Below are 63,825 nucleotides of genomic sequence, written 5' to 3'. Positions count from 1 at the left end.
GAAAAAAAGGTCGTCGCATTTTATTTCAATACCCTGCTTTGTAAACATTGATGCTCCTGGCATTTCTGCTGTTTACACAGACAGGTCTCACACCTGGATGAGCTGTTATGGGAGAGGCTAAGCCTGAGCTTTTTTTTTTTTTTTTTTTTTTTAAATGAGTGTTTCCAAAGCATGGATATGTTTAAGTGCACAGCTTTAAATGTCAGGGAGGTGGGACGTAATGTTGCGCAGAGCGGGCAGAGCTCTTTCAAATACTGGATCCGGCTCCCTTTCACCGGCAGAAATGAGTCAGAGTGCTCACATTAAAACATATTTGCTGTGTGAGTGGTGATTAAAATCGCCACCAACGGGCCTTGAACCTGGTAGGGCCATGTAAAAACAAAGCGCTGCAGTCATGGCTACCAGGTTACCAAGGGAACGAGCCCCACACCGCTGAATGGTGTTGTCCCAGCATTCACACTAAAATACTTCATTATACTTGAAGAGCTTAAGCTGAATTTGAATTTAATTTGCTTTGCAGGGTGAAAAAAGAAGATGCTGCATATATACTCCCTGGTGCCCACTTGTTGAAAATAGCTTCTCATCAGGCAGCATAAATACTTAGCAATGTCATTATAGGTGATATTAAAAAAATAAGCCCCGGATATGAATGTATGAGTGCAAATCACTGGAGTGGTAATTTCAACATCTGCTGAGTATAATTACATTTAAAGATGACATGTGAGTTCAGTGGGCAGGCGAGTCATGCTCAGCAAATAATGGTGAGTCATCCCATTTAGGAAAAGCAAAATATGTTTGCTATTTGTGTAAACTTCCAGGAAAATATGGGGCAGCAAGACATTATATGGTTTCTTTGGTGGTGTTTCTATTGAACCTTTGTTTGATGTGTTTTCTTGCATAAAAACCTGACCGGCAGGACTATTTAAATCGACCAGGTATGAATGTAGGAGTAGGTGGTGTCGCTGCCAATACGTCACACCTAGTCCAGGGCGTTTCCCTCATGTTCACCCAATGTTGGCAGTTATAGCTAGATAAAACTAAAGTAAAACTCACGTAACCAGTCAAAGACACACCTAAAGCTGAAAAAATATACACGTACAAAGCTTGTAAAGTGTAAATTTAAGGGTCTGTCTGTAAGATCCTGTTTTTTAAAATCCCTCTTTCAGGCTATTTGATGTGACTCAACCAGACGCTGCAGGAAACCATGAGGAAGAGCTTCCTTTCCAACGAAATGAGCCAATAGTCTCAGCCCTTCCCCATCATCCCCCCATGGAATCAAATTCAAAAATACATCATATGGAGTGAATAAGTCTTACACTAACAGGACTATTTACCTAATGAAACAGTACTTTCCCATACAAGTCGTGTTCGCTATTTTCTAAATAGAGTGCATTGGATTAGTCAGATTTCAACAAAAATTATGTTGTGAAATCCCGAACGCTTGCCAGAGCCTAAAAGAGAAAACAGAGAAAAGCACTGAGATCAGAGTTTACCAAAATGAGTTGAGAGCAGCAGGTAAAATGTGCAAAGAGTCAAAATAAGGTTCATTAACCAGAAAGCTTCAGATTTGGGAGAATAAACATAATTGCTTTCTTTTTTGATGGTGAGATGTGAAGACTCCCGTGTGTGAATTTGATATGAAGCTACATCCAGCAGCTCTTTGACAGCCTAGCTCTGCCGAAAAGTAACACAATCCACAAAAGAGCCTCTCTCAACTTTTTTTACTCAGCATATTTAATTGCATAGATTCAGCCAAGATACAGCCAGTTCCTCAACTAAGCATCCCACCAACACTCATCTTTACTTCTCAGTTTTGTACAGGTTAGCAAATACAATAAATTATTGTATTGTATTGTGCTGACCTAACCTAACGACTGCAACTTAATATTTAGCATGGAAATGTCAGAGTGTTCTTGATCATTTAATCTCAGTATGACAGTATCCAAAAATGTTATTCCTTTAATGACTCTGTATATTTATTTTTTCATTAAATGTTAAATCCAGATTCATGCATACAGTCCCTGCACGTCATCTATTTGCTGGCTGTTCTAAATACAAACACTTGTGTATTTATTGAACAGGTGCAGGCCTTATATTTAGAAGCAGACAGAGGTGACAGTTGTGAGTTTAAGATGGAAACTAGCCTTCCTGCCACTCACCCCAAAGGGTGTCTGAGTTCAGAATGAAGATTACTGGGAAGGGGTGTGATGAGTCATTAGATGAATAAGCTGTATATTTACTATGGTAACGCAATAACTGCTGCAGACCTAACGGAAGTTATGAGATTAAGCGCTGTGAAATAAATCCTTTCAGTGCGTTTTTTTCAGTGGAGCACAAAGAGGACGCAGCAGGCAGTGTGATGAATGTTGACCATGGCCACATGTCTAAGTGGGAAATAATAGGAAGTGTGTGTGGCAGAAAGTGTCTGGCTTCCACAACGACGAGGTAATTGGTTTGTGGGAAGGTCAGCTTTGTACTCGGCCCACAGACAAACACAACAAGCGCTGTTTATTGACCTGTGAAGAGTGATGAATGCTTTAAAGCAGCTAATCTCGTGTCAGTCTGTGATTGGTTGCGTGCCAGTTTGTCAACATCGACACAGCAGCTGATTCGTATTTGCCATCATGTCAACTAATACAAACAGAAATTTGCTCAGAGTGCAGTGCAAAGTGAAAAATAAGGTGACATACTTATTACTTTTAGTTTGGTTCTCTTTCATTTGAGTAGATTTAGAAAGGTTTCTATAAAATTTGGTGCAGGCAATCTGCTCAGGATCAACTTTATTGATCTCCTGATTTTCACTCCAACACTACAAGGCTTATGTTTGTGGTTGAGAATAAATATATACCAAAAACAGTGTGAATTATCTATCTATCCAGGAATGAAAAAAAAAAAAAGGAATGAAAATGTCATTTGTTTAACTTCAAATAATAAGTATTAAGTTAATGAGCGTTAAGTGTTACAATATAACTGACCAGCCATTGTGTGTCTACGATGCCTACTGTGCAAGGTAATGCTACGCACAGTTTAGGTTCCTCACCGTGGCAGCTCAGCAGCAGAGAGAGAAAAAATACACTTAAATCCAAATAGAATCTAATTGTCCTATTTCCCCAAGAACTACACAGCACGTTGTGAGTTACAGATGCTAAAAGGTAAAACGGCCGCTATTGTGGAAGACCATTGGAGCAAAACGAGCTGGCACGTGCGTAAAAAGGCATTCACGCTACAGGAACTGGACGCAATGAGCACGACAGCAACTAGTTGCGAAAAGACAATTTACTGAAGAAGAACTTTCCCTTCGTGCACCTGGCATATTATTTCTTCTTTTAAGTATACTCTCAGAACACACTTTGTCCCCAAAAGCAGTGGCTAGAATAAATATAAAATGTAGATGTGATTTGCTCAAGTGACAGGGCACTTAATGGACTTTCTTTATGCCTTACACTGAGCCTGAGAGCACAACAATTATGCTAAGTGGTTCTTGGCAATATAGAGAAAATGCACAAAAATAATAAATATATAAAGAGGGGCATTCAGAATAAGCACCCTTCACATTTATAGTAGACTTCAGTATGTTCTTTGGCTGTAAGAAGCTTTACATCCTGTAAAATAAAAGAGCTCTGTTGCCACCTACTGGACCAAAATCATAACTTGCATTGGTACAAACATCAAGATTGTTTGTTATAACTCGACAAACAAGTGAGGCCAGACAAAGGGTGTAGGTTTTTTGTCTTTTGTTTTTACTCTCATTCTTCACTGTTAAGATGAATCAGAGAAGCATATGAAAGGTGTCACTCATACTAATGATACAGAGAACCACACTGTAGGCACTCAGCGGGTCCACACTTCTCGCTGGACCGTTTTGGTGTTGTTGTGGTTTTATGGGCCACGTCTTAACTGCTTTGGTGGCAACATGAAACCATTTTGTAGCATAAACTCACTGTGCAGCTCAGAATCCAGGCGCAGCGTTACCAACCATATACTGCAGCATTTAGCAGCTGTAGAACCACTTCTTTATTTTTATCTGTTCAGGTTGGCCATCAGTCTGTAATTACATAAGTGCATTCGCATCATTCTTGTGATTTCACAAACCCAGATATTCAAATCAGACTGATTAGGTTGTGGTGGTCAAATTTTAAAGGTCAAGGTTGGCATGACCACACAAAACACTCTTTAGCCAGCAATCAACACTAAATGAGCATCATGTATAGAAAACTGGTTTAGTCAACTTAAACCTTAAACCATCGTCTTTAAACACGTTATAAGGAACTTATTGGAAAGAAGTTCAGTGAGTTTTTAAGCTTATTTACTGAATATATATTACCGTGACAGTGAGACAGTGAAGTAAAACCAGAAGCTGACAGTTACTGTTAGTTCATTACTTGAAGCAATACTGTCACATTGTTTTAACATAGTATTTGATACATATCAACTGTAAAAGATCATAATAGGCTAGAGTTGCGTTTGAAGTGTTGTTACTATATATGATTATAAAACGGCACAGAAAGAAGAAATGAACAAGAAGTTTAACATTTTTTCCCCTTCATCTATGTTTGCGCCCATTGGGTTGTTTATATTCTGTCTTTAGCTCTACTCTTCATACACCTTTGGACTGTTGTCATAACGTTACAGCTGAAATATGTTGCTGTGTCGCTCCATTTCTAGGCCTTTATGCCATTTACAATATCCCTTTGATCCTCCATAAGCTGCAGCCCAGAATGGGGGCAGAATGTTTTCAGGTTTTCTGAATGGATTCTCATATATGTGATATCCTACTTTTAAGAGAATTTCAAATTTGGCACAAACATTCATTTTGGCTCACGGATAGTCGAGGTCATGATTCACAAAATACAGCTTACTCCTTGTGAATGTGGCATCTCTGAACACTTTGATATATCACCTTCAGGGATTTATAAATTTTGGTATAAAATATTCATTTGGACTCGAGGATCAGCTGACTAGAATTCAATTATCACAGGCCAAGGTTAACTGATGCCTTTTATTTCAAAGTATTTGAAGGCGACTGTTCAACTGTGTCACTTTGGAAGGGGACATTGTGACCATAACTCGTGTAACTATGCTGCTGGTCTGAGGCAACCTCCAGACCATAATCCCATTTTTCATAACAACAACAATTTGAATAATACATTTAAGGGCACGTTTCACAGTGCTCAAAGATGATTTACAGGAAGAAAGCCAACCAAAAACATACAACACAAGCTTCAGGGAGAAAAATGGCCACAGCACTGATGCTCAGTGTGTGTCTGGGTATGGTGGAGCTTCCCCCAGGTTGGATGGTAACATCAGACATGCTTCCTTCGCTCAGTGCAAGGAGACCATCGTCTTCGCCGTCTGCCTGTGCTGTGCTGGAGCTGCTCTTAAATTGTCGGCAACACTTTTGCACCCCAGGGAGCTCGTTTGGAGTCCATTGGGAGACAGTGATTTGGGGATATCTTTAATTTTCCCCGCTGATGCCACTAGATGTCATACAACCGAGCGGCAGCCGCGGGTGCTGACCGTTTATTACCGGCAGAGCCCGCCTTCATCCGTTGGATCATCTGGCTGAAGGTCTCTCGGTATTGATCGCTCGCTCTGAGAAAGTCTCTCACATTGACGCCTCGGAGCTATAAAGGTACAAACAACCGCGTTTAGATCCGTGCGTCATCGGGACTCCGGTGCGCGTCGTCTTTCCTTCGCGCCTCCGACCGGAGCACCGGGCTCGCCGTAGCCGATCGGCCGCTCGTCCTCCAGTTAATCCGGAGCGACACAACTCCGGATGGCCCCCTTCCGGAGAGACTCGGCTCTCCGGTGAGGGTGCGGAGGAGATGCGCCAATCTGCGGGTCTCTAGCGCTGTCGTAAAAACCGAGAGTGCGGGAGCAGCCAGTCCGCCGTCAGCGCAGCGATGCCTGGAGTGACCAAGTACAATCTAGTGGATGACGTGCACGATCTGAGGGTCCCCATGCACAACGAGGAGGTGTTCAGCCATGGGGTCTGCTTCGAGGCAAAGGTAAGGAGCCCCTGCAACAGATGGCCGAGCATCAGGATGTGTCAGCCAGCTGCTGTACTGTGGCTGCATGGCTGTGACGCTGGTGGCGTTCACTGACCTTGTATCACTGGGGATTTTGTCTACTTTACTTTACTTTAAAATGGGCCTGATTGTAACTCTGTCAACAGTGAAGAACTGGCTGATGAGTCGATTCATGGTGAATGAACTGTTTCAGTCATTTTTCAGAGTAAGATTGTACACATTCACTGGTTCAGCCTTTTAAATGGGATGATGGACTGCATGCGTATTTTTACACCTTCTTTAAGTTGGATGTGTCATCATGTCTGACACCGACCCCCAACATCCTAAGCACTCTCTCGGGGTTATGCTTGCTATGCTACTGTTTAATGAATGAGCTGAGAAATTGGTCATAACATCAGATGAACTTACAGCCTTTTACTTTGATGTCATTAGCAGAGACAATTGTTTATTGCATGCGTTTCTAAGAATTTATTGTCGATTTGATAGTTCAACAAATGCTGACATGATTATTTTCCCTATTATACATTTTGACAGTGACAGTGATAAAAGTAGAGACGCCCTTTGTCAATGAAAGTGAAAATATTTAGAGTGCATATAAAAAAAATATGCTCAGAGGGGAATATTGCCATACATGTAGAAAAAATGTGTAAAAATTAGAATAAGAAAAACAAATGAATGCGCCAGCTTACCACTGACCAAGTAAGCACATTAATTCCCCCAAACTTTTATCACTTGAATCTTTCTTAAACATTTTACAGTACATTGGCAGTTTGGAGGTTGGTCGCCCTGGCAGTCGAATGGAGATCGTTGCTGCAATGAGGAGAATCAGAGTAAGACACTTCTATATGTATGTCCTTGCCTTGCGCAGACCACTGAACATGGACATTACAACCATGGCAGCCCAGACATATCAAACATGATCCAGTGATTGGGACTGGTGCATGCGCATGAAACCGCTCTCTTTATGTTTAGCCTCCTAGCTTGTGGACTGAGGGTCCTTGCTCCCTTCCAACGTCCTCTCTGCGCATAAATCACAGGTCTCTGAAAAACTACAGACTCGGCAGATTCAGTGGGCTGTCAGGAGCGCTTTAAATCATGGCAAGATTCAAAGGGCAACTCAGATTTAGGGCTGAGGAGAGACACAGCATGCAGGCTTCTTTTTTGATGTGATTAGAAAAACCAACGTCTCTCAAGTCTCCTTTTATTATTTAGGCCAGACAGGGCCACTGGAAACCCTGCCATGTCATGTCATTACACTCAACTGCAGTGTTACAGAGGCACTGGAAGGAGAGGATTTAGCTGTCTGTCAGCTTTTATATCTAATCTAACATCCAAGTTATTGGGCCACATCCCTAGTGACACCCAGGAAGAACTTAATCCTTAACTTAATCCTTTAAGTGCAGTGCAGAATAAGAATTACTGAGTTTATTTCTTTACAGATTTGACCATTTTTTAAATATTAGAAAAATATGCAGGTGTGAATAAATGATGAACACATTCAAATGCATTCAACCGCTTGAAAAAAATCTTTAGCTGAACAATGGACAAGGCTGTGTGAAGACCTTGTCAGTCTCCAAGTCTGTGTATTCACATATGAAACAAATATATTATAACAAATACACAAGGAAGTAATTTTCATCAAACGTTGGGGGGGGAAAAAAAAAACATAAATTGAGGGATGAAATTTTATGGGAAAAAAATGAAGTAAAAACTAACAATTAACGACACAAACCACACAGCACCAAATGTGGCAACAGATTACACACAAGTCCGCAAGAGAGTCAGGTACTGAGCTGTGATACCAAACTAATGAAGAGGGAAGACAGACAGAATATTAAAAAGGCAGCTTGCCCTGAAAGTATTCACTGTGGCTTAAGAGATAAGACCAAAAGCAACTTAGCACAACCTGTAGCCTTGGTTCTGTTTTGGGGCCATGTCAGTCTGAGTTTCTGAGGCTGATGTGTATGAAGAAGCAGCCTGAACGCTTCCTGTGTTCTATTTGAGCCCCATCTGACAGCAGCATGTGTGGAGATGGATGGTCCTCCTGTCCCAGTTTATGTGTGGCTGCATTACCCTGGATGACAAACATAGGGACAGCGAGTTGTCTCCTTCACCTGACTGTCCACAGTCTCCAGTGCTCATCAATAAAAACCTCCACGCAACAATAAGATAAACTGGATAAGAGCATGTGACAAGATGGAGGGCCTGAATCTACCAGTGAAATGTATTACGGCTGAAACGTGACACAGGTCACCGACTTACAGAAAGACTTTCTTCACATTCATTAGTCCTAAAAAAATCACAGAATGTGACTTGTCATGTTGGTAGTAACAATATTCAATCTGTATTTTATTCTTAACTGTCAGTAAAAGACTGAAAAAATAGCTTAAATCATGCAGAAAATAAAAGACCAACGCCTCCGTTGTTATTTTTGCACAAACCAAAGAAAAGATGACAGAAAATATCAAATTCTTTCGTGCAGAGCGGGAAACAGCTCATTCACTGAGCAACACTGGTGAGTTCACAGAACTTCAACTAATCAATTAATCATCTGATGTGTTCAAAGGCAGCAGTGTTATTTCACATAAGCTCTGGTTGTTCTTAGATCTTAGATTTTAGTTTATGCCTGCAGTGGAGCCAGAGAGCACAGGCTCCAGTTTTAATCACGGAGAGGGATGAAAGTGTCCCACTCATGTCTACCTCCCTCTGGAAGTCTGCCTTTGAAAGCTTAAGCAGTTCCCAGAAACAGAAACTCACTCAGTGTCTCAGTGTTTACTCAATCTCACATTTCCCCTGAGAAGTAGACAGTCAAAAATATCTTCCTGTCTACATCATTCCTTCTTCATTTTCCAAGATATCAGTTTTCTTGTGTAAAGACAACCTTCATAATGGCACAGTGTGATATTTAAACCTACTCACAACATATGAAGTAATAGTCTGGTCTGCTTTTATCCTTTGGACTTCTCAATAGCGCTCGTTGAATGTTAACCTAAATATCATTCTTCCACAGTATGAATTTAAACTGAAGAACATAAAGAAAAAGAAGGTCAATATTGTCGTATCCACTGATTGTGTCAAAGTGATTCTACGCAAAAAGAAGAAGGTGAATACAAAATATACTTAATGATTAATTATCTTGTCTTATCAAACCCCTCTGTGTCACTGTCAACTCATGTTTTTGTGTTTGTGTTGTAACAGAGAAAAGGGTGGTCATGGGATGAGAATACCATCCTGGTGACACAGGATCCCATCCACAGGTTGGTCCTCCTGATGATATTTAAATCAGAAACAGCCAAATAACCAGGTGACAAGCCTGATCTAAAGCCCATTAACCGGATTTCATGTAGTGTTTTGTCTTAACAGGATCTTTTATGTCTTAACAGGATCTTTTATGTCTCACATGACGCTCAAGACCTGAAAATCTTCAGCTATATAGCGAGAGATGGACAGAGCAACATTTTTCGCTGCAATGTGTTCAAGTCAAAGAGGAAGGTAAGTTTGAGTCCCTGAGAAAAGGAGCTATTCAACTAGTAAGTGTAGACACAAACTAATAGAGCCTCGCGTGGTCTTCCACCACTGTGCTCAAGCTGATGACACCAGACCCAGAACATGGAGGATAATCAGTGTGGCATTTTGGAAAAAACTCTCTCCATCCATCCCAATTGCAAAGCACACACTTTAAAGGGGGCCTGGTGGCTCAGTACACTTCAGAGGTTGCTTATTATTTCTCAGGCAAGCAGAGTAACTTCCTTAAATCTTGTTGTGACTGTTGTGTAGATAAACATGATGCTGAATAGGGTGTGATTTTTATATAACACAAATTTAAATTTTATTAAATTTATTGAAAGTTTTTAGTGACGTGGCTGAACATACTCAACATACAAAAAAGCCTCCCATCAGAACCGATGCCTAACATCACGGAACCTACATCCATTATTTATATTTTAGTCTGGTCTACGGCAAAGTCCTGTCGTCAAACTCAGCTGAAATTGAAAACATGGTTTCAAACTATTATTTAAAAAATGTCTGCTTTGGACTGAGAACATCAAAACAGGATAGAGGATATGCAAAGTAATAAGAGACAGACTGCCGGTCTCCTTGCGGCTTTTGCTGATTTTAACCAACATGGAGAAATCTCCAGCTCAATCCTTTAAGTTGACTGAAACAAACACATACCGACCAACGTGACTCACTCACGGCTTTTGTATTTCAGCTCCATATTTTGTACATAGCCTCTAATGATGATTTTTGCTCAATGCCTTAGTGATGCATAATTCTGTTGGACCTTCACATTCAATGAAAGGCATGTGCTCCTCCACATGTCTATGTGTCAGGCAGAGACAATTTTTTCCCTCTATGACAAAGACAAAGCGTCAGTGAGGCTGACTCCCATCCCTTCACTATGGATACCAGACAGGCAGTGATTTAGTGAAGCTGCATACTAATCATTCAGGTGGGGAGTAAAAGTGTGCTATTCTTTTCACTAAAAACAAATTTTTACCACTGCTCAACAAAACACCTGCAACATAGTCATAGACCAAGTCAGCGAGGCTTCGGTACATCCCTAAGGATATAGACTCTTATCTGGGTGTTGCAGACCAAGCATACATGCTGAGTAGGAGGAGATGGACTAGTTGATAAGAGATTTGATTTCTCATCGCTGCATGTTGCAGCCCAGCAAGGCTTTGATGTCAGATTTGTACTTACTGAGTCTGCCCGGAAAAACCAAATATAACTTAGTATTTATAGAGCAGAATAATAATTTTCTAACTTTATTTTTTTATTATCATCATTTTTAGTTGGTTCACCTGATTGAAGCTTGAATTGATTTGATATATTAATGAAATGCCGGCAGGCAGAATGATCCCTCACAAGCAGATAGCACCAAATATTTTTCATATAGCCTACTGCCCAAAAGATTCAAGAGAACGCTTAAATCAGACATCAGAGCTTGGTGAACATATTTTCAGAGGCAAAATCAAAGTAAAACATTGAAATGGTGAGTTGATCCAGCTTGCGTGAATTTCATGATGGCAGCTCATAATGTCAATCAGTAGTGATACAGAGATGGCAACACTGCACATGGCCCCTGTGCAGTGTTGTCTGACAGCTTCCCGCCAAATCACAACCTAATTCAATAAAACAAACAGCCCAAATCTTAACCTGGGCAGAAACCGGGTACAACCATAACATACATACCACGAAACACGTCAATAGCCTACAAAGCTTTTTAACTCCATTAATAACAAAGTGTACAGTCAGACAAACAAATCTGCAGGGCGACGTCAAGAAATGAAATAAGCCACAGAAAACACGCCAACCAAGCCCATTCATAAACAATAGGCTTATTTACCATCCAAAGGGCCACAGTTAAAAATGGATCAAGAATGAAATTACTCAATAAATAAATTCAAATTCCAATAAATGCATCAAAAATATTAAAAATTAATAAAGATATAGTTGATAAAATGTGAAAACAGACTACATAGTTATTGTTGGTGCATTCAATGGTATATTCATTTATTTATTAATCATTTCAGCCTTTAATCTTTTATTCTTCCTCATTTTTAAAGGTTGTCCAGCTTGCTGTGCAGAAAGTGCTTTACCTTTACGCAGAATCAGCGTCTTCTCTTTAAATTGACCTTTGCACCGTCACACACCGTCACTTGTGTTTGTTTGTCTGTCTGTCTGTCTGTTTGCGGCTCCATGCTCTTTCAGATCGTTGCATTCTGTTACAGTCTTCACAGACTGAGGCTCGGGGTCTGTCTTCCCCACTTCGGCATGATGTTAGCCGACTCCTAGCTTGGCAGCTAAGACCAGACTTCAGTTGTTGGCAGTTGTGGCTAAACCACATGTGTCAAACTCAAGGCCCGCGGGCCACATCCGGTCGGGATACAATTATATCCGGCCCGCGAGATCATTACGTTCGTCGGGTTTTTAACGGCCCGGCGTTATGAGGCGTCCGTAACACTCAGACTACAAATCCCATGATGCAGCGCAACACCTCCCTGACGTCACACCAATAAGCCATCTGTGGACGTTCACTGTAAATAATTTTTATTATCCCTGAAAATGGCGAAAGGAAAAGTGGAACAGGTGGGAGGCAGAGGATATATTTAGTGATATTGGCAGTAAGCCTGTGTGTCTGTCTTTCTGGTGTTAATGTGGCTGTATTTTAAGAATTTAACGATTACAATGTTTTTTTTTGTTTGTTTTTTTCTTCTAGTTTGCACTAGATATTTTTATGGAGAACCAACCACTTGTACTTCCAAAAGATGTGCATCCCTGAAAAAGATCAAATGTTCCCTTAATTTTTTGAGCAGTCTATAAAACAACCAAGTCACTTTTAGTGAAAGGATAAAAGAACATGTTGGAAAAAGGTTAATTTCAATGGATTTAGGCCAGGACTGAACTCCAGCACTGCTTCAATAAAAACAGCCCTGAAATCGATCAGGCGAGTGCTGGTGTCCCAAAGGCCAAAGAATATTTTCCCACCTTCACCATTTTTTTCTTCCATCAATAAATTATGAACACAGTTATTGACAACCAAACCAAAATGCCCAAAGACTTGGCATTTACGTTTACGATTACGATTATCAGAATGATAACCACTTATTTTTCTGAACATCTCAGTTCAGCAGCAAAGGCATTCTATAGTTTAACCTTATATCAACCTATTTTTATGGCCTAATAACGTACCTACCACCTATCAGGACAAGGTCTGTTTTAGCGAATTCTCACAGGCCACAAGAGTGTTTTTAGCTAAAATCCAGAAAATCGATATTAGAGAACACATTTGTGAGGGCAGATGTAAAAAGTAGAATCAGCTCTTTTAGATAGTGAACATAGTGATGTTGTCTATTGGAGCTCTATGTGACTCATGGGACTATGTCTTACGTGAAATTGCTGGGATAAACAGGATTCGAGTTTCGAGCTATCACAAAATAAGTTGTCCCTGATTGATGACTTGGTGTTGCAGAGCTTCCTGCAACAGCAACAGTCCTAATCTTCACTCCCTTTGCCATGAAAGTTGCCTTTTTCTGAAATGGACCAACCTGTCTGTCTCCTCACACAACCACACACAGGAGAGAGAGGAGGACAAAAGAGCTCTCTGTATGTCATATCTTCTGACTGAAATCATCCCTCTTGCTTTCTCCTCATTTTTCCTCTCATTCCTTCCTCTCATTCTGCCCAATTTCATTCCTTCCACTGTTATGTGTTCCCACCTGTGCACCATCGCACACACATACATATATATACACCACTGGCAATCCACTTTCCCTCCTGTGCAACTTTTCTGTCACCTCGTTTTCTCCCCAACTGTGTCCTCTCATTTTTGCAACCTTCCTTGCTGTGCTCACATGCGCGCACAAACACACATACACACACATTCTCCTTTTCTTCGCATCCTCCCTCACAGTCTCAGGCCATGAGGATTGTGCGGACAGTGGGCCAGGCGTTTGATGTGTGTCACCAGCTCACCCTGCAGCAGAAAAGCGATGACCAGGAGGATGAGGAGGGGGGCGGCGACGAGTCTGAGGCAGTGCCAGGTGACTCACACCAACCTGCATATGCACACATACAGTCTCACACACACACAAAATTGCTTCCACATTTTCAGCCCCCAGCCCTCCTGTCTCTTTCCTTTCAGTTTTCCTTCTGTCACACACAAGCTCACTTTCCCTTTGCTCTCCTCACACAACCACACACAATCTCCCGAGGTTTTCGCCTCCTCTCTCTTTTTTGCTTAATCACTCACACAATTAAAAACCCTGTGTGCTTGCATAAAACTAATGGTAGATACTGTGCACACTGCTTCTAAGAGAATACGTTGTTATCCACCGCAGATTGTTTTCCACCTGCCCAAGCTGCAGCTGGGGATTGGTTCTGGTGAATCGTGCAAGCCGTTGATCAAAGACCTTTCATTTCAGCCAGCTCTTGGCCCTCTGCCGCTGTCACTGCCTCTAGATGTGTTGTAAACTATATAGCACACAATGAACCTCGCCCCACCCCCATATGTGTATCTGGTCTCTCTGCAGCAAAGAAGAGGTTTGCGTTGTCAGAAGAGACAGACCTTGAAGCCACGACAGAGGAGAGCATTGAGTGTGCCTCTTCATCAGACCTGGAGAAAAGCAAAAAGGATGAGGCCCTTGGTGATGATGGGAAGGTAAAAAAATAGTTGTCCTTGATCATCAGTCAGTCATTCACTGTATTTTCATTCCCATAGAGACAAGAGCTTTTATAAAGCCAGCAGAGAAGAGGTGACCACTGCAAAGTGTGATTTATGTATCCTTCTTGCACTTTACTGTGTAACACAGCAGCTGCTGCAATGGAGCGCAGGAGCTGATTAATTTTCAGGAGCAATTAATCTGACATTTAGATTCAAGATTCAAGATGTTTATTGACAGGTGCACAGTAAAACTCAGTTCTTCCTACTGTACAGGAATTTAGAGATAAGTGGGAAGAAGCGGCGGGGGGGGTAAATATACATAATATACAATATAATAAAATAAAGTATTAAAATATAGCAGCAAGTAATTGTGCAGCTGGAAATGAGGTAGTGAAATAAAAGCAGCAAAGGAAAATAGTACTGTTTATCGTCCAAACTAATCAATTCCTCATTTAATCTATGAAGTCTTAGGACACGGTAAAAATCAAACATTGTAAAGATATAAACTGCATTTTACATTAGTTTTGTGCAATGAACTGTAAAAATAATCATCCAAAAGATACAGCGGATAGATGGATAAAATGGCACAGAAAAAAAACACAAGATATATATTAAAAAAAAAAACAACACAACAATACTGCCCACTAGACCTGAGCAGTCAACAACAGTTCAATATTTGGAAAGTGCAAAATGTATTCTTCAATTTTCATTTACATGTTGGAATAAGCACCACAGTTGTGTATAAGAGGTCTCCCCCAATCAGTACACAATTAGTGGTGTAGATGGTGACACCAGTCATCCCAGGCTGATTGGTACAGACTTGTCAGTTAGACTGCAAATGTTTTCTTTTTCTCCCTCCTGCCAGCGAGCATTAGACTCTGCCATGTTAACGTAATCTTTTACTTCCAATTCCGTTTCCAAAGCAAGGGCGGGTGGTGGAACAGAGCTGATCAATGTAAGATTTCCACCGGGGGTCGTCTTTTATCACTGGGAGGTTTGATTATGTCTGCTGAGTGGTGTTCTGTGGAGGAGAAGCACCGCCAGGCTGGAATGGATTAGTCACAGAGGGGTTGGACATAAAACTGTAGACTTTATCAGTTACATTGATTATCAATTTCACACTACAGGTGCAATCAAGGCCAAGAACCATGACATAAGCTAATGCTTCTGGCCCAAGTACGGCAACAGGCAGCGTGCACACTCTTCCCCAAAGATCAACACAAAGATTCCTACATCCAATCAGAATGGAGGCTTCACCATTAGCGAGATACAATGGACTTTCTGTCCACGGTTGGAAGTCAGTCTTTGACCCCGTTTTTTCCACCCAGAGATACTCATGCATGAGAGTGTAGCAAGCTCCTGTGTGGACTATGACTTTTCCATGGCATGCATTTATTGAAACTGGGACAACAAGCTGTTGGGGACAAGAGGATGTCCTAAGTGGATATCATGGGGTCCAGCAGAGTTCCTTCCTTCTGGCAGAAACATAGCACTTACCTTTGTTGAAATGATGGGGGAAAGACTTTCTAGATTTTGGGATGTTTGGGTGACCCCTGCTGCCGGTAAGAAGTAGCAGAGTTGCCACTGTAATGTGCTGAAACTTAGCCTCAGGTTTCTCTTTCATTTTTGTGTGCATCCAGTCCTGCATCCCTGTTTGTTTTCTTTACATTCTCACTTCTCTTGTCTGTTGTCCTGCTTCCAGTCCCTTTTTTGGGGTTTCCCTCCTCTCAATTCTCAGGTGTACTACATTTGTAATTTCCTTTCTTCCTCCTTATCAATGAGGTTATTTCCTTTTTCCTGCTACAAGCTTCAAATTAATCGCTATGGCATCCAATGATTCCAATGATATGCTTAAATAAGAACAACATGAGGTTGATCTAGTTTTACCAGATGTGACTTCAAATTTCTTTGTCTGCAAGTGAAAAGGCCTTTCGTCCTTCAAAGTAATAATGCAGATCATATTGGTCTTCCATCTCAGACATGACACATAAGCCTGGTCCTTCGTGGCTTCTTTTTCAACTGCAGCAGTCAAACATACTTATGTGAGCCATAATTCACTGTCAAAGGAACTTACAGCAGTCCATACAGAAGATTCATAGACCTGCTTATAGATTCCACTGATTGAAACCCCATTAAAACACCACCCTCACACTTAGATTCATGAGTCTGCTCTGTGTGATTGGCATGACTTCTGAGTGTTTGGACTAACTACTGAACTTGGGTATCATGAGCGAGTCTAAAGGCTGACAGAAAAATGCTTTTAGTAGCAGATAAAATAAAAATAACTTTTTATTTTTTTTTTATTATGTTGGCAGTGGATCAAATTTACATGCACATGTGGAGAAAGTTGTCTATAGAGACAAATATACAACACAGTGACCAGATATCTGACATTCAATTTCCAGCTCAGCATTCAATATATCACCATTAAACTGTCCAATGTTTGTCAATGCTGTAAAAATGGGGACGGTCCAGATGTTATGTAAATCAACAGCAGTAATTAACCCTCCTGTTCTCCTGCAGTCTGGCTGTCATGCAATGTCACACTTCACAGATGGAGAATGAGCTTCTTATTGCAGTCCTGTCACCTCATATCTTGCCCAATAAATTTCTTGCTTTCACTGTTTTTCTACATAACATTTACGCAGAGGAAGCAGAAAAAATCCCTGAGTGGGCTTGGCCTCTTAAAACCACGTAGCCAGTGATCATAGAGTAGTAGTACCTGTTAAAACGTATATATAAGTCTAACATACCAAATCCTGCGTCAACAGCAGCTGCAGTAGAGCAGCCACGGCTTCAGTATTGATTTTAATTTGATATGAAGTATAACTGTCTATACAACTCCACAAGGTGGATGCATCATTAATATCACTCTCTTCTCACTTCAGGCAAAGCAGGTACACAATGTATTTACACTTCGATGTCTCATCACAAAGTTTGTATCCAATAGGTTAAGCACCCATCTCTGTTTTTTGTTGTTGTTGTTGTTGTTGTTGTTATTGTTGTTTGTCAGGATAAAAGCAGACAGGCTCTTTCTCAGTCTCTTTGCAGTTTTCCTCTTGAGTATATCGGGCTGGTAGAAAGAGACTATTGAAGCAGTTCCTTAAATATTTTTCTACAAATACACAATGTTTCTTTTTCTTTTCACCCCCACTGTTACTCCATTCATTTAGCATGGTTTGCTATCATTACCTGTATTTCACTGAGTTGTCATGCTATAATATGCTGTCCTTTGCTTCAATTACTCAACGCGGAAATATGCTAGATTTTGTTTGGAAGCATTGACCACTGCTGTGGAGGTTTTCCCGCTGCACTCTCTAAAAATGACTGTGATGGCTTCATGATTATTCCAGCTGTCAAGGCTTCCCCTGCTGACATTTAAAGTTAAAAAAAAAAAAGGAAAAGAAAGAACATCGCAGGCTTTCACACATCACAGGGTTTTCAATAAATTTCTCTACCGTAGGTGTCTGATGACCCCCCTCTGCTGCTGAGCTCTCCCATCCTTGGAGCTTCTGTGTCAGGTCATTTGTTAGCAGAGGCTCCCTGCTCGGCGGAGCATCAGGTCCAGCTCCTTCAGAAACAGCTTCAGCAACAGGAGCAGCAGGCACTGGCAGCCTCTGCACAGGTGCTGATGACGGCAAACAGTTTTCAATTAACCAGAAACACTCACAGTATACAGTACACTTAAGTGTATTTTTTTCTTCTTCATTCATTGATCAAATACTGCACTTCGATGATGGGACAATCCCGTGTTTATCGTTTATTTCTGGAGTTGAAAAGCTTTTATGAAGGCAAGTTATAAATATGCTACAAGAGCAGGCGACTTACACACAACATACACTGAATAGCATTTACAAAAATGTTTGACAGCAAACACACCCTCAGTCCTTTAACCCAAAGGTTGTTAAAGTGCAAAGAAAATACTTAAATCTATTTCAAGACTTTGTGTTGCTCAATACAACTTACTAAGCAAATAATGAAACAAAAAATCTGGCTGTAACAAAACAAAGGGAAACTACAGTTTCATCTAATCTGGAGCATGATAATTGGAATGGTTGGAATTTCCAAACTCAGCAGTGTGTTAAATAGGATGTGACGAGGTATTTCAGGTTAGTTCTTATCTCTTTCATCCCTCTAATCTTTTATCTGAACTTTTGAACTGATTTATTATTGAGTTAAATGGGCCTGAGCCGCAGCTTCAGGGATTGTGAAGATTTGAATTAAAACATTTTTTCCTGAGTTTCATTAAGAGAACTTGAATCAAAATGCTGATGAGTTGTTTTCAGCTTCCCTTTCTCCCCTAATATGGGCTCCATATAAACCAGAGCCTTTCCTTAAGTCACGGTGAAACTTTTCTTATCAGTTTTTAAAAATTGTGGAATTCAAATCGTGATTTTCTTCTGAAGAACAGATTGAGAAAAAAATTAAAAGGAAGGAATTGTTTAAATGTGTCTTGGCATTTGCGGCCACCAGTTGCTACTTGTATTTGTCATGCGAGCTGATGTGTTTTGGCCTGCTCAGGTTCATGTGCTCCAGGAGCAGCTGTCAGTGGAGATGTGTGCACGGAGCGAAGCCCAAGCCAGAGTGCAGAGGCTGCTGCAGCAGAACACTGACCTGCTGCAACACATTTCCCTGCTGGTCAAACAGATCCAGGAACTGGAGCTCAAAGCTGCTGGCCAGTTAACATCCAGTAAGTCATATTTATCTTGATTGCCTGGAATGCTCTTTGTACTTTTCTCTGTTCTCCTCTGCATAAATTTCTGTCATAAAATCTGACTTTTTCCCCCTTCATCTTCATCTTTTATTCAGTTTCCCTGCTCCTTTCCCCTGCTTGCCGTTATGCCTCTTTTTCCCATTCACTTCTGGAACACAATTAATTATTATTGGCAGACCCTTCAGAGGATTCAGCGCGGCTCTTTGGTCTGCCCTTCTAGCATTTCACCAAAGGCAATATGCTGCTATACAGTCATGCGTTATCAAACGCTGTCAGCTCAAACATCATCCCTTTCCACATAATCACATCTGCTTAGGTCAGGCCTCTCTTCTTGCATGTCTGTTTGTATGCAATAGCTAAAAATATCTCTGTGATTTGTTTCATCTTGTGTGTCTTTATCACTTTCTGTGTTTTGATTTATCCTCAGTGGGATCCCAGGACAGTCTTCTGGAGATCACTTTCCGCTCCAAGCCCCCCAGCATGCCTGGTGAACCGCACACCCCTTCTTCATCTGCAGGCCCTTTGGCATCTCAGTCCCAGCTGCAGATCACTGGCAGTGCCTGGGTTTCCACACTCCCCGGGTGTCCAGGCACTGACACCAGCTACCTGGGGCTCAGCAGCAGTGGAGTTCGACTTGAGTGCTTTCGCTTCTCCTCCCAAGGGCCAGACAGCCAAGAGCATGGTCAAGACACAGGAGAGACTCCCAGCGACGGAGCCCCAGATGAGAGCTCCCTGCTGGGGGAGCAGGTCCTCGGAGCCCTGGAGCTGCTCCGGTTTAGGGAGTCAGGGATTGGATCAGAATATGAATCCAACACAGATGAGAGTGACGATCGGGACAGCTGGGGACAGGGCGAGGGTATGGGGGCCGACAGTGCAGCTCGACTCATAAATGTGCTGAATGCAGAGAGTCTGTCAGACTCCTTAGGGGATGACATGGTTGTGTAGTGGTGCTCTGAAAGCTGTGCGCTGCAACTTTGACTATAAGCATCCTACTGACATTGAAACAGGTAAAATTGGGAATCTGAAGATCTTCATTAAACAGAAAACACGTATCGTGAGCTCAGTAAATAGCATTATTTACAGGTATAAAATATTTGTGGCTGGTAGCTGGACAAAGCCCTCACCACTGGTCTGTTTCAAATTTTACCTTTAAGTTTTTCACTCAGCAACAAAGAGCTCATCAAATGAATCTTATGTGAGAGGTGGAAATCTCAAAGGGAAATAATGAAAACAAACTTCTGAAAATCATGCATTTAAGCTTTGCAGGGTCTGTTGGTAGGGTTTGCTATTACTGCAAAGTCAGTGTTAGATTTTACTGCTGTTCACTCGCCAGTTTAGAAGAAACATAGTTCAGCATCAAACATAATTTATTTACTCATCAAGACAACAGCAACACTCCTGTTTCTTCTACTGGCCCAACTTGTCACTTTTCAATAATGGCTCGCTTTTGCCCTGAAGACAGAACTCCACTTAGAAGACCTATTTCAACCTCCTGTGGTCTAATTTACGGGAGCACAACACAAGTTGTCAATTTCTCATCCAACACCAACAGTGCTAGAATAGTAAGTGCACTTGAGTCTTTTAAAGGAAATGGGAACTGTAAATCTGATGGATTTATTTCATGCACAACAATACAACATTTTGAACCGTGTGCCTGACACGGCAAAAATATCAAAGGCCTGACCAAAATGTTTTTGCACCACACACTGCAGACAGTGTGCTTGGGGTTGTAAAAATGGATCCCATTGAAAACAAATTAGTCTTGTGAACACAAAGATGACCAAAGCTCTTATCAAGCCAGATTCCCTACAACATGCATCCATGAGAGAAATTGATTTAATTGGCAGAGAGAATTTACTAATAGCCTCTTTAAAAACAAAGAAAAGTAATAATAGCATGAAATCAAATTTGATTTGATCAGATTTGAGAAGCTGGTATGAGAAATCACTAATGATGACAAGTTACAAAGGACCACTCTCCCAACAAATTAAAATGCCATTAAAGTTATTTTTGTCAAATTAATATCTTTATTAAATAAATACAAACAAGACTTAGAGATAACGATGCAAAGCAGCATGCTATCTTGCATGTTTACCATTTTCATCACTGCAGTGTTACCTGTTATATACCTACTGTGTAGGTATGATTTTTAGGAGTTTTACAGGTACAAGGTCATAAACTAAAATATCAGACCGAAAGAAAACTTTGGTCTGAGAGCAAATTAGTAAAACCAGTCAGTAACTAAATCTTTATCAGCTGCACAGCGCATACACTGGAAAAAAAAAAAGATGTGCTTGAAGATAGGAATTTGGCATAATGCAGCTTAATTCAACTTTTAATACTGTGTTGGCTCAGACTCTCTGTCAGCCCTGCTAATATATATGTTGTATACTGTATGTCTGTGTGTGTGTCTGTACCTGGGGCCCACTGACTCATTGCCATCACCATGTGCAGGGCTTGTTATGTGGTAGTTGTTTCTGTGTTTTTGGAATTTGTGACAAATGTGGACGTGATCATTTTATGTGTTATCTAATGAAGTTCTATGGAGAATACGACAAATCTGTCAGCTCACACTCATGGTTTGTTGTTTTTTTTCCTTGGGGGGTGGAATAGTATGGAAAACATCGCTGTGCTTACTGTGACACTTAATCTGTAAATGACACAAGTTTAAAAATGAGCATGCATCTGTCATGATTTCTTCTCTGTTCAGTATATTGTATATAGTTTGATTAACGTTGATGCTTTGCCGACAACACGTGGCATGATTTTGTTCGTGACTTTTCTTCATCCATTTATTGAAGAACATCTCTGATTAATTGGTACATCTCAGAGGGAAACGTCTGACAGGGTGCAGGTTCTGCTACAACTGTGTCTGCTGCTTAAAAATGCAGCCAACTCATACTGGAAGTATTATATATTTATTCCATAATGCTGCAGCGACAAACTGCTGCATCACTCTTGCTCTGTATAGCAAACTTTTGGACCACTTCAATGTGTTCACAGTGTTCATAGTCTTGTGGCCAGCTGTCGCTGCAGCTCTGCCATACTGAGCGTGAGCCAAGTCTTTGTATCACTAAATTGGGGACGTGTCTTTGAGCTCTCTCCAAAATCGATAAATCTCTCCCTGGCCGTCCTCTCTCCCTACTCCTTTCCCTCACTAACCTTCTTTTCTTATTTTTCCCTGAAACTTCTCACCTCTTTCCCACTCCCTTGTGAATACACAATCGGTCTGCTGTATCCACAACCATTATCAGATTTTCTCAATGTCGGTGTTTTCCTTTCCAAGGTTATGTCCGTTCCTGTGAAGTGTGCCGAAAATGAAAGTGCACTTACATCAGTGTTTCTCCTTGTGGAATATAATGTCCTTTCTGAAATGCCGTGTGGTGCCATTGTACGATCAGTGCATTTGGTGTGACTTACCAGTTGCGGAAATGTGCCCAGGGTCGATTTAAACCCAAATGTAGCCCTAAGATAGTGATTAGCAGCACCACTTCCTGGATTGACCTTTTCAAAATTTTCTCCTAACTATTCATAGCTGCTTGAGAAAATGGGATGTGGGCACGCAGAGGGTCTTTTTATGAGTGTGATGACTGTGTTGTCACCAGAGATGCACCAGCTGTGGCCATTGAACAGGGTCAGCTCACATGAGGCTCACTGTGTGTGCTTACAGCATCAGCTCCATGTAATACTGCAGATAAGCCTGAAATATGAAGAATGTCAGCCATTAGCCACCCACAGACATGACATCCTGCAGCTCCACCAGTACAGCTGCTGCTGACAGATAGTGGGCGGCCTTCAGGAGATGCCCTCTATTTTCATTTTCCTGAACAGAATGAAAGATGGTCTGCATGTTGTTTTATAGCAATACATTGTGTTCCACAGGTCGAATGAACTTGACAAATATTGTTTCATGTCGAGTTTTTTTTTTTTTTTTCCTCTCATGGATCACAGACAATAAATCACGCTGAATGTGCTATTCATCTGGATTTTCCTTCTACTGACACGAGGAGGATCGAATTTGTGGTTATAAGTAAAATCATCTTAGCAGCTATGGCATGGACACCGCCCTGAAATTCAAAATTGTCATGTTCCCAACAGGATATTCATTTCCTTCATTCATCTCCTACTGCTTATCCATTTTCTAGTTGCGGGGGGTGCTGGAGCCAATCACAGGTCACTGGGCGAGGGCGGTGGACCTGTGATGGACTGGCGACCATCACAGGGCTCTGTGGTTTGGTGGGTTTTTCACACTCACACTCAGACTCTTTACTTTCACATGGATGTCTTTGGACATTGGGAGGAAACCCACACAAGCATGGGGAGAACATGCAAACTCTGCACCACAACTTCTTGTTGTGGGGCAACAATGTTAGCCACTATGCCACCATGGTGCCCCCCAACTGTATAAATGCTGCTAATTCTGTTGGTATTATTTCTCCAGTAAAAACAACCATCATCATCAATATTACATTGGTCATTAATCCACTGGTACAGGTTAGTAAAGTTAAATGCTAAGCTAAGAGTGACTTTGGTAAACATTAAAGATTTGCATATAAAATTGACATGCTGAGTGTATGCCATTTATAATGTAAATACAAACGACTTATCCATTGTTTTAAATCTAGTGTTATACAGATGTTTGGGAACCCATGAGCCACGTTTAATTTGGAAGTGTAAAAACGCGTAAGTAAATACAACCTGTGTTAAAATTGCAGTTTTTCTTCAAATATGAATGCACTGTTTGAACTTAAAAAAATATTTAGAAATAAAAGTTCATTGTAGCGTGTGCAAAAGCTCAAGGACCCCTCTACCTGTCACTGGACTGAGCAGGATGGAAACATAAATTGAGTTTAGTCAGCTGATAATAAAAACTCTGCACACCTCTGACCACCAAACTATTCACTGAGGAGCTGAAATGAAGCTAACTGATGCTACCAATCAGGCACCAACTATAAAAAGACTGTTAAGTGCTTCCAGCTTGCAGTTCCCACTGTTTCACAGTTAAAGGAAACTGCGGGAGGAAATCAAGTGAAAAAGCTCAGATAACACGGCACATTTGCTTTGGTGAAAGGCAACACAGAAATTATATATGACAGCCAAGGGGCTGCTTTGGACAAGGGAGTGGTGCTGCACTGTTCACCGTGCAGATGAAGTTTAAACATAGCTTTTTGGCCACAATCACAAAGGAACATGATTTGGTGGAAATACCCTGCTTTTGGGTGGCAGACAGTGACACAGGAAACACTGAACAGACTGCAGATGCGATATCACGCAGTCAGTCAGGATGATGACTCTAAAGAGGCTGCTTTCACTGCAGCACACTGGCCCAAAGCAAATGGCAAAATCCACTTGAAAAACTTTAGGAAAGCACCTTGGGGGCGCCTTGACCTGGACAGCAGAAATCTGTGTAGGTTTCCAAAACCTTTGTGGTGTATTCACATTTGGAAACATCTGATGTCTTCTGGCTGAAAACTTTATTTCATTTCCTCATGGGTGTCTGACTTTGCATACCACTGCATGTTGTATAAACAAAATGGACTCAGATGCTAAAGGTCAAAAGGTGACCTGACTTGACATGGAGCCTTCCATTAGCAATTAACTTTGAGCATACTTGTGCATTAACTTCAAAAGCTGCTTACATAGATTTTTGACATTTGGCTTCTTAAAAACCTTTTAAATATATTGTTTGTTCACCTGCTTTCCATTGAGCCACATTACGGCATTGGTCATTATTCTAGTTGGCTCACCATTTCTGCGGAGCCACATAATCAAAGCGTCCCTGGTTCGAATCTGGCCAGGGATCTATATCCTGCAGGGCATTCCCCTGTCTCTCCCTGATTTCTGTCGGCCTATCTGCTGGTTACTGACCAAAATGAAGGCATAAAAGCCAGGAAATTAAATAAAAAGACTTACCACCTGCAGGTGCGAGCCACGGGTAGTCTCTGGTCGTTATAATTCTATGACTACCCGAGGCAGGCTGCAGCCTTTATGATGCCTCATGAATTTTTTAATCTCGCTCCCTCTTTTCCTGAGGAATAATTCTCTGTCAAGGTCTGCTTTAATAATGAGAGACAGACCTATTTCAGATGGCAGAACAATTTCTCAGGATATGAAGATAGGAATATTTTGGCAATGCACTTCTTTGCTCAATAATTAATACCACTCTCATATGTGTGTACCAACTCCATACAATAAAAATGGTTGTTTACTCTGCGTCTGAAACCAACACTGAAGAGCAGTCTGTCTAATGACATTATTTTCATTCATTCATCTTCGCTTATCTGTTCCCAGTGGAGCCAATCCCAGCTCACACTGGGTGAGGGCGGAGTCACCCTGGACAGGTCACCAGTCCATCACAGGGCCAACACACAGAGACCGACAGCCACACACACTCACACTCAGACCTACGGACAATGATGTCATGGGAGGAAACCCACACAGAAAGACCCCAGGCCGGGAACCGAACCCATAAACTTCATACGGTGGGGCAACAGCACTTACCTCTACGCCGCTGTGCTGTGAAATGAAATATTAGCTCAACAGCCAAATTACAAACTCTTGGGTCTACAAAAGAATATTTCACACATCAATGGAGGAAATAATGGAAGGTGGCAACTTGCAGCATATATTTAATTGAATTCAACATCCAGTTAAATTAACTTAGCACAAACGGGAAATGAGATGTGGCTAATCTGACTCTGCCCAAAGGTACAAAGAAATCCTACCTCCCACCTACCATATGTACAGCAAAAATGTAACTACAACACGTACAGTATACCAGCTAGCTCATTGGCCAAACAAAGTTTGCCAGCTTTGCTTTGCTACTGGAAGCTAACTATGTTCACAATACGTTTTTTCCAGTAGGTTAGAATGAAGACATTTGATATTGTTGTTAAAGTCTTGGCAGGAAAGAGCATTACTTTATTTCCCAAACAGTCGAATCTGTGAATAAGCATGAACCTTCCCAAAACCTAAAGCTATATAGCTTTAGGTTTAGCTTTAGGCTATAGATATGTCATGATAAAAGCCACTGTTTCTGTCATGGTTATTGAGAGTCTACCACATCATTTTTTACATGCAGATTAAGGAAGCAGGTAAGGAAATGTTGCTGTAGGAGCAGCAGTTTCAATGAAAAATCTGAAAATTGCATTTTCAATGTTAGATTCAATCCAAACTTCGGGTTCTTCATAGTTATAGTTATAGTTATAGTTATAGTTATAGCAATAGTAATTGATTCTCTTTTTTTTCTGATCATAAAAGCAATTAAGCCTCTGCCATTTGCAATAACCACTCACTGTGTCAACTATATCCTGGCCTTTTATTTATTTATTTATTTTTTTTGTACAACATTATGTCTCCTTCAGTCATTAGCAGGTTCTCCTCTGCAGGAAAGTCAGCTCCAGTCAGTAGCAAAAGCTACTGACAAAACTGCTTTTACTGTGCATGCTGCCAGATAACTGCTGCTCTCAGCTGCCTTTGTGGGCCATAATTGAAACCATTTGTGGATCAGGTGGAATTCTGGGATTCTGGCTGCATCTCAGTATCCCAATGTGTTATTTTCTCTCCTTCTTTCCAGCAGCCAGCAAGACTGTTACATCAGCCTTCATTTCCCCCTTCTCTCTCTCTCTCCAACCCTTTCTCTTGCTCTCTTTTTTTCCTTTCCATTCCCAAAAGGTCCTACAGTGAAAGAGGTCAGCAACTTGCGGCACTAAATGCATCAACTTACAGTCAGAGTGGAATATTCCCTGAGACAGATGGTTTCATAATAACAAAAGAGGAACTTAGTAAGTAAGTACGTCATCTCCATGTTTTTCTCATATGTGAATATTTATGCCAGTGTCCACGTTGACTCTGAGGGAAGTTTGTGTTGGTTCAGCTCATATCACTAAATATCATATCAATAAAGAACAGATCTAAATACTTCAAATTTAAGTGGGGTAAGACGATGAAGCTTTATTTGCATTCTGTTCTTTGAATTTTAATCAGTTTTGCACATATTTACACTACAGTTGTTACAGCATAGTTAGTTAAGTTAAGTAAAGTTAGATCATGATCATGTCAGCTACAGATGAACTTTGGGCTCACACTTTCACTAAACTGGTATGACCAGTAAACTGGATTTAATAGATAATGCTCCTTCCACTTTTGCATGAAAAAAAAAACAATGCAATGCAGTCTTTACATCACGTGTGCCATGCAGTGACACCACATTTTTGGTGAGCATGCCACATAGTTGGGATAACGTCTTCCTGATTAATATTCCAAGTTAGCAGAGTGTGTTTATGGCATTGAGATCTTTTCAGTAAATACATTAAGGTAAATAGAATAGATAAAAAAGTAAGACTGCAGGTAGTATATTTTATGGCCGAAATGTATCATTATTTCTTTCTAAAGCACACCCTTCTCCATAATTTAAGTACACATTGTTTGTGCATGTTGTGAAACCTTTGACTGATCCTGTATATAAATATAACTCACAGGAATTGGTGGTATGAGAAAATGTAGATGAATTTGGATTTGTTTGATGTTTATGACGAGCTTTACCATTCAGCTCAGTAACTGATCAACAACCGTCCTCAAATTTGGTGTGCAGCCCCTTGAGAAGTGATGAAGATGAAGGCTGTGAAACTGATCACGCATCATGTCTTCTTCAGCCTGCTAGCTGCCACTGCAACAGCTCAAGTCAACCCAGGTAGATGTGTGTCTTTTGCATTCATGTCCCTGTTTCTCAGAACAGAGTTGGACGGCTGATAGACTTTGGATGGCGCTGAAAGGAACAGTTGATGATAGAGCCAGTGGAGTTTACTTCATAGTGTGTGATCAGACTCTGAGATACAAGCCAGTCCATGTAGATATGTCATACTTGAGCTTTAAATAATTTCTTTATATTCCTGGGGGATCGGCATGTTGACAAGATGGAGAAGGAAAGCAGTTTCAGGTGGGTGGGCTTAAAATGCAAGAATGTAATGTGTGTGCGTTCGTGAAAGTGTGCATATGTGGTTTACCTAATGGTCAGACAGCAAATATCCTCCAAACAGACAGACCTTTCACGAGCAGGGGACATTCAAAGCAAAAAATAAATAAATAAAAAAAAGGCTAGTTGTAGGTGACACACACACACTCTCTCTCTCTCTCCACACATGCACTTATTTGACTTTTCCACTCAGAATATTTTGACAGTAAAATGGCTTATTTGTTCCAGCGCTCTCTCTCTCTCTCTCTAAGCACACGTCAAGGAGTTCAGTGGGAAGGTGAATAAAACAGAGACGTCCCTTAATTACCAGGTAGTGTTGGCGAGAATAAACAGGAATATTCTGAAAGATGAAGTGAGACACTTTTTCTGCTCAGTCACCGAATCACGTAACACTCAAATGTAGCTCATGGTGTTGCATTAATCTTGCTTTGGAACACAACGATAAGGTGAGAAATTACACTTTAACAATTTAAGCTATTTAAGGTTTATCACGTTTCACGTGTGCAAATGAAAAGGGATGAAAAAAAAAACAAAAAACGAGCGGTAGGCAGCTCGGAGACCACTCCCTTCTCATTTTGCTTTGACTGGCACCTGAACAGCGATGCCTCTGTTTGACTTTAGAGGCCAGCAGGAAGGAGACCAGGGAAGGGAAGGGGCCAGCACCACTTCACCACACTACACTCACCTCTTCATATGCCGAAAACACACAATTAAGATAAACACTCACGTGGCCTGTAAAAGTGTCTGACAGTCACACATACAAACACAGAGACATAATTCAGAATGTGAGCAGCATGTTGAGTGGAAGTGATGCTTCGTGTGTTTGTAGAAATATGTCGCTATCCTCTTGGTATGACCGGTGGGCAGATCCAGGATGAGGATATCTCCGCCTCCAGTCAGTGGTCCGAGTCAACGGCAGCAAGATTTGGCAGGCATGCTTGGTCATTTATTATTTCTCTTTTTTATCTCAACTCTATGCCATTAAGATCTTGCAACACACTTAAAGCATTAGCAGACAGACTGCATGGAAAGTGACAATCTGTCATCATCTGTGGAGTTCTGCTCTGTTTTGCCCTGGTGGCCTTATTGTTCCTCTGTTTTGTTTTGTTTTTTTCCAAACTAAGCTATGCTTCGGCCTCATTATATCTTGCACGCATGAAAGATTTTTCTTCTCCAAAAAAGTCCTTCAGACTTGTGGTTTCAAACAGCATATGAGAACGCTTTTGCTCAAATCATATGACTTTGATGAGGAGATGACAACGGAGAAACCTCCTTAAATGAACCAAATGGACCTTTAGGTGGTAGTTTGGTCAGCTGCTCTTTTTAAAGTCAGGAATGAACTAAGTACAAATGCAATGTTATACTTAAAACAAGAGTCATTTTGGAAATACAGTCATTCTCCTTCTTGCCGTGGGTGATATCAAAACACACCTCACATCTGCTGGAGCCAGCAGTGCTGTGAAAACTTCAGTATAGATGAGAGTTTTATGAATTGGCTAAAGTTAATCAAATTACTATACATTATTATCTAATAATAGCACAGTTATAGTGCTGTTTCACAATGTCATCGCACATGCTTGGCACAGACTCGACTTTGACAACGGAGACGGTGATGGGGCCTGGTGCCCTGACATCATGTCGGAGCTGGACGGCGTCAAAGAGTATCTCCAGGTGGACCTGCGCACACTGCACTTCATAACGCTGGTGGGAACCCAAGGTCGCCATGCCGATGGAATGGGTAATGAGTTTGCCCAGCGCTACATGATCAAGTACAGCCGTGATGGCAGCAACTGGGTAGGCTGGCATGATAGGAAGGGGAGGCAGGTGAGCAGGACTACACATGACAGTGTACAATTACCTTTCCTGTTTTTGTGCCCTGCTCTCTTCTGTCACATCTGACTCTGTTTAGAAAAAAAATGCTTTGAGACCTGGTCAACTTTGTTTATTAGTTATGTATATTAATTTATTGAATTAAACATGCAATACATACATATATTAACAGGCCACTATTTTGAAGCTGTGCATTGAAAAAAAAAAAAGAGATTCAGCTTGTATCCTAAAAAATCCAGACAAAATGATTTTTTCAGTCCCTGCTTTATGGCAGCTTAACTTTTATTAGTGTGACATGAATTCACAGACTTTAGTTTATTGTGTCAGATTCATTGTAGCAAAGTTGAACACAATGGTGGAATGTAACTAAGTACATGGACTCAAGTCCTGAGTATTTCCATACTGGGCAGCTACAGAACATGGGATGAAAGAGAGCAGACCATCTGGAATAGGTGTGACATGCCGGTTTTATTACTGGCGGTGATAATGAGGACAAAGTGTGGGGGTCCAGAGGAGCATGTGTTTCTGCTGGAGACAATGGCATCAGAAAACAGGGGTCATTGCAAGAGACACAGCGAAGGAGGGAGTTGGTGGATGGAAAACAGGTGGCCATAATAAACAAAAGCATTGAGGCAAGAATTGAGACCTGGTATAATAAAAATATAATGCATTGGTGCAGATTTCATTTGCTGGTACTACAATAAAATATTAGCTATCTATTAATGGACTGGCAATTATCCACCTTTATATTGTTTGACCCTCTAAGGGACCATGTGTTGAGGTGATATTTTCTGTGAAGCACTTTTAATGTACTTATAATGGAGTGTTTCTTTTTTTCTTCTACTATGATGAAAAATCTGTATACCTGCACTAGCTCTAGTGATGAATGCTATAGAAAGGGGCTTGAAAAAAGGAGCCTAATCTTTTTAGCAATTGTACCAAAATTAATGGGAAATGTTAAATTAAATCCATGAGATAGAGAGCACCTTGGTGGTTTAATAATTTATTTGGCCATTATATATTTATGCTGATAAAATGCTCTGCATGACAATTTTTGTCATTAAGTAAGCTCCATCCATGACCTTCCTCTCCTCTGCCAGGTCATTGAGGGGAACAGGAATGCATATGATGTGGTGCTGAAGGATCTGGAGCCTCCCATCATAGCTCGTTTTGTCCGCTTCATGCCTGTGACAGACCACTCCATGATCGTGTGTATGAGAGTTGAGCTCTACGGCTGCGAATGGCTGGGTTAGTTGTTTGTTTTATTTACCCAGCAAATTGTTTTTGCCCAGCAACATTTTACCATGTGTGTTCTATATGTGCTGCAACAAGTTCACCAAGAACATACATCCTAACTGTCAACCTTCGGCCTGTCTCTTTTAGATGGTCTGGTGTCTTACAGTATTCCTGATGGACACCAAATGATCTATAGAGGCCTGGATGTCTACTTTAATGATTCTGTGTATGACGGTGCATCAGCTGAAAGGTTTGGATTTTACTGCTGCTTCCAAAAAGACAAATGTTTACTGGGGTCATTTGTTTCATCCATATGCTCCTGCAAGATTATATGTTTTTTTTTTTATTTGATAATCCTTTCACCTATCTTTTTAGACTGACCAAGGGTCTGGGCCAGCTAACAGATGGCACTTGGGGTCTGGACGATTTCCTCCACAGCCCCATCTACAGCATGTCACCGGGTTACGACTATGTGGGCTGGAGCAACAAGAGCTTCCCCAAAGGCTACGTGGAAATGATCTTTGAGTTCGACCATGTCCGAAACTTCACCTCCATGAAGGTAAAAAGCAGGGGGGAAAAACTTTTTGTGAAGTTCAGCTCAATACTGAATGAAGGGGGAAAAAAATTTGCTGAGCCAACACTATGCTGATTGGAGCTGTGCTGGGCCATACTGGCCAAGTACCCATATCCTCACACTGCTTCAAATTTTATTGGTACATAAAGTTTGTATAATGATGCAAAATTGCACAGCTGCATGAAAATGACATTGTCAGTATAATTAGCCTATTTCTCATGAGTAAGTGCCATGGCCAGCCTTCGGGGAGGGAAGATTTGTATTTTTCTGCGCCAGCACAGTGAGACTGATTAGTTGTCCTGCTCTTACATCATCATCCTCTTCAGAATGTTCACTTTGATCACCTCGCAGGTACAGAACAAACATGTTCCCTGCACATTTCATCAAGATAGTAGCGTGATTTGTGACATGCATGTTTTATGCTTTTCATCTCACCTCCACAGGTGCACTGTAATAACATGTTCAGCCGAGGGGTGAGGATGTTCAGACAGGCCACATGTTACTTCCGGTCAGGACCAGACTGGGAGGCTGATCCGGTGACTCTTAGGCCAACTGTTGACCGTGTGAGCCAAATCGCCCGTTTTGTCACTGTGCCCCTTGGGGACCGCACAGCTAGTCTCATCAAATGCCGATTCCACTTTAGCGACCTCTGGATGCTGTTCAGTGAGGTGGCCTTCCAGTCAGGTAAAAACGGGGTAAGGTGTGGGTGTGTGGGAGAAACTTTTAGTGAAGCCAGCAGTTCATCGTACTGTAGGTTCTTCCTGCCTGCACCAGCTTATTATTCCTAAGGTTTGTTTCCCTTCACTTCATTCTTTCATTTACAGGTTCAGCAGTGTACAACACATCTCTGACTCCTCGCAAACACGGACACCCTACAAACACACTGCCAGGTCAGCAGCTCAGATGAGTGTTTTTGTCCTGGAGCAGTGGTGAAGTGACAGCCAGGCAAAGGAAAAGAATGTTGATGAGAGCACAGGTTTGACAATTAGCTGCTGTGTGGTAAACAAAACATGGGCCAATTATCCGATCTTCAGGCAGCTACAAACATAATTAGTATATAATAGGCTTTCCTATGATCTTTGAAGGAGCTCACTCATTAATAATTTTTATTAAGTTAGCTCAGTGTCATTCATCTCACAGGGGTGTGTTAGGAGTTATTTCGGTGTTCAGATACAGGTCATTGCTCATTGTAAATTGTGTTTTTTGGCTAAACATTGCCCCCTGGTGACAGCATCAAACATTACATAATGCCGTGAGGCTCAATGTCCGTCTTAATGTGGCTGTGATGAAGCATGAAGGGGATTAGTCAATGAGAATGTAATTATTCCAGATATGCTATAACAGATGAACTGCGATAGATTGAATCAAATCACTTCCAACTCCTTTGTCATCTTTTATAGGGGATGATCCCACCCATAAAGTGGATGACAGCAACACCAGGATCCTGATTGGCTGCTTGGTGGCCATCATAGCCATTCTACTAACCATCATAGTCATCATCCTGTGGCGACAGGTGTGGCAAAAGATGCTGGAGAAGGTGAGAAGACAGTGTGGGAGGATTTCTTTGTTTTTGTTTTTTTGTTTAGTGCTGTTTAGTATTTTTGAAAGGAGAGAGGAGTATGAATAATTTGGCAATTATACTGGAGATGACATAAGAAGATAAGACTGAATGGAAGCGTGTGATCATGGTGGGCGTAAGAGAAATTAGATTTAGTATTTCTTAATTTTAAAGGTGGCGTTTCACTGAAACGTGTGGCAGTCAATACAAGGCCTGCAAAAATTGCTAGCAGCACCCTAATATATACTGCTACTAATCCAGAAGTTTCCCAGATCTGATGATTCATTTACATATTTGGCATTAATATACTATATTATTTGGTTTAAATTGGGGATTTGATACCTTTAAACTTTGCATGGCTATAGTTGGGTATAGTTGTTTTGTTTTGTTGTTTTCTTTCAGGCATCTCGCCGCATGCTGGACGATGAACTCACAGCCCATCTTGCCATCCAGACCCAGGCCTTCTCCCTGAACCACTCTTCTCTGTCCTCTGAGGGGGGCTCCACCTCCAACTCCACCTATGAGCGGATCTTCCCCCTCTGTGCTGACTACCAGGAGCCCTCGCGCCTCATCCGGAAGCTGCCTGAGTTTGCTCAGTCCACTGAGCACCTTGGTAAGATGGCAATAGAACCAAGAAATAGATCCTGTGGAGGTTTTCAAGTAAGAGCGGCTAAAGTGTGTGAATTGGTGTCTTCAGGATCATGTACCTCATCCAGAGCCCTTGCTGTTGGTGCTTCAGACAGTGCGCCCCATTATGCAGAGGCAGACATCATCAGCTTGCAGGAGTCTTCCGACAGCAGCACTTACTCCATCACAGCCGTCAACATGAATCTCTTTGCTGGCACTGATTCATCCATGAAAGAGTTCCCCAGACACAAGCTCACCTTCAAAGAGAAACTGGGAGAGGGACAGTTTGGAGAAGTACATTCAGTTTTTTTGTTCTAACGTTTGTTTTAGAAATTTCAATGGAAATGTTTATTAGATTTATTGGTTCTCTGCTCTCATTGCAGCAGTGTTATTGTTCTTTGCAGCTCTTAATGTTTTTTTTACATCTTTAAAGCTGATTGATAGAGGTTGCGCTGCGGTAAAGGCACTGATGTGTACAAAGCTGTCACTACAGTTCATGCTGACAAGTAGTCAGCACTTAGCGTTATTAAGCCAAGTTGAATAGATGGTTTCCAAGTGTACTGACAAAGTGTGATTTTGTACAGGTGCACTTATGTGAGGCTGAGGGCATGCAGGACTTTTTAGATGAGGTTTTGTCTATAGAGGGGAACAATGAGTCACCTCTGCTTGTTGCTGTTAAAACACTGCGGGAAGACGCCAACAAGAACGCAAGGTAAAAAGAACAGTAAGACAAGGTTGTTGTGTTTATTACCAAAACTGCGAATTTGCTTCCATTCGTTGTGTCCACTGTGCTACAGGAATGACTTCTTGAAGGAGATCCGAATCATGTCTCGTCTGAGGGACCCCAACATTGTGCGTCTGCTGGCGGTGTGTGTGGACACTGACCCACTGTGTATGATCACTGAGTACATGGAAAACGGAGACCTGAACCAGTTCCTGTGCATCCTCAGACTCAAGGAGACTGCTGAAGTAGACAAGACAGAACAAGAGGAGAAGGAGGGGAAGGGTATAGTCAGGTAGGCTCATATCTTACCAACTCAACTTCTCAACTTCTAATGAATATCAGGGATATAATATCCAGAGCCAACAAGATAACTCTATTTTTTTTTTCTGTCTACTCTACTCTCAGTTACAGTAAACTGATTGAGATGGCTGTGCAGATTGCATCTGGCATGAAGTACTTGTCTTCCCTCAACTTTGTTCACCGCGACCTAGCCACCCGCAACTGCCTGGTGGGGAAGAACTACACAATAAAGATAGCTGACTTTGGCATGAGTCGAAATCTGTACAGAGGGGACTACTACAGGATTCAAGGCCGGGCCATACTACCAATTCGCTGGATGTCCTGGGAGAGCATTCTCCTGGTGAGGGCCGTGCTGGACCTGTGATATCTGCTATAAGTAGCCTGATTATTAATGCCGATGCTGTATCTATTATACTGATTAAAAGTGTACCACCCTAATGCCACCAAACAGTCCAGCATGAAGTTATCTGTCTCCTCAGGGTAAGTTCACCATGGCCAGTGATGTGTGGGCGTTCGGTGTAACGCTGTGGGAGATTCTGACTCTCTGTAAAGAGCAACCCTATTCCCATCTCTCTGACGAGCAGGTCATCGAAAACACAGGCGAGTTCTTTAGGGACCAGGGAAAGCAGGTGAGCATCACAAAGGCTTAGATTACCCCGATTCCAACGTACATTTTTTGGGGAGGTCTTGCTTTGCTGTCTTGTTTTTAAACAAGACTACTCCTCTCAGCCTCTTTAATCTAAATCCATCATTAATGCTTTGCCTCCTGCTCCAAGGTGTACCTGCCAAAGCCACCATGTTGTCCTGAGAGAGTCTACACAGATTTGATGCTGAGCTGCTGGAGGAGGAATGCTAAGCAGAGGCCAAGCTTTCAGGAGATGCACACTCAGCTGATGGAGAGTCTTGTGTAGCAGATGGGACATGTAATTCCTGTCTGCCATGCACTCTATGGTTTCATCTTTTCAGTGTTGATTTGTTTGAGGTTCATTTGGAGTCCAAAACCACCCGTTAAATGTTTCCATTTGTGTGTTTACCCCAACAATGTTGTAAATAATAGGATGTGACAGGTTATACACTTGAACAGAGCCTTTTGTTGTAGATATAATGAACTATTAGCACTATTCATTCTGTGTATTTACACCTTTGTGTATTTATTAAATTCTTTTCGTTTCCTATGCTATGTGTATTTATAGAGCGCTCTAAGGTAATCATAGGCTTGGAGACTTAAATTTAATTGTATTTTACATTTATAAAATAATGTCAGTACAATTATTTGACACATTTTTTTCAGATTCCACTTTTTTCTTTGAAATATCATCATAAACAAATGGCACAATGGTTTTAACTGACTGAGACTGTTTAACTATACAGAAGCGCCTTTGCGGTTTTATAAAGAATAAATTAGAGTGAAAACGGGAACATTTGTTATACCTGTCAAGAAACAGAGCCTTGTAAATAAAGAAAATCGAGTATTTGCTCCTGTTTTGTTTTATTGCTTCACATACTGGACTTGAGACTCACAGACACTTTCGACAGTTGCGCCCTTGCTCCTTTATGGGCCTCTTGGCTCTCCGTAGTGGACGCTGATTGGCCAACTGCTTGCTGACATCCAATCACACCACGCACGAGCTCGTCCGGACAGGCTCCCCTCCAGAGTCGGGCGATGGGCGGGTCCTGTCGGCCCGGCTCCGCCGATGCTGAGTCCTTCTCTCGGTCCTTCTCTCGGTCCTTCTCTCGGCTCCCCGGCAGCTTCTCCTCCGGTCAGACATGCAGAGGGTGGTCATAGTGACCGGCGCCAACAGGTGGGTCCGCTGAAACTCGGTAAAAACCACCCGCACACTCAAACACTGTCTCCTCCCGTAGTGCCGAAAGCTGCTGCTAAATGTGTGATGAGCTCCTGTCATGGTCATTTTTCCATCTGCGTCACACTCACAAAGTATTTAAAATGGCAACGTAACTGACTGTGAATGGAACAAATGAAATGCTTCAGTTTAATATTGATCTGCTTCTCTGTTATGCAGCACAGAAAAAAACAGATGTAACATTTATTTTGTACAAATCAGACCAATGTCTTTAGCAGTAATGTTATGTGTATGTTTCACTTTTATTCTATACTTAATTTAAGTGAGACTGCTACCAATCATCTCTTGGTATTGTTGTTTATCCAACACAGTCCTCTGTGTTTACCAGGTGGATCAGATCATTTGGGTGATGGGGACGTTTGTTTACATGTGTGAATGATTGTTGTTCTGCCATGTGTTTGTGTGTCTCCCTCTGCAGTGGCATCGGCTTGGCGTTGTGTGAGAGGCTGCTGATGGAGGACAGCCAGCTTCGCCTGTGTCTGGCCTGCAGGAACATGCAGCGGGCTGAGGCTGCCCGCTCCGCCCTGCTGACCTCCCACACCAACGCACAGGTGGACCTGCTGCACCTCGATGTGGGCTCTGTGCAGTCAGTGCTCACTGCTGCTCAGGAGGTCAAGGCCAGGTCAGAAACCTCTCTACTCATGGTCTCATGTTGTACCATGATGCTACTCCTAGTTCTCTTCTGGGTGGTTTCAATAATGATGAATGTGAAATTAAAATTGATTCTTATATGTGCACATTTGTATTTTTCTATAGGTACAGCAGAATTGACTTTCTGTATCTAAATGCAGGAATCATGCCCAATCCACAAGTAAACGTCAAAGCGTTTTTTAAGGGTCTGTTCTCCAGGTAAGTTTCCAGTGCTGTGTAGCTCCTGACTTTCTTATTCTGGCTTCAATTTGTGTTGTATTAATTACGATTGACTTACAGAGTGAGCTGGCCATACATTTCTGTCGGTTCTGATTTGTAACAGCATACCCTCTTACTGCAGGAATGTCATCAACATGTTTGCAACAGCAGAGGGTCTTTTAACTCAACAGGACCGTATCAACTCCGATGGTCTTCAAGAAGTTTTTGCCACCAACCTCTTTGGACATTTTCTTCTGGTATGATGTTTATATGAAATAACATCATATTATCATATGTTGTGGAACCATAGTTTGGCAGTTAAGTATCTTCACATGGACATATTTAGTTTGTAGAGTGTTATTATTAGGCAGTATATAAAATCATACATTGCAAAATAGGTACATTGAGGTTTATCACAAATTGTTTTAGGAGCTGAGAATTTGTAACTGTAAATAACAACATCGAGATATTGCAATGGTGAATTTAGTGACTTGTTTGCCTGAAAAAATTAAGATGCCTTTTCAAAATCGATGAATCAAAACAATAAAAAATCTTAATTAAAGGGGAAGAAAACAGTTTACCTAAGTGACACTTAGTTCAATTACTTTAGTTTAAACCTAGAACATAAATAAAGAAAAACTATAAGTATAATATAATGAGACATTTATTAAGAACTAATAATAATTTAATTAATTATCAATGAAGACTATTCGATAGATTAAATGCTTTCTCACATTTGTGCTGCATGAAGTCATCATTTCCCATGTACTGAAAATCTTAACCTTGCCACGTCATCTTTTGGACTTGATATTCATGTCTTTGTCCCAGATCAGGGAGCTGGAGCCTCTGCTGTGTCAGGCTAGCCAGACTTCAAGGGTAATATGGACATCCTCGAGTAACGCCCAGCGCTCTGCCTTCAGCATTGAGGATATGCAGCACAGAAATGGGACAGAGCCCTACAGCTCCTCTAAGTATGCTTCAGACATGCTCAGCCTGGCACTCAACAGACACAAGAATAAACAGGTGTGTCGCCTGCACATCACAATAACCCCTAAGATGTTGACAGCACTTACAATTCAAATTTCCCTGCTCAAAACATTATTCACTACTCTGATTTGGCGAATTAAGTTTATCTTTTTTGGTCTAAATTATACACAGATACAACGTGTCCTCAGCCCAAGCTTTCACCTTGGGATTGTGCAGGCAGATAAATTGAAGCATACAGATGTGTATGACTTTCGATAGGAGAGCAGTCTCATTAAGAAATCTGTCCTTCTAAAAGCTCAATGGCTCCAGCTGCTATCTACATGGAGCAATCACATGACAGACACAGTAAATGCAAACTAGAAAATTCCAAGAAATTTTGAAGTGCCACGGCGTCCCCTCGCCCGTCGTCCCCTCGCCCGTCGCCCCCTCGCCCGTCGCCCCTCGCCCGGACGAGCAACCCACGTACCGTCATGCTGTCTATTTGCTCTCTATTTCTGTCTGTGTATATGTGTGATTGTGTCTGTGTATATGTGTGAGCGCGTGTCTATATCTGTCTCTGTATGTATGTCTGTGTATATGTGTGAGCGTGTGTCTATATCTCTCTATTTCTGTCTGTGTATATGTGTGATTGTGTCTCTGTGTGTGTCTGTTTATATGTGTCTCTGTGTGTGTCTGTGTATATGTGTGAGTGCGTCTGTATATATGTCTCTGTGTATGTCTGTGTACATGTGTGAGCGTGTGTCTATATGTCTCTATTTCTGTCTGTGTATATGTGTGATTGTGTCTGTGTATATGTGTGAGTGCGTGTCTCTTTGTGTGTCTGTGTATACGTGTGAGTGCGTGTCTATATCTGTCTCTGTGTATGTCTGTGTATATGTGTGAGCGTGTGTCTATATGTCTCTATTTCTGTCTGTGTATATGTGTGATTGTGTCTGTGTATATGTGTGAGTGCGTGTCTCTTTGTGTGTCTGTGTATACGTGTGAGTGCGTGTCTATATCTGTCTCTGTGTATGTCTGTGTATATGTGTGAGCGTGTGTCTATATCTCTGTATTTCTGTCTGTGTATATGTGTGATTGTGTCTCTGTATATGTGTGAGTGCGTGTCTCTGTGTGTGTCTGTGTGTGTCTGTGTATATGTGTGAGTGCTCAAGGTCAGAGGTCAAGGTCTTCTGAGCCGTTTAAACTTTGAACGGCGTTTCTGTGACAAAGTATGACGAAGCAGCGAGGCTCCAAAGTGAGGTGGGTTCAATCCACAGCAACAGCTTCACACAGACCTGAGCTGAGGGACCTGCGGTTGCCACGGTGATTTGAGAATTCAGTCTGGTCAGAGCTCAGACTCCCGCCAAAACTCTCCCAAAATTGGCTTTTGACCACCTCCCGAACTGCTTCGAATTGCGAGCAAACCGTAGCTCCGTTCCCAAAAGCGAAAACACCGTGAGAGGCAGAAGAGTCTGGGGATTCCAGCAGTCTTTGTTTGATTTGAAAAGTCCTTAAAATGAGCGTGTAGGGACAGTGCGAAGTCAGAGTGAAATTGTTTTTAGTGAAACCTTGATTTGCATTGCAGTCAATTGGGGCAAAAGCAGGTGTTGCTGGTGCTCTGAGCGCTCCTGTGTAAATTTGGTGAGGAGCAGAGCTCTCCAACTTAGATTTTCTGAATCCCAAGACCTGTGTCTACGTTTTCCCAAAAAATCATTTGCCTCCCTTTCACGGTTTGGCCGTGAGCTCGAGTTAAAAATGAAAATGTGGGTGAATTTTTCACAGTGCTCTCACTCTAGTTAACGAGCCTCTCCACTCTAACTTGGAGGAAAAAGTGAATCGGACTGCTCCTTTGAACGCTCGTCGTTCGAAAACCGTACGGTTTAGGAGAAAACGGTTTGATGTTCTGGAAAGAGCACAAGATTTCCTCCGTTTTGACGTTTGAATGACATTTCTAGGCGCACGTATGACTGAGCTACGCGACTGAGAAAATAGGTGAAATTCGGAGGCGATTTTTCTCCAAATCCCATTCATTCCTATGGAAGATTTTTTGTGGTTTTTTGGGAATAATTTTGGGAAAAATGGGAATATCGACTACCCAGAACTTAGCACACTTGTCCCGATCGAGCCGCACGTTTTGATATATATATTGTAGGGCTACGTCAAGCGGTACGACCCGCATTAACGGACAAAAAAGTGACGGAATAATAATAAGAACTAGAAAATTCCAGGGAAATTTTGAAGTGCCACGGGACCCGGGGCCCGTCCGTCACCCGTCATCCGTAGCCCGTCGTTCGTCGCCCGTCGCCCGTCGCCCCTCGCCTGGACGAGCAACCCACGTACCGTCATGCTGTCGAAAGCCTTCCTGCTGAAATTTCCGTTCGGAGAACCGATTGAGCTCGATTCAATGAGCGTGTCTTTATATCTGTCTCTTTGTATGTCTGTGTATATGTTTGAGTGCGTGTCTATATCTGTCTCAGTGTATGTCTGTGTAAATGTGTGAGTGCATCTGTATATCTGTCTCTGTTTGCATCTGTGTACATGTGTGAGTGCGTCTGTATATCTGTCTCTGTGTATGTCTGTGTACATGTGTGAGTGCGTCTGGATATCTATCTGTGTCTACATCTCTATATCTCTGTGTGTGTCTTTGAGAAGACATCATTCCAAGTGATGGCCATAGGCCACAGACAGAGTGAGATGAGACCAGCATGACAATTGATCTGTGATTGTGTAGGAAGCGTAGGAGCTATCGTAAAGCCTTTCGTCACAAACAGAGGTCAAAGTCTCATGACCTTTTTAAACTTTGAACGGCGTTTCTGTGACAAAGTATGACGAAGCAGTGAGGCTCCAAAGTGGGGTGGGTTTGATCCACAGACCTGATCTGTATATCTGTATCTGTGGATGTCTGTGTAAAGTGTGAGTGCGTCTGGATATCTGTCTCTGTGTATGTCTGTGTATATGTGTGAGTGCGTGTCCATATCTGTCTCTGTGTATGTCTGTGTAAATGTGTGAGTGCATCTTTCTATCTGACTGTTTGTAGGTCTGTGTATATGTCTGAGTGCGTGTCTATATCTGCCTCTATTTCTGCCTGTGTATATGTGTGACTGCGTCTGTGTATATAAGTGAGTGCGTCTGGATATCTGTCTCTGTGTGCGTCTCCATATCTCTGTGTGTGTCTTTGAGAAGAAATCATTCAAAGTGATGGCCATAGGCCACAGACAGAGTGAGATGAGACCAGCGTGACAATTGATCTGTGATTGCGTAGTAAGCGTAGGAGCTATCATAAAGCCTTTTCTCACAAACAGAGTTCAAAGTCTTCTGACCCGGTTAAACTTTGAACGGCGTTTCTGTGACAAAGTGTGACGAAGCAGTGAGGCTCCAAAGTGAAGTGGGTTTGATCCACAGACCTAAGCTGAGAGAGATGCGGTCGTCACGGTGATTTGAGAATTCGTTCGGGTCAGAGCTCAGACTCTCCCGAAAACGCTCCGAAAAGTGGCTTTTGACCACGTCCCGAACTACTTCGAATTGCGAGCAAACCGTAGCTCCGGTCCGAAAAACGAAAACACCGTGAAAGACAGAAGAGTCTGGAGATTCCGAAAGTCTTTATTTGATTTGAAAAGTCCTTAAAATGAGCGTGTAGGGACAGTGCAAAAACAGAGTGAAATTGTTTTTAGCGAAACCTTGATTTGCATTGCAGTCAATTGGGCCAAAACCAGGTGTTTCTGACGCTCTGAGCCCTCCAGTTTAAATTTGGTGAGGAGTAGAGTTGTAAAAATTTGATTTTCTGAATCCCAAGACCTGTGTCTACGTTTTGCCAAAAAATCTTTTGTCTCCCTTTCACGGTTTGGCCGTGAGATCGAGTTAAGCATGAAAATGTCGGTTACTTTTTCACAGTGCTCTCACTCTACTTAACGAGCGGTTACACTCTAACTTTGAGGAAAAAGTGATTCGGACTGCTCCTTTGAGAGCTCGTAGTTTGAAAAGTGGACTGTTTAGGAGAAAAAGGTTTGATTTTGTGGAAAGAGCACAAGATTTCCTCCGTTTTAAAGTTTGAATGATATTTTTAGGTGCACGTATGACTGAGCTACGCGACTGAGAAAATAGGTGAAATTCGGAGGCGATTTTTCTTCGGATCCCATTCATTCCTATGGAAGATTTTTTGTGGTTTTTTGGGAATAACTTTGGGAAAAATCGGAATATCGACTACCCAGAACTTAGCACACTTGTCCCAATCGAGCCGCACGTTTTGGTATATATATTGTTGGGCTCCGTCAAGCGGTACGACCCGCATTAGCTGCCGAAAAAGTGACGGAATAATAATAATAATACTAGAAAATTCCAGGGAAATTTTGAAGTGCCACGGGACCCGGGGCCCGTCGTCCGTCGCCCGTCGCCTGGACGAGCAACCCACGTACCGTCATGCTGTCGAAAGCCTTCCTGCTGAAATTTCCGTTCAGAGAACCGATTGAGCTCGATTCAATGAGTGTGTCTGCATATCTGTCTCTTTGTATGTCTGTTTATATGTGTGAGTGCGTCTGGATATTTGTCTCTGTGTGTGTATGTGTACATGTGTGAGTGCGTTTGGATATCTGTCTCTGTGTGCGTCTGTATATCTGTCTGTGTCTGCATCTCTATATCTCTGTGTGTGTCTTTGAGAAGAAATCATTCAAAGTGATGGCCATAGGCCACAGACAGAGTCAGATGAGACCAGCATGACAATTGATCTGTGATTGCGTAGTAAGCGTAGGAGCTATCATAAAGCCTTTTGTCACAAACAGAGTTCAAAGTCTTCTGACCCGTTTAAACTTTGAACAGCGTTTCTGTGACAAAGTGTGACGAAGCAGTGAGGCTCCAAAGTGGTGTGGGTTTGATCCACAGACCTGATCTGTATATCTGTCTTTTTGTATGTCTGTGTAAATGTGTGAGTGCATCTGTATATCTGTCTCAGTGTATGTCTGTGTATATGTCTGAGTGCATCTGTCTATCTGACTGTGTGTATGTCTGTGTATATGTGTGAGTGCGTCCAGATATCTGTCTCTGTGTGCGTCTGTATATCTGTCTGTGTCTGCATCTCTATATCTCTGTGTGTGTCTTTGAGAAGAAATCATTCAAAGTGATGGCCATAGGCCACAGAAAGAGTGAAATGAGACCAGCATGACAATTGATCTGTGATTGTGTAGGAAGCGTAGGAGCTGTCATAAAGCCTTTTGTCACAAACAGAGGTCAAAGTCTCGTGACCTTTTTAAACTTTGAACGGAGTTTCTGTGACAAAGCATGACGAAGCAGTGAGGCTCCAAAGTGGGGTGGGTGTGATCCACAGACCTGATCTGTATATCTGTCTCTGTGGATGTCTGAGTAAAGTGTGAGTGCATCTGTATATCTGTCTCTGTGTATGTCTGTGTAAATGTGTGAGTGCGGCTGGATATCTATCTGTGTGTACATCTCTATATCTCTGTGTGTGTCTTTGAGAAGAAATCATTCAAAGTGATGGCCATAGGCCACAGACAGAGTGAGATGAGACCAGCATAACAAATGATCTGTGATTGCGTAGTAAGCGTAGGAGCTATCATAAAGCCTGTCGTCACAAACAGAGTTTAAGGTCTTCTGACCCGTTTAAACTTTGAACGGCGTTTCTGTGACAAAGTATGACGAAGCAGTGAGGCTCCAAAATGGGGTGGGTTTGATCCACAGACCTGATCTGTATATCTGTCTCTGTGGATGTCTGTGTAAACTGTGAGTGCATCTGTATATCTGTCTCTTTGTATGTCTGTGTATATGTGTGAGTGCGTCTGTATATCTGTCTCTGTTTGCATCTGTGTACATGTGTGAGTGCGTCTGGGTATCTATCTGTGTCTACATCTCTATATCTCTGTGTGTGTCTTTGAGAAGACATCATTCAAAGTGATGGCCATTGGCCACAGACAGAGTGAGATGAGACCAGCGTGACAATTGATCTATGATTGTGTAGGAAGCGTAGGAGCTATCGTAAAGCCTTTCGTCACAAACAGAGGTCAAAGTCTCGTGACCTTTTTAAACTTTGAACGGAGTTTCTGTGACAAAGCATGACGAAGCAGTGAGGCTCCAAAGTGAAGTGGGTTTGATCCACAGACCTAAGCTGAGAGAGCTGCGGTCGTCACGGTGATTTGAGAATTCGTTCGGGTCAGAGCTCAGACTCTCCCGAAAACGCTCCGAAAAGTGGCTTTTGACCACGTCCCGAACTACTTCGAATTGCGAGCAAACCGTAGCTCCGGTCCGAAAAGCGAAAACACCGTGAGAGACAGAAGAGTCTGGGGATTCTGCCAGTCTTATTTGAAAGGAAAACTCCTTAAAATGAGCGTGTAGGGACAGTGCAAAAACAGAGTGAAATTGTTTTTAGCGAAACCTTGATTTGCATTGCAGTCAATTGGGCCAAAACCAGGTGTTTCTGACGCTCTGAGCCCTCCAGTTTAAATTTGGTGAGGAGTAGAGTTGTAAAAATTTGATTTTCTGAATCCCAAGACCTGTGTCTACGTTTTGCCAAAAAATCTTTTGTCTCCCTTTCACGGTTTGGCCGTGAGATCGAGTTAAGCATGAAAATGTCGGTTACTTTTTCACAGTGCTCTCACTCTACTTAACGAGCGGTTACACTCTAACTTTGAGGAAAAAGTGATTCGGACTGCTCCTTTGAGAGCTCGTAGTTTGAAAAGTGGACTGTTTAGGAGAAAAAGGTTTGATTTTGTGGAAAGAGCACAAGATTTCCTCCGTTTTAAAGTTTGAATGATATTTTTAGGTGCACGTATGACTGAGCTACGCGACTGAGAGTATAGGTGAAATTTTGAGGCGATTTTTCGACGGCTCCCATGCATTCTCTATGGAAAATTTCGGCTGGTTTTTTGGGAATAACTTTGGGAAAAATCGGAATATCGACTACCCAGAACTTAGCACACTATTCCCGATCGAGCCGCACGTTTTGATATATATATTGTTGGGCTTCGTCCAGCGGTACGACCCGCATTAGATGCCGAAAAAGTGACGGAATAATAATAAGAATATTAATAAGTATGGAGAAGATTAAGTAGTGCCTCGTGCTATGCACAGAGGCCACTTACTTCTACTGTGTAGAAGTAGTGGCCTCTGTGCTTATAGCCCGTGGCACTAAACTAGAAAATTCCAAGAAATTTTGAAGTGCCACGGCGTCCCCTCGCCCGTCGTCCCCTCGCCCGCCCGTCGTCCCCTCGCCCGTCGCCCCCTCGCCCGTCGCCCCTCGCCCGGACGAGCAACCCACGTACCGTCATGCTGTCTATTTGCTCTCTATTTCTGTCTGTGTATATGTGTGATTGTGTCTGTGTATATGTGTGAGCGCGTGTCTATATCTGTCTCTGTATGTATGTCTGTGTATATGTGTGAGCGTGTGTCTATATCTCTCTATTTCTGTCTGTGTATATGTGTGATTGTGTCTCTGTGTGTGTCTGTTTATATGTGTCTCTGTGTGTGTCTGTGTATATGTGTGAGTGCGTCTGTATATATGTCTCTGTGTATGTCTGTGTACATGTGTGAGCGTGTGTCTATATGTCTCTATTTCTGTCTGTGTATATGTGTGATTGTGTCTGTGTATATGTGTGAGTGCGTGTCTCTTTGTGTGTCTGTGTATACGTGTGAGTGCGTGTCTATATCTGTCTCTGTGTATGTCTGTGTATATGTGTGAGCGTGTGTCTATATGTCTCTATTTCTGTCTGTGTATATGTGTGATTGTGTCTGTGTATATGTGTGAGTGCGTGTCTCTTTGTGTGTCTGTGTATACGTGTGAGCGCGTGTCTATACCTGTCTCTGTGTATGTCTGTGTATATGTGTGAGCGTGTGTCTATATCTCTGTATTTCTTTCTGTGTATATGTGTGATTGTGTCTCTGTATATGTGTGAGTGCGTGTCTCTGTGTGTGTCTGTGTGTGTCTGTGTATATGTGTGAGTGCTCAAGGTCAGAGGTCAAGGTCTTCTGAGCCGTTTAAACTTTGAACGGCGTTTCTGTGACAAAGTATGACGAAGCAGCGAGGCTCCAAAGTGAGGTGGGTTCAATCCACAGCAACAGCTTCACACAGACCTGAGCTGAGGGACCTGCGGTTGCCACGGTGATTTGAGAATTCAGTCTGGTCAGAGCTCAGACTCCCGCCAAAACTCTCCCAAAATTGGCTTTTGACCACCTCCCGAACTGCTTCGAATTGCGAGCAAACCGTAGCTCCGTTCCCAAAAGCGAAAACACCGTGAGAGGCAGAAGAGTCTGGGGATTCCAGCAGTCTTTGTTTGATTTGAAAAGTCCTTAAAATGAGCGTGTAGGGACAGTGCGAAGTCAGAGTGAAATTGTTTTTAGTGAAACCTTGATTTGCATTGCAGTCAATTGGGGCAAAAGCAGGTGTTGCTGGCGCTCTGAGCGCTCCTGTGTAAATTTGGTGAGGAGTAGAGCTGTCAAACTTAGATTTTCTGAATCCCAAGACCTGTGTCTACGTTTTCCCAAAAAATCATTTGCGTCCCTTTCACGGTTTGGCCGTGAGCTCGAGTTAAAAATGGAAATGTGGCTGAATTTTTCACAGTGCTCTCACTCTAGTTAACGAGCGTCTCCACTCTAACTTGGAGGAAAAAGTGAATCGGACTGCTCCTTTGAACGCTCGTAGTTCGAAAACCGTACAACTTAGGAGAAAAAGGTTTGATGTTCTGGAAAGAGCACAAGATTTCCTCCGTTTTGACGTTTGAATGACAGTTCTAGGCGCACGTATGACTGAGCTACGCGACTGAGAAAATAGGTGAAATTCGGAGAAGATTTTTCTCCAAATCCCATTCATTCCTATGGAAGATTTTTTGTGGTTTTTTGGGAATAACTTTGGGAAAAATGGGAATATCGACTACCCAGAACTTAGCACGCTATTCCCGATCGAGACGCACGTTTTGATATATATATTGTAGGGCTACGTCAAGCGGTACGACCCGCATTAACGGACAAAAAAGTGACGGAATAATAAGAATAACTAGAAAATTCCAGGGAAATTTTGAAGTGCCACGGGGCCTTTTGCCCGTCTGAGTACCAAAGTCACCCCGATCACATTTTGCTTTGGAAAACTGATTGGGTTCTGGGATCTGGATGCATGAATACGCACAGAATGATATTTAAGACATGAGTCTGCTGAACGTACTAGTATGTTCAGTTGGGCCTTCCCAGCCCATATATTTGGGACAGATGTGTAACAATCAGTGTTTGATTGATCTTCCTTACTGAGGTGCTGCAATCAATGAATTTGCATAATTTTATTGATGTTTTTTTGTCATGCTTCTCTCATGTTCCAGCTTCACTCTGGATTTGACAACTCCTTTGAGCCCTCATAGTTTCACGTTATATGTCTCTGTCTCAATTTTCACAACAGGCTCATATATACGACAGACTATTGTACTGTAAGTCTGTGGACAGCATTTACAAAACATTTTGGTCAACATTCAGTTTTACCTACAAGATGTATGCCTCATTAACATGACAGTGCATCAGGCCATGCCAGAAAAACTGAAGTTATTACTTTTTCTGCTACAACATCTAACTGCAATGTGTAAATAATGCATTGATCATATGAAACACCATGTTGATACCAGTTCATTTTGCACATAATTTTTATTAAACATGAAATTTTTGAAAAAGCAAAGTGGAGACTTCAGATTCAAAACTTTTCACACATCCCGTAGTAATACTTTTCATCCTGCTCAGACAAAAAGAAAATGGAAGAATATTGTAAATAATGACAATTCAAATGGTATCAGAGCATACAACATCATTGTGCAAAAATTAAACTCCTTCATATCATCATCAGAAAAAACGGGAATTTCACAAACTTACTCTTCACAAATCTTAAATATTGAATATAATTGAACACAATCGAACAAATAAATCCAAAAAGACAAAATAAAATTTTCTATCAAACATTGTCATCACTTACCTCTGTGTCTGCATTGTCTTCGATGTCAGGTGGGATCTAGGTAAATGCAACATTACAGGTGTGTATGTGTGTGAGGTGGGGCGGGATAAGGGGGTGGAATGTGTAGTGGGGGTTGGGAGGGTGCTATTTACCCATAGCTGGGACAGTGGTTGACGAGCACCAGGGCACGTCCACACGGTGGTGGGCCTGTATGCTGCGTCTCTGGGGCCCACTGCTGCTCCGAGATCCCCTGCAGTTCAGCCTGGGACCGTGAGGTACCCAGTTTCCGTGTGTGGCCGCGAGGAGGCACTGCAGGAGTCTTGGTAGTGGAGAGGCTATATACTGGCAGGTGGAAACTAACGTAGTCAGCTCCTCTTTTCACCCTCCATTAGAAAGGCTAGCCAGCGGCAGTAGATGTAAGCAAAGAATAGCACACAGAGCACCAGTAGCACCAGCAATACCAGCACCAGCAGTAGCAACATGCACTAACTCTAAGCACTACACTACAGCACTTAACGCTTCACACGTACCCTGTGTTAGCACACAATGCGGTGTGTACAAACACACACACACAGACAAAGACACACACGCGCACACGCAGAGAAAAACACATCCATGCACACGACATAGACACACATAAAGAGAAACACAGAGAGAGAACACAGTACAAACCACACTACAAATGGAGCAGGCTCTGATGGAGACCATACCACAACACAGGGAAAAAGGGTTGCAAAAGAAGGAGAACATGCTCCAAGATTGGCCACGTTGCCGAAGAAATGAAAACGGCGAATGAGAATACCTAGCGCTAATGTGGCCCGGTCCTATCTGCTGAAAAGCGTTGAAAGCGATGAAACAGCTACGCCCTATACTTACCAAGAACCATTTTCTACCTAACAGTTGCCAAATGCAACTAAAACGAATGAAGAAACCTGATGGAATAGCCATCCAGACACGATTCCACGACTGTGGAAAGAAGAACAAAAGAGGCAGCATTGTAAACAATGCTGAAATCAAGAGTCTCCCGCTGAAGTGAGAACACAGTATACCGCACTGTGATAGCTATAATAAGTTTGCAGCACACCTGATTGAATGCAAGATTCCGGTCGCGAGATATAAATGTGATCAATCAGTGTCTGCTTTTCTGTTGTCGCAGCGGAGACAAGCTGGCTATAGCCTCTGGACTCAAACAAATCACGGATGGCTTTTTTCCCTTTGGAGAACAGGTCTTCATTGAAGTCTCCGCAGACCACAACAGGCTGGCAATCCATCATCTCCAAGGAGTTCAAGAGGCTTTGAATGTTGGGAAGAAATGTTTCAAGAGAGAGATTTGGTGGTCTGTACACAGTGGCTATCACCGCTCTGACAGGGGCCTCAACTTTGACAACAGCAAACTCAAGATCCGGCACATGTTGAAAGTATCGCCGGGGCTCCGCTTGAAGATTGCTCTTGTAGTAAATGGCAACTCCACCGCCCTCTTTCGTAGCCATGTCTACTCTGTTTGCGTATGAAACGTGTCTGTTGCGCGCAAACAGGTCGTATCCGTCCAAGTGAAACTTTGGAGGAACGAAGGATCCACTCAAGTGAGTTTCTGTAATACATAAGACGTCGGCAAGCCTGAACTCGTGATGACATTTTACATCGTCAAAGTGCGACGGAAGTCCTTCCGCATTGTGATGGACGATTGCCAAAGTGGAGCCAGTGTGGTCTGCTTTTTTCACAAAGTGCAACAGTGGTCTCGTAATGTGGAATGAAGCGCGGTTCATGTTTTCCATTGCCGTTGTTATGTTTTGATCTGCATAAATCTTCTTCTCCTCAAACTCAACGATCTTCAGTCCTTGAAGCGAGTTTGTACGGCTAAGAGCGACGTAGGCCATTCCAGGTTCGAACACACGCTTCAGACACACCACTGCAGACTTCATAGTCATGCCTTGCACTTTGTGAGCCGTACAACCAAATGCCAGTTTGATTGGGAACTGGCGTCGAACCACTCCTCTGACGCTCGTGCTTTCCTCCGATCTTTCGACGTACACCAAGTCGTCCGTCGGTCCTCGAATCCTTTTGCGGAATTTTTTACCCGATGTCGGATTATCCAATTCGAGCCCGATCAGCGTCACCTTCGTCGATTGGCCTTTTTCGCTTTTTTGAACAATGTTCCTGATTGTGGCGAACGTCCCGTTAACAATCCCGTCCTCGATATCCAGGTTGCGAATCACCATTACCCGTGCTCCACACGCAGCTTGAATATTGTCTGGCAAATCCCTTTTTTTGCCCTTGACGCAAACATGCGTCATGAACATTCGTCCTGTCCGTGGGTCTTTCTTGTAGTCCTCCGCCGGAATGTCTTGAATTTTTAAGTTGAGCCCAGTCAAAGTAGCAGAATTGTGGGCATCAACTTCTTTGTTGGTCGCGAAGATATGCAGGGCATCGGCCGGACAATCTTTGGCTTCAACGATGGCCCCCGTGAGCAGAGCTCTGTCGTCGACGCTGAGAGGATCCGTCTTCTTCTTGGTTCTGATCCTGTTCAAGAGTTCGGCAAAATCGCGGTCGTCTTTTTGCCGCATGATCTCTGTGAGGTTAACCATCTGGAAATCTCTCCAGAGATCAAGAACGTCTTCCTGAAAGACGCAGAGGGGTTTGGCTCTACCAAGAGGTGGCAGCTGGTAAAAGTCTCCAACTGCAAGGACAGACATTCCTCCAAATGGTTTCTTGTTGCCTTTGATTTGCTGAAATCGCCAATGGACGTAGGCAAACAGCTCCTTAGAAACCATGGATATCTCGTCTATGATCAGAATCTCCGCATTGCAAAGCACCGCTCTGAGATCGTCCAGAGCGTTTCCAAGACCTTGATACGGCGTCTTCAAAGTTCTTGGCAGCTTCAAGATGGAATGCAAGGTTTTCCCAGAAATGTTGAAAGCTGCCGTGCCTGTAAACGCAGTAAGAAGCACCGCAGGCTGGGACATGTCCGCAACGTTGCGAAACCTGGGAAGTTGGCGGAGAATCTTGGTGGCCTCTTGATACACGCACTTGATGACGTGAGATTTTCCACAGCCGGCTCCCCCAGAGATGAAATAAAAGAAGGGTTCAGGATTTTGACCCCAGACACATTTCATACACCACTCGCGCACGGTGTAGAAAACGGACGCTTGCGTTTCGTTGAGGCTTCGATACATACTTCTCACGAAGTCCGGGCTGAGTTTCGGCGCCTCGATGGCCGGTAGCGCTCCGCCGCAATCAGCCTGGATTTGGAAATCCGGAACCTGGTCGTCTTCTCCGCCATCGTCGGGATTGACGTCTTCCAGCTCGGCCATGCACTCCAAACGATCCATTTCGACCTCTGGTGCAAAAGTGTTCCAGGCGTTGATGACCGGTCCTTCCTCTTGAAGTTTTTGCAGCGCTTTCTCCATTTTTTTCCCTTGTCCTTCGTAGCGCTTCCTGTTGAAGTCTACAATGCCTTTTACTGCCATTGAGCCTTTGCGGCCGCATTTGTAGAACTCCTGATATGTGGGATGACTTTCGGACGTGAGCTCATCATCTTTTCTGTGCGGTAAGTACAGCTTCAGCAGGCGTCTGTAAAACTTTTCGGGTTGTTTCTCCTCAGAGTACCGAGTAAATCGGATGATGGCAGCTTTTCCCGACGTCCTCTTCTGAATAAATCCTTTGTCGTTCTGGAGGGGAATGGCATTGGGTCCGAGAGCTTGCAGGCCATAGAGAACTCTGTACTGCGACACAAATTCAGCGAGACACATGAATTGAAATTCACGCGCTGCGGGTCTGTGTGCGTACTTCTCAGGAAATCCAGACATCCACACGTCCTCGTCGTCTGGGTTCATGTTCATCAGCGTACTCATCGGGAGACTCATTTTCATACCATCCTCGTCCGTCTGTATGAAAATGACCGAGCGGGTGCACTTTTTCAGTGGCAGGCTGCATACTCGTGCAACTGCTTCCTGAGCGCTGACCTCCCTGTGCTTAGCGTAAGCCTGCATGATCTGCTTCATTTCGTCCCGTTCGTTGACCTTGGATTTCTTCACTTGGCGAATGACCGTGTCGAGGTACTGCGTCATCTCGTGCTCCGGCTTCGATACGTACGACATCATGTACATGATGCAACTGTAATCGTCGAGTACGTACTGTATATCCATGTTGGCATTCCAGGCTCGCAGTAGATCGGGGTTGTATCCGTTTACCCAGCTGTCCTTGGGATCACGCTTCATCATGACGACCATTCCGCAGGTGAGGTCGTCCACATATCTTTCGTATTCTTCTTTGGTCATCTTACATTTTTCCAGCAATTCGGACAAATCCTGGAACGATTCTTTTGGATCGTTCAGAAAGTCTCTCAGCGCTTTTAACTTTTCCTTAGCCTCCATTTGTTTCTTTCCAACAAATTTCTTGTTGGACTTGAATTTGGATTTTTCCCCACTTTTCTTTTTCTGGACATCATCCGCTTGTTTTTTCTGCTGCTCATCATCTTCAAGCACGGGGTCCTCCCAGGGCGGGATGGTGATTCTGGTCTTCTCCATGGGGAGCTTGGGGAAACCAAATCTGCAGGCTACGTTCCCTCTCCTGCACGTTTTCGAGTGGTTTCGGCTGTGGACTTGAACCTCCGACACTATTTTGTGGAGCTCAGGGTCAGCTTTCTCGTCGGGCATCTGGCAGGTGATGTAGCGGTCAATGAAGTTGACGAGATTGGCCATTTCGACGTCATCCTCGAGATCGAGCTCCGGTGCATCTTTGATCCAAACCAGCATGTGAATGTGTGGACTTCCTCGCGCTTGAAACTCCACCCGATAGAAGTAATCCTCCACCGGACCAATGGGCTGAGCTGGTGACAGGATCAGATCTGTAAGCAGCGCATCCACCCTCTTTTCAAACATGCGCATGACAGTGACTGGGTTGCTCTGAAGAATGTCGCATTTTTCGCTCCAGTCCAGCTTCGAAAAGTCCACTTCTTCACCTTGCTGTGCTTTTATGACCTCAATAACTTCAGGCCATCTCATTTCAGCAGCAGAAAAGGTGACAAAAAAGGTCGGCCTGCCCAACTGTCTGACCATAGCGTGTAGATCTCTCAGTGTCTTCTCCCAGTACGCTGGAGTTCCTCTAAGGGGTTGCATGAACCGCGTCACTTCCCTGTTTTGGATGAGTTTTTCCAATTCTTCTTTATCCTGAAGCATCTGGTTGCAAATTTTCCTCCCGTCCTTGGTTTTCTTCTTTCCTTTCCTCGTTTGGATAGACATGCTGTTGGTCGCCATGTGAGTTTCCGTCACAAACTGCGCAAAGAAGAGGTACGTTTGGTCCTTCGCAAACCGGCTGTCCACACATAAGAGCCTCGCATTGAAATATTTACTTGGGGACAATTTGATTTCCCTGGTCTGGTCCAATGTGTTTTGTCCAGTTGGGAACTGGACAGGGAAAGCCATCGCTTCAAGTTTCGGTACCTTGAAGAAGCTGATGGGTTTGTTTCCTTGGGCGGGAGCAACGCTGAATATCCCATCTCCGTAGGATAGAACTTCCTGCGCTATGTCCAGAGGCTGCATGCAAGTGTCCAAGGCCAGACCTGGTCTGAGATCTTCCTTCTCTTGGTCCACGTTGTTGGTCTGCTGTTCGTCAGGCTGTGCGGCGTCTGCGTTGACCTGTCCTTCATCGACCGGCTGATCATCCTCTACGATGTCAAATGTAACGTTTTCGTCGACTGTTACATCGCGGTATTCCGAATGTTTCTCCTTCAGAGTCCTTAGTCCTGCTAGCACATTCTTCATGTTCACAGTGTAGAAGTGCTGATGCCCCTTGTACTGAATCTTTCGTTTCAGCTTGACCTGCAGCAGCTGGGCTTCGGGGTTGGGCCTCGGGAGAGCGTTCACCGTGGCTTCCATTTCCGATGGTACACACACAACTGCACCATGTACTGCCCGTTGTCGTCCTTTGGGCAGTGATACGATTTTCGCAAACGGCAAGATTTTTGCGATCAGCTGCCTTTCGAGTACATTTAATTCTTCTAGCTCCGGTGGAATGGGTGCTAGCGCCAAGTTATTGGCAACCGCGATGGATGGCATATCTCCTCTGGTGAGGTGGCTGTCGCAGGTGTGGCAGATCCACTCCCGCATCCTCTCCTGCGGTACGGTGCAAGGGGCTGAGCATTGACCTTCACATTTGTGGATATACTTACCTGTCAAGCATTCAGCCACAACGTGAAGGTTTTTGACATATTTGTCTCTCTTGCAATACTTTACCTGATCTGGGAAGAGAGCTCTGTGGCACACTGTGCAAACATATGTGGGCCCATGTCGAATCCTTTCTTGAAATGAAGTGATAGCAGCTTGCATGGAAGGGTTAACCACAGGCAGGGTCGTTTCCGGGCGGTGGCTTGCAACTTCTCTGTATTTCCTCCTGATTCTCAGTGCATACTGCGACTTGTGACGAATACGAAGAACAGCGTCTATAGCCAATCTATCCTTTTTGCTTTGAGTGCAACGTCGAATATGATGCAGCCTGAATTCTGGGACGTGGTGATACTTTGTACTCTGGTACATTTTCTGCCTGCTCTGAAAACCAGGATCGGTGCTGTACCTCTCCCTCAGGTACATTTTGTGCCTGCTTTGAAATGTAGGATCGGTGCTGTACCTCTCCCGCAGGTACATTTTCTTCCTGCTCTGAAAAGTAGGATCGGTGCTGTACCTCTTCCTCAGGTACATTTTGTGCCTGCTCTGAAAAGCAGGATCGGTGCTGTACCTCTCCTTCAGGTACATTTTCTGCCTGCTCTGAAAAGCAGGATCGGTGCTGTACCTCTCCCTCAGGTACATTTTCTGCCTGCTCTTGAAAGCTGGTTCAGTGTTGTATCGTCTGGTGATGTATTCTTTCTTTTGTTTTCGATGATGAACATCTTGGGTATATTTGGTTTTACTGGCCTGCTTTTTTTTCAGCTGAATTTCACTGCTTCCTGTGCTTTTATCTCCAGGTGGTACACTTCCTTTGCGCATCGCTTTCCTTCGCCTTCCCTTGCTCAGTTTGGACAAATGTTGAATTGCTGTTGTAGCATCATGGGTGATGTTGACTGGCTGAATGATGCGCAATTTTTCTGGGTGTCTGACATCCGTTTTTCTCCAAGGGACGTCAACATCCACACTCATGTGCTGTTTCACTGATTGGCCAGGGGTCTGGCTGGAAACATGCTGACTTTCAAAGGAAACGGGCATCAATTCATAGCTTGCATGTGGACCGCGTTCTTTGAAAAGTTCATGCAAGTGCTCGGCCATGTCATTCAGGTCACTGAAAGTCAGCATAATGGCAGTTCCTCTGGGCTGTGGCAAACCCGTCTGTGATCTAGAATGGGAATCAAAAAGTCCATAGCGTCCAGATCTTTCTCGGAAAACTGCAAAGCACTCTGGAGCTACTATGAGCACAGCATGACGGACGTCTTGTGAAAGGCACTCCAGGTTCTTGGCAAGAGACAACAGACCACTGTCTTTTTCGACTCTCAGGCCACCTACCATCAGATCCGACGCGTTCATGTTTACAGTGTAAACATTACTCTCGGTGAATACCTGCTTAGGCATCTCTTCCAAGGTTAAATGGTCGCTTTGGAATTTTTTGTCAAACAAAAGCTGCCGTTTAACACCTACATAGAGTGCATTTCCCTGTTCAAGCACTCTGTCAAGAGAGATCGTGTCGAAATGCAACCCTTCGTTGTGGTAGGCCAGAAAGGTGAGAGCCATGCAAGTGCATTGACTGTTACGAGAAAAATCTCCATACCTGTCGTCAGCCTGGGAATGACTTGCCCTCACAAATCGAATGCGCTGGCCTGGTCCCATTAAGGAATCCTGAAATTATTTTATGAAGGAATGCTCCAAAGTTGGTCTTTTTTTTTTTATCTTATTGTTTTTATAACTGTCAGTTTCATCATTATTACTACCCTCATTTATCATAACAATTCTTATTATAATCATTTAAAATGTTTTATTCTGTTACACATGCTTCACCTGTTTGTAACGCTTGTAAGCAGACATGGCTAAGCAATATGTTGTAATTATCCTTCTTTTGACAATCAGTTGTTTCAGGACAGCCATTTTTCAGAAGATATTTTCATGCGTTATGCTTCTACAGTGTGCATGCACGTAACCTGGCTAGTACACTTCATGACACTCATTGTTGACTTTACCTGTATAAAAATAATTGCTTGAACAGCAACTGCTGAATATAACAATTTGGACAGTGTTACAATTATTACCCATTGTGAATGTGGTCACTATTCTTAAAATACATGCTAAACAAATAGAGAAAAAAAAAAAAAAAAAAAAATCATCAAGTATTCTACTGATATGTGACGTGACATGGCCTTTATTAATGTGGGAATACTTTGTTACTTCATGTGAATTAACTTGTTAGGGTTTTCCAAATTTGTTCAAGATTATTTAAAAATGTTTTTGAATAGAGGTAAACCACACAGACACGAAAGTTCTCTTTATTCAGCCCTTTAGACAGTACCTCGGTGCCAATGGAAAGATCTTGTAGAATTATCTTGATAACCCCTTAATAACTGAGTCTTACCTTCATAGCACTGATATGTCAAGGAAAAAAAAAAAAAAAGTCATCAACACCGTCAGAAACCAGCACTCAGGAAAATTTTGCTCCATCACCATTATTAATGTCAGAATTTGAGAGATTATTTGAAAATTACTTTTTCTAAAAAAATCCCATGGATGAATGAAGCTGTTTTGTTTTATATTTTGCACTTCTAAAATGGCCATTCTCTTTTTATGCTTTTGAGTTGAAATACACCAACCATGAAGCAAGTTTGTTTTTGATGCAGCTGACTGAACTGTAAATATTCAGGCAATTGTGGAGACTAAAAAGTACCTTATCAGGTGAAGGAGACTGGCAAGCTGTGTCCTCAATGGTGCAGAATTGTCCAGCTGGTGAAGACATCAGACTTCTGGCCATCTGAATACATAAAGCAGCAACATTTTAGTAAGAGGGAGACTTAAAGTGAGGAGATGCATGTTACTGAATGAGACTAAAACTTACTTTTGCAGGTGGAGAACAGGGGGATTGTGGCTCGTGCAAACTACTGGGCAATCTGGTCAGAGGTGATCCAACCAGCTGATGAAAGATGAGACGAAACAGTGTAGTAAACCGTGGACAATTTAGCTGTGTATTTTTTAAATGAGAGAGCTGCAAATGTTCGGTGTTGCACAGAAGCTGAATGAGGTAACTTACTGCCTTGGGCTCAGGAGAAGACTTTAGGTCCACACACAAGTTTGACCTGCTGAACCGGAGAGTGTTCAGCAGGGAGAAGCACTCCTCCTGAAAAACAAAACACAGATTTACTTCTGATTAAAATCTGTCCTGTCACAAACACAATTTGAAGAATGATGGATAATCCCAAAAGGAATATTATTATTTATAAACAACAAACCTGCTGTTGAGCCATCCCGCGCTGAGGTGAACCTGTGGACCTGCGAGGTTCCCCGGGCTGGCTCACCTGTTACCAATGAAAATGTAAGTTTTAAGTGTAATCCGCATTGTCATTGCCACTTTTGACAGACCGTAACGCTATGAACAAATTCCAAACTAATACAAGAGGGAGGAGAACATACCGTCACAGCAGAAGAGGCTGGGCCTGAAGGCGCGCCCTCATCCGAACTACAGGACAATCTGGGTGGGGGTGTTCCAACCATCTGAGTAGATACATAGGAGTATTAACTCTGCATTTTCCCCAGACAATACACAACATCTGAGTAATGACTGTATCATATTTAGTTATTCTTAATAGGCGATTGTAGCCAAGTACCATGACAACGATGTCAACACTGATAAGTAAACCACATTAAACCACACCAATTTGACATCAGGATTGCTGTGAACCATCTCAAGTTACATGTGAACTTTCTGTTTGCACCTTTTTAATACTAATTTATTTCCATACTTGAGTATAAACCCAGTTATGAAACTTTTGAGAGTGAGGACAGTCTACACAACTTAACAGAGTGAGCTGCAAATCCAATCCAAATATAAAGTGTTAACATACCTTGTTCACTGAAGAACGGACTTTGCGATGACGTGCTCCCCTGGCTGGGGGCTTGGACGCAACCTGTGACATCCAATGAAATCATAACACGTCAAGTACCATCATTGTGACTAAACATTAATATGCATTGCAATTATACTTATGGATTGCATGAGATAAAGTTTCGCACTGACCTTCTTGGGCTTAGGAGATGGCTTAAAGTCCGCCAGGCAAGATAAGTGAGAGGGAGAAACTTCCTCCATAGCACATAGGATGGTGCTGCTGAACCAGACGGGGTTCAGCGGAAGGAAGCACTCCTCCTCCTGTACAACACAAAACAGGAAGTCTTGTTATTACAATCTCTTTCCAATAAAACGACCCAAAAGGATAAGAAATACAACCTAATGTAATATTTGAAAATCCATAAACGAATCACAAACCTGCGTTTGAGCCATCCTGGGCTGAGGTGAACCTCTGGACCTGCAAGGTTCCCCAGGCGGGCTCTTCTGGAATTATAAAAAGCATCACATCGTATGAAACAAATCTGTCATTGCAACCTACATGAAAAGATTCAGAAAAATAGCACATTTAACACAGTATAATCACATCACATCATACTATCACATTTTAAGTCCCAAGCAAACCTTATAAAAAGTATCAATTACCTTGCCGCCCCGACCAACAGTCCTCCATTGAAAGGGGTCAGGTGCAGGTGGAGCAGGGGACCTCTCCCTCACAACCAATTTAGGAAGGACTTTCCTAACTGGAGGTGATGGCCTGGGAGAGACCCGGGGGGCTGGGGGTGGTGTCCTCAGTTGCTCTGTAGCGGCAAAAAAGAGCAACCGAACGAGGATAGCCATCCCCTCACTATCACTCAGGTGGACCTGCAGATATAAGAAAAGAAAAAAGTAAATGTTTTAAGTCTTAATGAAAACATAGAACGAAAAATTTTATTTTTGCACACACAGATATTGTACTTACACCATCCTTGCTCCACAACTCCAAATTGCTCGTGGGGAAGTGCTCTGTAGCTGAAAAGAGGTACTTCACGCCTAAAAAGAGTGAAGAGAGGGAAAAAAAAAAGGAAGTAAAAAATGTATTATGACTTTACTTTAAGTGAATACATTTTTTTTTTTTTTTACGTAGCACATTTTGGCAATTAGCTGTATGAAAGTAAAATTTTTGACATTTACACATACCCATACGAGCAGCCACACGGCGATATGCCTGACGCAAGTGATCCTGGTAGTCAGGGTCACAAGCCAGGCGGGGAGGGAAGTCGACAACAAAAACCTGTTGGGAACAAAACAAAACCTGATCATTAAATAAAATGTTACTCTTTCACTAAAAATCATGCAAAGCCCATATTGTTAAGCCACCCTTTCAGCGAAATTTAAATGTGGAATAAAAGTTTACCTTATGCCAGCGGTTGCCAATGGACTTGAGGAGATTGGCAAAGTCGATGGCAGCCTCATCAACCGTCCTGCTAGCAGTAAGGTTGTTGCTGGGAGCCAGCACACAGACAGCCTCAGGAGTACGAGGAACTACGGCGTGTAGAACCTCAGTACGGATCTGAGACGCGCAGGCTCCCGGGGTCGACATGATGCCAAAGGAGAGGTCGTGAGACTCTGGCATCGGAACAAAACCATCTACAATGGCACGTAGATGGGAGTCCCCGACAATCAGAACAAACTGCAAAAAGAAATACCATGTAATTAGCATGAAAATCATGACAACATTGTGAGATCTCATTTTCTCCCTCTCTTTTGTTTATTTTAACAACAACAATACCTTCTTGTCAGGTGACTCAGGCGGGATGACCAATTTGTGACTGCGCCCTGTGAAGGGTGAAATTGGCCACCGGAACACTTTGTGGCGCCATCCGGTGCCACGGCCTGTTTAGAAAAAGATGTAACATGAGATGAATAAGGAGGGATGTCATATCTGTAAAAGTCCTACAACAATCACTCTATCATCAGTGAAAAAAGTGCAGGAAAGAAAAGCAGTGAAAATTTTACCAGGCGTGTATATTAAACACAACAGCATAAAGACTATTACATACAGAATATTACAACAGCTGTACACTCACGTGCATGGAACTTGGCACGCGCTTCATCCTCTCCTCGCAACTGTCTGGCTGGCAGGGTGGCTCCAACCACCTGATGACAAATGACAAATGGATGAAATTGAAGATGAAATGAACGGTGTAAAAGTGTCTCATTGGAGAGACTGAGTTATTTAAATGATTGTGCATGTCATTTCGAATCATACATACGTTGTTGACGGAAGAGAGGGTGCAGAGGGGGTGGTCTGGCTCAGTGACCTTCTTCCAGCGTCGCTTCTGGGCCTCGGAACGTCTCCCCTTCCGCGGCATTCTGAAAAACAGTCACAAAGAAGAGAAAAAAAAAAAAAAAAAAAAAAAGAAACAACACTTCCAAACAAAAGGGCGTTAAGCCTACACTAAATCCTAACCTAGACAATTTATCTTTAATATATATTGATATTTAATATCTTAACTGAATCAGTATTATATATTATATTGTATGCAAAGAAATGGTGAACAAATCAACAATTCTGTAAATGTAGTGCAGGTGAGGTGAGTTGAGGTGAAGTCAGGCGAGTCGAGGTGAAGCTCAGGATGCTGCAAAAGCCGCTCAAAACTTTGATCGATCAACAAGAAGCTGCAATGGAGAAAAAAATTACTTATTACTTAGACAGCTATGAATAACATAAGTAGCACTATTTTACATCTTAACATGTCATGTCTGTCTATAGGTGGCGGCAGCAGGGTGGTAGTCAATCATTCATCTATCTATTCCTCACTACAAGGAGTCCTAGAAAAATGTAGGCATATGTAAATCAATTCCAACTATGAGCACTCTGCTAGAAGTAACAATAGCGACATTATATTTTATACATTTGTCATATACGTAAACGTTAACCAATCCCGTGAAAGGCTTTCGATTTTTTTCGGTGGTAAAGTTAACATTAGTGGCTTGCGGCTAATATGATAGCTACCAATGTTAGCTGCATTATAAATGTTAACATGCCGTCAACCAATCGGAATAGCAGTTTTTGCACAGTCAGCAAACACAGTACTACTGTTTAAAATTTCCATTTTCTATTCAAACACAATATGATGTGACAAAGTTCACATTTGAGCAGCTAATGTAAAGCTAGCGGAGCTAATCGGAGAAGACGTGCTCTTACCTCGAGTGAAGGATCAAAGGGAACGGTTCAAAGCCACAGTCAAGTTTTAAGGAAAATCGAGTGGACAATCCAGAGTCCTGATTGGTCGTTGCTAGGCTGCAGTTGAGAAGAAATGTCCAATAAGCTCCACGCTCCACAAACGACGCATTTGTACGTATCGTATTGTTGACTTTTTGTGTACATTTTTTATATTGCTTTATTCAGGCCACTGAGTGAGCAGACCGGGGAGCACCCGCTAACTGTAACCGTTTTCCTCACTATCAATTTTAATGGCATCGTTATGTTTTGACAACACATAAACATGAAAGTGTCCTGGAGGCTCAGCAATGTGATCAGTTAAGGTTATGGCCAACGAGCCGCTGTGAGGGCTTTGGGACGGGGCGCAAACAGCTGCAGAGCTGGAGAGGGATGTGCAGTTTCACGTTTACAGTGTCAGCAGATGAAGTCGGTAAATTAATGGACAAAAACGGGACTTGCCAAAGCGGGTAATGTCAACACCGATTGAACAGCTGACGTTTCGGTCCCATATATTTGGGACTGAATGATTATGAAGCCAATTAAATTGCTCTTGTGACAGTACGATCGCTCAGGATTATGGGTATTGTAGTCTAATGTCTCTGCTGACATCGAAAGGATTTACGGTCATATATAACCCAGTGTGAGGCTGCATTCAGCCATTATGAGCCTTATCTGTAGAACAGCCTCCCAGAGAACCTCAGGGCCGCAGAGACTGCTGATGTTTTTAAAAAGAAGCTCAAGACTCACCTTTCTAATTTGCCTTTTTAAATGATTTCTTATATTGTTTTACTAAATATGGTGCAGCTGATCATGAAGAACAAAGTTTCACTCCAACCACAGGAGAGTGGGGTAGATCCACAAAGCACATACACACATATGCAGCCTGTAACATCATTGTAAAATCTGAGAAGTGCTGACATTTAGAGACATTAGAAACATGACCTTTGATTGTGTAGTAAGCGTAACAGCTATCATAGAGCCTGTTGTCACCAACAGATTGTTGTGACCCGTTTAAACTTTGAACGGCATTTCTGTGACAAAGCATGACGAAGCAGTGAGGCTCCAAAGTGGGGTGGGTTTGATCCACAGCAATAACTGCACACAGACCTGAGCTGAGAGAGCTGCAGTCGTCACGGTGGTTTGAGAATTCTCTGAGGTCAGAGCTCAGACTCTCCCGTGGCTTTTGACAATGAGTGTGTCTGTATATCTGTCTCTTTGTATGTCTGTGTATATGTGTGAGTGCATGTCTATATCTGCGTCTATTTGTGTCTCTGTATATGTGTAAGTGCGTCTGGATATCTGTCTCTGTGTATGTCTGTGTAAATGTGTGAGTACGTCTGTATCGTTGTCCCTGATCATGTCTGTGTATATATGTGAGTGCGTGTCCATATCTGTCTCTGTGTATGTCTGTGTAAATGTGTGAGTGCATCTGTATATCTGTCTCTGTGTAAATGTGAGTACGTCTGAATATACGACTCTATTTGCGTCTGTGTATATGTGAGTGCGTCTGGATATTTGTCTCTGTGTGTGTCTGTGTATATGTGTGAGTGCGTCTGTATATCTGTCTCTGTGTATGTCTGTGTAAATGTGTGAGTGCATCTGTATATCTGTCTCTGTGTAAGTCCGTGTAAATGTGTTAGTGCATCTGTATATCTGTCTCTGTGTAAGTCTGTCAATGTCTGAGTGCGTCTATATCTGCCTATATTTCTGTCTGTGTATATGTGTGATTGTGTCTGTGCATTTGTATATCTGTGTCTATTTGCATCTGTGTATATGTGTGAGTGCGTCTGGATATTTGTCTCTGTGTGTGTCTGTGTACATGTGTGAGTGCGTCTGGATATCTGTCTCTGTGTATGTCTGTATATCTGTCTGTGTCTACATCTCTATATCTCTGTGTGTGTCTTCACACTTCAAATCATTCAAAATGATGGCCATAGGCCACAGACAGAGTGAGATGAGACCAGCATGACAATTGATCTGTGATTGTGTAGTAAGCGTAGGAGCTATCATAAAGCCTTTTGTCACAAATAGAGGTCAAAGTCTCGTGACCTTTTTAAACTTTGAACAGACTTTCTGTGACAAAGTATGACGAAGCAGTGAGGCTCCAAAGTGGGGTGGGTTTTATCCACAGACTTGAGCTGAGAGACATGCGGTCGTCACGGTGATTTGAGAATTCGTTCGGGTCAGAGCTCAGACTCTCCCGAAAACTCTCCGAAAAGTGGCTTTTGACCACGTCCCGAACTACTTCGAATT

General features: G+C 42.6%; 3 protein-coding genes and 1 pseudogene across 8 annotated transcripts; 3 read left to right on the top strand and 1 right to left on the bottom strand.

The window, feature by feature from the left end:
- The first annotated feature begins 5,623 nt into the window (after positions 1 to 5,623).
- On the top strand, positions 5,624 to 21,531 carry LOC115057937 (carboxyl-terminal PDZ ligand of neuronal nitric oxide synthase protein-like; annotated as a pseudogene).
- A 1,790-nt stretch (positions 21,532 to 23,321) lies between these two features.
- Positions 23,322 to 36,210, top strand: LOC115057350 (discoidin domain-containing receptor 2-like). 6 transcript variants are annotated; one of them, XM_029524418.1, is made up of 17 exons: positions 23,322 to 23,353; positions 27,568 to 27,605; positions 28,717 to 28,819; positions 29,474 to 29,711; positions 30,818 to 30,965; positions 31,101 to 31,203; positions 31,329 to 31,512; positions 31,971 to 32,211; positions 32,352 to 32,375; positions 32,895 to 33,064; positions 33,488 to 33,737; positions 33,825 to 34,006; positions 34,297 to 34,424; positions 34,510 to 34,650; positions 34,779 to 35,076; positions 35,216 to 35,365; positions 35,513 to 36,210. In XM_029524418.1, exons 1-17 carry the CDS (start codon positions 23,322 to 23,324, stop codon positions 35,645 to 35,647), a joined length of 2,565 nt encoding a protein of 854 aa, XP_029380278.1. In that variant the 3' UTR covers positions 35,648 to 36,210. The 6 variants fall into 6 exon arrangements, with proteins under 6 accessions (XP_029380278.1, XP_029380274.1, XP_029380273.1 ...); XM_029524414.1 differs by lacking the exon at positions 23,322 to 23,353 and adding an exon at positions 26,588 to 26,705 and having other exon boundaries at positions 27,507 to 27,605; positions 32,352 to 32,417; positions 32,928 to 33,064; ... (2 more) ...; positions 34,510 to 34,728; positions 34,842 to 35,076; XM_029524413.1 differs by lacking the exon at positions 23,322 to 23,353 and adding an exon at positions 26,596 to 26,701 and having other exon boundaries at positions 27,507 to 27,605; positions 32,352 to 32,417; positions 32,928 to 33,064; ... (2 more) ...; positions 34,510 to 34,728; positions 34,842 to 35,076.
- Positions 36,211 to 36,446: 236 nt separating this feature from the next.
- LOC115058322 (3-keto-steroid reductase-like) lies at positions 36,447 to 58,383 on the top strand. Its single transcript, XM_029525657.1, has 6 exons — positions 36,447 to 36,538; positions 37,017 to 37,220; positions 37,355 to 37,447; positions 37,590 to 37,704; positions 38,276 to 38,470; positions 57,371 to 58,383. The coding sequence occupies exons 1-6, from the start codon at positions 36,504 to 36,506 to the stop codon at positions 57,449 to 57,451; spliced, it is 723 nt and encodes a 240-aa protein (XP_029381517.1). The 5' UTR covers positions 36,447 to 36,503; the 3' UTR covers positions 57,452 to 58,383.
- LOC115057560 (uncharacterized) lies at positions 57,565 to 60,718 on the bottom strand. Its single transcript, XM_029524715.1, has 12 exons — positions 60,620 to 60,718; positions 60,434 to 60,503; positions 60,136 to 60,239; positions 59,761 to 60,036; positions 59,544 to 59,637; positions 59,326 to 59,396; positions 59,010 to 59,228; positions 58,785 to 58,850; positions 58,539 to 58,667; positions 58,366 to 58,428; positions 57,786 to 57,819; positions 57,565 to 57,641 (listed from the first exon to the last, which is right to left on the bottom strand). Exons 1-12 carry the CDS (start codon positions 60,716 to 60,718, stop codon positions 57,565 to 57,567), a joined length of 1,302 nt encoding a protein of 433 aa, XP_029380575.1.
- Between the last annotated feature and the right edge of the window lie 3,107 nt (positions 60,719 to 63,825).

This window comes from Echeneis naucrates, chromosome 17, assembly GCF_900963305.1.
Source record: "Echeneis naucrates chromosome 17, fEcheNa1.1, whole genome shotgun sequence".
NCBI classification, from domain to species: domain Eukaryota; kingdom Metazoa; phylum Chordata; class Actinopteri; order Carangiformes; family Echeneidae; genus Echeneis; species Echeneis naucrates.
Note: the sequence above shows the minus strand (reverse complement) of the source record. Positions and strands in the feature narration are given on the sequence as shown.

What these genes read in the sequence shown, in the direction of transcription:
- LOC115057350 (XM_029524414.1), top strand. Translation starts at nt 27,521, where the DNA reads ATGAAGATGAAGGCTGTGAAACTGATCACGCATCATGTCTTCTTCAGC. An exon ending in AACAGCTCAAGTCAACCCAG is followed by an intron (nt 27,606 to 28,716) that starts GTAGATGTGTGT and finishes GTGTGTTTGTAG; the next exon opens with AAATATGTCGCTATCCTCTT. An exon ending in GACGGTGCATCAGCTGAAAG is followed by an intron (nt 31,204 to 31,328) that starts GTTTGGATTTTA and finishes CTATCTTTTTAG; the next exon opens with ACTGACCAAGGGTCTGGGCC.
- LOC115058322 (XM_029525657.1), top strand. Translation starts at nt 36,504, where the DNA reads ATGCAGAGGGTGGTCATAGTGACCGGCGCCAACAG. An exon ending in ATAGTGACCGGCGCCAACAG is followed by an intron (nt 36,539 to 37,016) that starts GTGGGTCCGCTG and finishes CTCCCTCTGCAG; the next exon opens with TGGCATCGGCTTGGCGTTGT. An exon ending in GCTCAGGAGGTCAAGGCCAG is followed by an intron (nt 37,221 to 37,354) that starts GTCAGAAACCTC and finishes ATTTTTCTATAG; the next exon opens with GTACAGCAGAATTGACTTTC.
- LOC115057560 (XM_029524715.1), bottom strand. Translation starts at nt 60,718, where the DNA reads ATGCCGCGGAAGGGGAGACGTTCCGAGGCCCAGAAGCGACGCTGGAAG. An exon ending in CCGTGTGGCTGCTCGTATGG is followed by an intron (nt 59,397 to 59,543) that starts GTATGTGTAAAT and finishes CACTCTTTTTAG; the next exon opens with GCGTGAAGTACCTCTTTTCA. An exon ending in AGTTGTGGAGCAAGGATGGT is followed by an intron (nt 59,229 to 59,325) that starts GTAAGTACAATA and finishes TTATATCTGCAG; the next exon opens with GTCCACCTGAGTGATAGTGA.